Source organism: Anguilla rostrata, chromosome 11, assembly GCF_018555375.3.
Source record: "Anguilla rostrata isolate EN2019 chromosome 11, ASM1855537v3, whole genome shotgun sequence".
NCBI classification, from domain to species: domain Eukaryota; kingdom Metazoa; phylum Chordata; class Actinopteri; order Anguilliformes; family Anguillidae; genus Anguilla; species Anguilla rostrata.
The window spans coordinates 14,037,172-14,109,260 of record NC_057943.1 but is presented as its reverse complement, the minus strand read 5'-3'; the positions used below and the strand labels follow the sequence as shown (position 1 = coordinate 14,109,260).

The 72,089-nt window shown below is 37.9% G+C and overlaps 1 protein-coding gene and 1 long non-coding RNA gene across 2 annotated transcripts; both read right to left on the bottom strand.

The window, feature by feature from the left end:
• Nucleotides 1-22,797: 22,797 nt before the first annotated feature.
• On the bottom strand, nt 22,798-43,909 carry oprl1 (opiate receptor-like 1). The gene is made up of 4 exons (XM_064298074.1): nt 43,721-43,909; nt 43,093-43,319; nt 26,634-26,989; nt 22,798-24,385 (listed from the first exon to the last, which is right to left on the bottom strand). The coding sequence occupies exons 2-4, from the start codon at nt 43,299-43,301 to the stop codon at nt 23,862-23,864; spliced, it is 1,089 nt and encodes a 362-aa protein (XP_064154144.1). The 5' UTR covers nt 43,302-43,319; nt 43,721-43,909; the 3' UTR covers nt 22,798-23,861.
• Nucleotides 43,910-49,362: 5,453 nt separating this feature from the next.
• On the bottom strand, nt 49,363-55,981 carry LOC135235105 (uncharacterized). Its single transcript, XR_010324276.1, has 3 exons — nt 55,729-55,981; nt 55,554-55,655; nt 49,363-50,147 (listed from the first exon to the last, which is right to left on the bottom strand). It is a non-coding gene; the product is annotated as an uncharacterized LOC135235105 (long non-coding RNA).
• Nucleotides 55,982-72,089: the final 16,108 nt, after the last annotated feature.

The window sequence follows — 72,089 nt, the reverse complement described above, 5'->3', positions numbered from 1 at the left end:
TTCCAGAAAAACGACAGCATAAGGGCAGGGCGAGTGTTTCACATGCCAGTTAAGGGCAGAGAATCCACACAAGCCTCAAGTAATCCTTCATAGCTTTCATTCTCTTTCTCACTACAAAAAGTTGGACAGAAATAGAGAATAAAGGCAATAAATAAGTAACTAATTTCCACAAGGGATCTACAGTTGTGTATGGTGTGAGGAGAAAGGATGGGGGTTAAGACTCAGATACACTGAGTTCTGAAAGAAGAGCAGAAAGAGTAATACAGGAAAGGAATTAAGATCATTTTGTCTGCAGACAGGACAACATAGCAAATGGCAGCATGGTCTTCTGCATCAGAGCAGAGCGTACTCTGAAGAAATTGACAGACCTATACACACTAAAATGATGATGCACGCAAATCAGTGTATTTATATCTGAATGCAACTGTTCAATTTTACACAGTTCAAAGGGATACATGCACAGTTTAGAGAAGAGAAGTTAATAAAGCCTAATAGAGAGCTATTAGGGCCTAATAGAGAGCCAAGCCATAATAAAGCCTATTACACACACAAATCAAATGCTTCCTGTTGCAATCAATAATGAAACTTCACGTGCTGCTTTTTCAAACTTCTTTCAAAGCTGTGTTATATATTTCAAGTTAACTCAAAGAGGACAGTTAAAAAAGAAGGTACGGTCTTGGTTGTGCTTTCACAGGCTTCCTCTAGCATTAAATTACCCACCTCAGTCCCAGTGAATGATTTGTGCCATCCATCCACACAGTTTAACAAGCACTCAATGAAATACATTAAATAACCCCACCTCCCAGGCAGAAGCGCATACATACAAATGTGTCCACACACACTCACTCACAAACAGCTATGTTTTTCTATGCCCTTCAGCAGCCGGATATGTGATACAGCAAGTGATGCATCGATGGTGAGTGTGGATTAATTTAACAGGCCGTCTTTTCTTTTGTGGAAAATTACAAAGAAGACTTGTTTCGAGTGTGTATCTTTATGTCTAGTGCCTTATTTTTGTTTACGGGCTGCCCAACATATAGTTTGGGTACATTGTCAAATATGTAACCTCCCATGTTCTATTAGTTCCCTTGGAGAAATATTTATTGTTGTACCTTATCTCTTTGCAAAAACTGTAAGCTTATTTGTAAATCTAGGAGGTATAAAACTTGCTGCATAAACTGCCAATTTTCAGACAACTACACAGAACCGCAGACTCTGTATTTTTCTCTATGATATTATGTATTAAAGCGTCTCAACCTTGATTGAAGTCTCCATAAAGAACTGAGTTATTCTTCAACAGTAAGCATTCTATTTGAGACCTTTTTCTACATATTCTCATCCTACAAAGGTGAAAAATCAGTATATGGTTGCCAATCCAGTATATGATCCACTGTGCCATTTAATTGTACAACCTATGCAATTGTGTAAACATAGAATATGTCCACTAGGTATAACAGTGCATAAGCACCATGTTCACCATCTTTTGGATAAGATGTTAGATCTCGCTGGGGTCAACAGATCCTGTGGCACTTCTCACAAAGAGTAGGAGCTCCCCAGGTTCCTGGAAAATTTCCCTGCCTGGTTTTCTGAAGCCAATATCTGGTAATCTCCCACATACTGTAACTGGTTCAGTAATTCATTCCCTCCCCTCTCAGCTGATGTGTGATAAACATTCTGGCACAAAATGCCTGCTGTGCTTCACCTAAGAGAGGCGATGAGCGTTTTCCCTTAAATGTAAATTAAGCAGTTGTGTTCACTGGAAATGTAATTTTGCTTGCAATACAGAAAACCCATCCACCCATATTTTGAAATGTTACTAATAGTCCTGGACATAATTTCAATGAAGAAAAATTAAAAATAATTTTTGGAGAATTTATGTTAGCATAACATGCATTCTGAAATGACTGCATCAATACATCAGCAAACCTGAAATAAATTTATATCCAACAGCTTAAATCATAACATTTGTTCCAACCTCTTGATGATTGAACTGCCAGGAGCTCATTTCAAAATAAAATTGATTACATACTTTCTGCCATACCCGGAGAACATATTATAGCTCTCTCTCTCTCTCTCTCTCTCTCTCTCTCTCAATTTCTATTTCAATTTAAGTTGCTTCATTGGCATGAAATACAAATGTAATTATTGACAAAACATACATATATATATATATATATATATGTAAAATAATAATAATATTAAAACTATACTGAGAAATGTAACAATATATAACAATAACAGCATAAGTAAATCAATAAATATGTACACATTTACATGGGGTGGGTGGTCACTCACTGTCTCTCAGGTTATGAAAGGCTGAAATGAACTGTGCCGCCCTCTCTCTTTCTCTCTCTATCTCAGACCATGTTGATTGCGGACTGTGTTGTGTTGATTAGTATTACATATACAGATGATAATTACAATTCAGGTTAACTTGTAGAGAAGTATTTTGCCCAGAGGACCACTTTATATATTGCTGCTGAGCTATAGCGAATTCAGGAACTTAGTTTCTCTTTGTTTACTTAACCAGTTTTACCTGTGTGGTTTTGACCTTTTTTCCTCTCAATTTTAAAATCTCCAGTTCTATTTGTGAACTGGACACATTGCAGGAACCTCCTCTGTCCATTTGAGAGAGAGAGAGAGAGAGAGAGAGAGAGAGAGAGAGAGGGAGAGAGAGAGAGCAGATAAGGTAACATTGTGCAGTGAAGCATGTGCTGCTGTCAGTCGCTGAAGTCACTTTTTAAAGGAGTCACTCATGTCACCGGTGGCTATTAGACATGGTCATCCTGTCAAAAGAATGTAATGACAAGGTCTGTGCCTTCTAAAACGTCCGTCAATGTGATAATCAAAACAGGCCATTTGAATGTGACAGTAATTGCAAAGCAATCCTGCTTGAAAGGAACCTAGCTCATGAATGACCATAAGGACAGGCATTTTTTTCTGCCCAGCATTAGTGTTGTAAGCTATGTGAAAATGGGTGGCAGAAAGAGTAGCACTGACATTTCAGGGCAACAACAAAAAACGGACAGATAATCCATATCCATGTGGATCCACTGGGGTAATTAGTGTTCCCCTCACGAGTTTGTTGCTCTGTGTGGACCTGCCGTGCTATCCAGACAGATTGGGATTTGACCAATCTTTCCAGCCTTCCAATCACCAGATAGCGCTGACGGTGATGGAACAGATATTGCGACCTCCATTGTCCTCGAGTCACCAACGCGTCTAATAAGCCCAGCCCGGCTGACCTCGGTGATTCACACATGCTATTATGCAGAAGAAGAGGACAGGAGTCACACATCTGTAAACACTGAGATGGCCCCTTTCATTTCCCGTACAACCCTCTGCTGTCACCACTGACCACACAAAGCCGTTTGTGCGCGTGGAGTGATGTTGATTAAAAGATGAAGGGCTCAACAGCTTCAGCACTTAAGACATGCTGTCAGGCCAGGAAGGTAGGTAAACAGAACGTTTTGCACTGAAGCTGAACAGCAGACACACGTCTGGACAGGGTGGCACTGACTGAAATAGAGACTTTACTCTTTATGGAAAGGAAACTGAAACCAACTCTATTTTGACTGTGACAAGGTGTTTGTGCCCACAGAATGGCCCAATGAAGTGATTTGACAGTTGTGTTTTCACATTTTTGGCCACTACCTGCGTGACTACAAAATTGTAGGCTTGAGATGTATGACTTGTTTGTTATGATATTTGACTTGTTACTATTCAATGACACAAAGAGCAGTTATGTAGCCAAAATGACATACTGTGAATCACAGTAATATGGCATATGGTGATAGCTTTCTACAAACCTGAAATGTGTTTTGTACATTTTTGGGAAATAATCATGTTTCTCACAAATTCTCAAATGTCTAGCAAATGGTTGAAAACAAATCTGTACAATTACAATCTGTAAAATCTAAAAATAATCCATACAATCTCAACAGTATACATTCAGAGCAGTGGTGCTTGGGCAATATAAAAGTAACCTGAGCAATTGTTAGACTGCCTAAAATAAAACCTTGTAAAAACTAAATAATCAACCCAGGCTATAGCTGTTCAAAACAAACGGGAATCACTGGCATACAAATGAGACTTCTGTAAATTCAATTTAAACCATCGATCCTAATGTGGAAAGGTCTTTTTTGGAATTTATGCGCAATCTAGGAAGGAGACTCAAGAGAGCTGTGGACACCCATTTATTTGTCCGTGGGAGAAAAGAGCTGGCAAGAAATTCACCCTGCAGAGAAAAGGGAACTACAGTATGTGGAAAAAATAAGCAGCTGGACTTTTCCATGAATACAATTGCAATTATACTGTTTGTTGATCTGTAATTAGTACCCAACACCTTTATAAATTTCAGTAACACTTTTGTTGGCGGTTACAGTATGTACATTTACAAAGCCTACATTGGCATTAATATGCATGATATAACAGGTCATAGCACTTTCATAGTCTTACATACACATTAATATATGTATATGTACAAGCATTGTGCAAGATATATTGAAAGTATCTGTATTGTACTTATCTGGTATCCGCATGTTTCAAAATGCTTTTGGCTTTATATTGTATTATTTTATTCTAAGGCTTGTAGGAAAATCTATTGTAACTATTTCATACTGTTACATACTTTGTCTACCCAGCTCTTATACTAGTTTTAATTACTTGTCATATTTTGAACACTTTATTATTTGTTTTATTTCAACGTTTTGAATTGTATGTATTTGCATTTTACAGAATCCCTTCATAAATGATGGGATTTTTATCCTAAACTCAATTTCAAAATAACAAAGGATATTATTTTGTCTTACAGCTTATGTAACTGTATGGGTGTGAATTGTGAACTTCAGTCCTTGTGATGCTTGACATTTTGCACATTGACTTTATAACTGTTATCCCAATGAGCCTTACTCACTGTAAGATGAAAAGCAGCTGAACATGTTTGTTTTATTATTTGACACAGATTCAGTGCCAGAAGGCAAAAGGAATACTCTTCAATCACAGTGTAAGAAACAGTGAAAGAGCAGCTTCTGAAAGCACTGGCAAAGTAATGCGTATCCTGTGTTCATTCTCATTGTATGTGATCCTCAATCAACTCACAATGTGACTATGATGAAAATCTAATAATTTTGTATTCCTTGTGGTTAATTTTTTCTAGCCATCTGAGAGAATTCCAGGACCAAGAAAACTATTTTACATGAACCAGCTCTATTTGCCTATTTGCAGTTAAATAGTACAAAACAATCTTATCAACAAAAAAGTCTCTCAAGGCCATGGTTTTATATCCTCCACAACTATTCATTTTTTCTCCTCGTAGGGGACATGAGTCTCAGATCTTAATCTCAAGAACCATATATTCTACTATGCTGGAACCTATACTACGGACATTAAATAAAAATAGAATACACAATACATTTGAAAGTATGTTCACTGCAACATGTTTTTGTCATCCATTATGTAAAAAAAAAATGCTTAAACAGCTGGATATCCAGCACTACACTAGCCAGTGCTAGCATTGGCATTTATATGCATTTATATCATGATCTGTTTCAGATAAGCAAAGGCTTTGGAGTTTTAAACTGCACAGTAATTTTTAAAAATGATTTATTTCATTATACAAAAGTTCCGTGGTCTTTTTGCTTTCCATTCCAATTTTGCAATTCATTTTGACATGTTTAGCACTTATGACATAATTGTCCTTATTTCTGATTTGCATGCCAATCAAAAGAGATTCCTATAATACAATTGTGTCTTGCTAGTAGAAGACAAATTGTTGGTGAAGATACAGAAAATGAGTCGTAGAGCTTCAAAAATAACTATTTGTAAAAAAAAAAATAATAATACCATATACAAATTTGATTATATTGTTAATGTAATAGTGGACATGTCCTCTAAAAATAATGGCTATCACTGTTTCTGAGGATGGATCACTGTTTTTTTTCTGCATTTTTCTTCACTGAGAGATTGTGTAACCTCAATCACTCTCAACTACGGAACTGATTCACTGAGGTATTTTGCTTCTTTTGTGACCATGAAGTTGGTACAAAAACCTTAAAAAGCATCATATAAAGCACTCACTGTAGATTACAATTTCAATCAAGACCCATTCTTCTTTGGTAAAACAGTATATTTACTATTGCTAAATATATAATTGTCTCAAATTTTAATGCAAAAACAAGTAGGTTTCTGAAAATGACATACTCAAAACAAAATGGTTACTCTTCTTAAACCCTTTTGACTGTGGGCATATTCCTGGTCTCTTCTGAAATGTAACCCGTGGGAGTCTGTTTTCCAAGAATCAGAATTACTCTTTTTTTTTTCTTTTTTTCTGAAAGACAATAACAGAAGCTCAAACACAGGAAAATGGGAGTTTTCTTCTCACTAAAAGATATTATTCTAGTGGAATTTTGCTTAAATTAGCTATCTTTCCACCACCCCATCAACATGGCAAACGCATCCCACAATTTCCCATGCCACATTTATCATAAAAAATCATTCCTACTCCTTATTTATAAGTGCACTGAATAAAAATATATATACTGCATGTTGACAATGCATTTAGATGGTCACCAATATAAAATGGGATCAAGTTCTTGCACATACTGAGTGCTGTAGATTCAACATTTTCACTGTCCTTCTCAGAAATATTCACTCAGATGAGTGATTTCTTCACATTTCGAATCTTCTGTTTAGACGAAGGCATTGCAAAATAAACAACCAACAATATTTTTAGGCATAAAGCCTCAGGAACTTTTCTTGCCAGCGTGTATTTCATTGTGCATAATCAAAAACTTATGTTTGTTTAAGCAGGACAAACAATGCCTGCCCTTTCACGCAAGCCTAACAAACTATATACCGTTAGAAACTTAATTTCGTCAGCTAAAATGCATTTCAGTTGTTACTATAATGTCCCCCCACAGGCTGGTTGGGTACTGGGCGGAACTTATACTTTCCTTGCCGACGCACCATTGGCCATTACTCACCAGAGAAGCTTGTAGGTGGATTACAGAGAGTCTATCCAAAATGGAAATAATAACATTCATATGTGCACAATCAGCGTGTTTATTACGATGAAACGGACAATGATATTTCCTCAGGAGAATTGCTAAGCAAACAATGGACATTCTCTCGATGCTTCTCCAAGTTATCATGTTTTTTTGGACTAAAAATTACCGTGGATTTTGTTAGCTGCATCCTTGCTGAAATGGATAGAAGCTGAGGACCCTCAAGCTTGTTTTGCCACCCCACATGTTACATATCAAACCATATCAAAAGTATATTGTGTAACGCGGACCTGTACAGCTTAAGGGGTTAAACAAAGTGTATCTCATAAATGCAGTATATACTTTCATAAACATAACAATGGCTTCATAAATCATACATAACCAAATCTCATGCTTCATAAATGCTGACATGACACCTTCTAATACAATGTGACATAACCAACAATGTCACCTGGGTAATGGCTAAATATTATACAGAGTGACATAAAAATGCTTATGTAGGATGCTAGGCTAACAGTAACATAACTCATGATGTCACTTGATGTCATGAAACAAATAATCAGCCTAAGGGAAGTTAGTCCCCTTGACTCCTGTTACAATGGCAGTGAATATCTCTCATACTAATAGTATGCCATGCAGCTGCGCCACAATATCTAATAGTGCTTAGTGATGAAAATTCACTTTATATAATCTCACCTACTCTTGGCTCACAACATGACATGAACTTTTCATCCTTCTAGGCTTGGTCATCCACTTGGTTATCTTATAACTTTCCACCCTACGAGAGGTTATAGCTTACCGTATATTGTACTATTTATGAAACATTAGCCACTCCTCTCATTTTGAACATATTTACTCTACTGTGCAGTGTCATGTATCCCATGTGCCAGTGTCTAATATGTGAGAAATATACTGCCTGCCATCAAAAGGGAGTAAAGGCGAACTTCTTTTAGATTGATTTAGATTGTTTTATGATATCAAGTGACATTGTGAGTTATGTTACAGTTAGCCTAGCAGCCACTAAAAGCATGTTTTATGTCTCCCTTTAAAAGGTTCAGCCATTAGCCCATTGTCATTGTTGGTTATGTCACATTTGGCATAACATGTTGCATAAGAAGTTTTTATGTCAGCCTTTATGGAGCATGACTTTTGCTTTTTGTATAATTTATGAAGCCATTATGTCATGTTTATGAAGGCATTATATAAGCCACAGCATATGCAGCCTTTATAAGAAACTCTTTGTTTAAAGTATGACCAAAAGATCAATTGCACTTCTGCAACAGATGACAAATCACAAACAGCGACACTATTAGAACCAAGTGCTTTGTGGTCAGAGTGATGTCCTGATGAACCACAGTACACTTACAATAAGTAAGCTATACATTGTTCTCTTAGGAGACTGTAAAAAAACAATGAGCATTTTTCAAAATGACTTCTTAGTACTCTCATTGGACAAATATAACAAAACTTCAGAGCAAACCTGAACTCAACTCAATAAACTCTTGTGGGTAGATTGGAAAAAACACAGCCATGAGAAAGCTTTGGGCCTAAGTATTTTTAGTCCAATAAAATGCTATTTTGATATATCTCTATGAACATAATGTCAGAATTAGTATTAAAATTGGGATTGCATGAGATATCAGTAAGGCAATGGGAACACACCTTATAAGTTTGATTCTGAGAAGACTCTACCTTCCTAAAAGTATTCAGTAATGTTCTGAGTAGATGCAGACAGATCTTATATATCCTTACATTATATGTTGCTTAGAATTGTAGAACAGTCACAGAATAATCAACTGAAGACTTTCAGATACAGTTTCTCTCATCAATACAGAACTGACATTTTTATATAAATCGCTGCTGTATGATTCTACCTTGGCATTAGGCTGATTAAAACTACTGTGCAATATCATTGTCAGGGATGTATACATGCTCATGTGTACAAACACACACACACATGCACGCACACACACACACACACACACACACACATTTTATTGCTTTCTCTAATGACGGGGGAGCACATTGAATGGCAGCTGCTCCCCTTGCCACTCAAGTCGTTTGGTGTTGCCATGCCAACAATGAATTATACTTAAGCTGCCAGAATCTCTTCACTCAGTCACTGCCGGGCAGAGCCACACTTTATGCACTTTGGCAAAGACAATTTCACTCTCTCTTGGTTTCAAATGAGACCTTTTCTGCCTGACGCTTTCCAAGCAGTACGCAGGTTATCAGAAAATATACTCGCAGATGATCTACTTTATGTAGTGATGTAGTAGATGTGGTAAAATCGTTCAGTGGGAAAGTAAAGCCTAATGAGACTGAAATAAGTCTCTTTATTCCTGGAGAGAGTAAAGGTCTTTCTAAAATATATAAATGATATGGAATGAGATACTGTGTCCATTGCAGTACAGTAGTGCGTATTTCATAACTGATCCCTGGAGTGAATTACTACTGGGAAGTACTTTGAAGAGAAAACATTATTCAATCGAAAAACAATAAATAAATAAATAAATAAGTCTGGTGTTGTAGTACACGATAACTTATTACTTTTAACATAACTTCATGCGTTTGAACTTAATCCAGGAGTTAAGCCACTTTAATATAGTATAGTACCATGTTGATCTGGGAAGGCTTCTGCATTTCCATGATGATAATAAGGCAGTTTTGATTGCCCAATGGATCTTCCTTCAGGGGATGCTTTGGGTATGTCTGCTGCAATAAGCCTCTGGATGAAGCAGGGGGCCAAAAGGCTGAAGTCTCTCATTACAGCAGGGACATTTTTCTCCTGAAAATGTTTCTGATTCCTGAATGCCGCTTTGCTCTTGGGTGCATATTCCAGATTTGGGACCAAGTACACAAAAGCTTTAACAATGACAGTTAAAGTGCAAAATGATTATTGCAAGGGAATGCAAAATCTCTATGTACAAAACATGCAAAACTAATTGAATTCATGCAAATATGGGAGGTTTTCTGTATTGTATGTTGTCTACTTCTTGTCTTTCTTGTTAAATCGATCATGTTCATTAACTTCTGATCTATTCAATTAAGCTTGAATTTTAGCAAATGTTTTTATTGTTATATAAGATCAAAATAATTGGAAATGTTCCCTATAAGCTCAGCTTCTACAACACATGTTTATAGCATTTCAAAGACTGCCTTTTATGTAATTCAGCAGTAAAAAATCTGGCATATAACTATTGAAAAAACCTTTAATTTAAGGTTGTTTTGAGTAGAGCTGTAATGTTTACAGGTCTCATTTACTTGACGTGAAGTTCATGTAAGCCACAGAGTGGCCCTCAGCCTGGATGTGTTTTCTGTAGATTTTTTTAAAACCCAGCTCAACCTTTGAGAGGTTCGTTCACATAGCTGTTGTGTTTTGTGATATAGACAGATATCTGAATATTTATTTACCATTGTGTGTGTCTGTATCTGTTGAGAATCCTTATTTTAATTATTTAGGCACATTGCAGGCACAGACATGCTAGGCACATAGACATGGGATAAAACTGATGAGTGTTTTGGAGGTGATGGGTTTTGACTGGGGAGGAAATGTGAACAGAATATACAACAGTGCAGTAGTTAGTCCTCAATTCCCCAGTTTCACCCTACATTTATGACCCGACACAAGCTTGGGATACATGTTTTGCACTTAACCATTTGACAGGAGAGGTGAGAAACATTACAAAATAAAGATAAAATCTACCATTCACGTGAACTTCAAAATTCAAATAACCGCATAAATATGTGAAATTTTGTTAAATGTTGGGACTAGATAGTCCTCCTGAGGCCAACAGATGTAAGAATATATTTAACTCACCATAAACAAGTCCCAAACAAAGCAAGTTCAACATGTTCAAACATGTTCACCTTTGATATGGTTTTAAAAATGGACATTATACTTTATGGTATCCGATGATTAAGTTCCAATATAATGTAATGCTGGTGTTCTAGTAAGATATATAATACCCCTTTCACACACAGAAGAAAAAAGGATCTTTAGAGACGGCTTCGATACCGCACTTATGTCTGTGTGAACACGTTGCGACGGCTTTTAAAAAATGTTTACGGTATTTTTGAGGCGCCTCGACTACCGCATTTCTCCTGTGGGAACTGAAAGCAGTATCGACGACTGCTTTCTGGGCAGTGTTCAAATTACGTTACAGATCTGCGTTCAGGCGTACCTCTCTCAACCGAAAAAATGGCATATAGAGGAAATACCGGGACCCACATTGTAAATGCATCGAGAACGCGAAAACTAATAACATAAAAAATGTGACCACTTGCACTTCAAAATGTCACATGTTTGTTTGTTTGTTTGATTGTTTTGCTGGAAATTACAAGAAGATTGCAACAAAAATAAATAACAAATAAATAAATAAATAGTAAGTAATTGTAGCTTTGGACCTACATCAAGTGTGTTACTATGGTAACGGAACGTAAACAATTCATTCACGAGAGTTGAGTTCTACTGTGTGTGAAAGGTAAAGACGGCTCGAATACTGCATTACAAATTGTGTGGGAAAGGGAACCTGTTACCGCATCAGAGGCGGCTTAGATGTGGTATTAGCTGTGTGAAAGGGGCTTAAGATATATAAAATATAAGATATACTTTTTAATGAATTTGTCCTCTGCATTTGACCCATCCTAGTTACTTAGGAGCAGTGGGCAGCCACAGTGCAGTGCCTGGGGACAAACTCCAGTTCTAAGGCCTGTGCCTTGGTCAAGGGCAACTGCAGGAGCGCACCTAACATGCATGTCTTTGAGTGTGGGAGGAAACCGGAGTACCCGGAGTAAACCCACGCGAACACGGGGAGAACATGCAAATGTTTAATGACAGAAACAGCCATTCTTTTTTCTGTTGGTTGAAATAAGTCTGCTTTCTTCTTGTATGGTAGACACCTTCATTGATCAACGAGATATGACATAGTTGTATTGGTTTTGTGCTGCTTCAACTGATGATTTGGGAATTGTCATCAAAGCACCGGTCATTCAGTTGCAGACTAGCATGCTAGAGTAGACAGGGACATGTTCGCACCTGGGTAAAAGCACCTGTTGTCTATTATTTGGCCAGGGGGTTTTCTGAAGTAAAATACACAATCTGCCTGTATTTCTAGAGTCAATTTTTAAAAAATGCAGTTATTTTAAGCCCAAATATTTAGGAAACTTTTGGAAGGAGGAGGATATAGCATTTACAGTGTTGGTGTAATTTAAATTGTAAAGTCCCCGAAGCCCCATGGCATAGCTCTGGCCTATTCAGTGTTAAGGGAAACCCTCACTTGCTGTCTCTCTGTAGGTGTGTGTGCATGTGTGTGTGTGTGTGTGTGTGTGTGTCTAATTGAGAAACTTGCTGCTGACTTCTGAGTGAATTGCATCAAAGAGGTTAAAAAAAGATGAGAATCCGAATAATATTGGCCAAATTTGGGAGGAAAAACCATTCGGATAGAAGGCATTATTCAAGTGGTATTTGTATTCGACACCATCCCTTCTATGTATCATTGGTGCTTGGCCCCTAATAGTAGGACAATTTAACAGATTCAACCAGGGAACAACAATAGAAACTTTCCAAACTTCTGGTGGCTGCAATAGTTTCTTCCTGAACATTTTCAGTCAGCCATATTGTATAATTTTAACACCAAGGGAGAAGGATAGCACGATAAAAAGAATCCAAAAAGATTTGCATTCCCCCCCTTCTGTTTTCCATGGCCTCTGATACATTATTCATGGTCAGAATGAATGTGTGGCCTCGTGTTTATGAGGTTTAGTGAGCGCTGCAGTCATATTGATCCAGGAGGTTGCAGATGTATTCGTGAGATTTCAGCTTTTGCTCAAACTCACAAACAGTGCAGTTGCTGTATTAGGAAAAGCCATAAGATAATTATTTGTCTCTGACTTTATCGTGAAAGCCACTGCTCCCAATAAAAGTACCACAGGGGGAAAATCACTGTATGCAAAGGCACTTTAAAACAGTTTGTATATTTTACCCAAAATTGTGCAAAAAACAAATTATATACATTGGGGCACAGCCATAAAATGTTTTCCTTACACTCTTACATGAGATGTGTGTGTGCCTAATTTGTAGTTATTATGAGGTGTTATGACAAATTATATGTTTGTAGTGCTGTGCTATACCAATTTATAAATTCTGAAAGAAATTTCCCTACAGGGACAACAAAGTCTACATTAAAATGTACGTATTTTTGCACCCTGTTTGTAATATGTCATTGGCATTGATTTCTTACTTCATTGACACTTTCCATGAACCGCCCCATAAATATTTACTTCTATATTTGCTTCTAATTAGTCCTTGATGGCATAATTGGCCACACCTGTGCTGTTACAGTAATCATCCTATAATTTGTGAGATTAGATTGCCTACATAGAGATAATGGCTAAAAAATCATTCACACGCCTCTCAAGTCATGTTTCCAGGAATTTCTATGGGCCCTATTAAGATCACAATAAAGATGAAGTACAACATAATTGAATATGGGATAATTCTCAATTTAGATGTTTATGTAAATTCAAGGAAAGGGCAGTTTGCAGTCAGAATGAATTTCCTCTTCTGGCCTGTAGGCATTTCAAAGAGGAGCACTGTCAGGTCCTCTCCTGATGTCTGTATTTATATTGCCTTTTGGTGAAGGATGTTTTCATAATTGTTTCATGACAATTGTTTGCTCTCTGAGTGTGGGGTGGTAAACTGTGAAAACAATAGTAAAACACAGTGTTTATCATTACAAATGGTGGGATGCACCTATGCAAAATACTTCACCTCTAAAATCTCATGAACATTGCTAGTGCCAAACAGATAATTTCATGATCTGCTTTAGTCTTTAATTTATATATTTAAAATAAGATAATGTGAAAACTGTAACTCCCCTATCTCAACCGGAAAACCTTACCTTCCAGGTAAACATGATGCACCACAAGTCAAGGTCAGCCTTGTGGCCTATGTTTCCAAACTTGCGCCACACCAAGCACACCACTGCCACATGTGACACCACCATCTTTTTGAATGTCTGCCTTGGGAAGTGACTCCACTGGCTTTTTCACTAAGAGCAGAAAAACAATCATGTTCAGCCCACCTACCCTTGAGCCCCCACAGAAGCAGCTGGGCAGTTGTTTAGAAGCAGCAGAGCACTTAAACTGCAGAACAGCAAGTGAGCTATACAGGAGCAGCCTCCAAGCAGGTAGCCCAGTATCCGCTGAATTCTCAATGTACTAAATAAGGAAAGTACATCACTTGAATTCAAATGCAAATGCACAGTATACACATATAAATGTGTGTGTGTGTGTGTGTGTGTGTGTGTGTGTGTATCCAGCACTTTGGATTAAACAACAAATGGTTTATGTGCAGACTGTCAGCATTAAGTTAAGGAGTATTTTTACAACCATATGAATCCATGTAAATGTAATGTAAAATGTAAAAAATGTAAATAAATAAATAAATAAATAAATAAAACCCTTGGTTGCTTTTGTAGTGTGTTTGGGGTCATTTGTCATTTTCCTGCTGCAAGGTAAAGCACTGTCCTATGGGGTTTGTGGCATTTGGTTGGATCTGAGCTGTTGTTTCTCTACACTGTTTGGTCGCCATTTGTGATTTTTGAGTCATTATTGTATTATTGGTTCTTTGTGTTCAGGTTTTCCTAGTTGGTTCACAGTGTTTTTGTTTTTTCTTTCTAGTAGTTCAAATAAGGACTTTAGTTGTTTAATTTATCTCCTGAGTTTGCCTCAGCATTTGAATCCTTTCTCTGAGCACCCTTGAATTCTATAAAGCCTCCATAAAAATAACAGCCAAAGCATTCAAAGAGAATAGTGACAATGAGAAAAAGACAGCAATTACAGATCACATATTACCTTGGTGATAGCTAGCTTTGCATAGAACGTTTTAATATATTCATACTCGTAATGCCCATTTTACTTAAAGTTTTTAAAACCATGAGAGATGCAGTCCCAGTTAGCATCTCATCTTTATGTTGTATCTCATCAACTTCTCAATTTTGAAATAAATAAATAAACAAACCATCGTGCTGTTATGCCTGAAAAACTAGTCATGAGTAATTTCAAAAGCAATTAAATGTGGCTGTCTGAAAAAGCCTTAGTTTTGACTTTCTATTTTACTTTGCAATGGTAATGACACCCAATTTCCATAAATACAAGTCTGTGCTCCAAAATATGCACCCTAATGGCAAATGTGAAAGAAGTGTAATTGGTAAACATCACTGATGTCTGACACATGATGCATCCCACTCCCATAGTGGGAAGAGAGAGAGAAATGTAATGAGATTATCTATGTAAACTGTATAAAAAGATCAGTGGACTATGCAAGGTTAATAATTACAGTTTCTCATTTGCTTGATCACTTTCAAATTTTCAAAAAAGTTAACACACAGTTCTAAACATGCTTGCTGGCCAAAATAACATGTCTTGTTTTCAAAATGCTTCAACATTCACAAAGCATTAAACACACACCAAAATAAGCAAATACTTCCAAACAACACTTATGATGAAATTAATTTTTTTCAAACAATGACTACACAATGATCAAAAAAACAGCCTACAGCAATCAATATGAACCTATTCAACCTTCATTTGCACTGTATGCCTTTCCCATTTGTAAATACTATACATACTGTAGTTATAGTGTTTGCCGAATGCAAGTAAAATGAAACACAGCATGGACTGTTGTTTTGTTTTTTTTTTTCCTTAGTGACATTTACCAGAGAAGTGCAGCCCTGATGCACTTTTACTTTTTCAATCTTGCACTTTGAAATGCCCTTTTGAAATAGAGATTTTTAAGAAAGCCTTCTTCTATTTTCTCTTGTGTGCAGGTCTTACCCTTCATATTAACAATCTATCACCTGCACACCTAGAGAAATTGCTGTAATTAAGACCTGCATTAGAAGGCATGGCTCTTGTACTGCATTCTTTTCTTACAAAAAAGAAATAAATACTTATTAAAAATGTAATAGTCTTTATTGCACTGCATATTTTTCCATGCTATTCTAACTCAAATGCTGAATGAATAAAAAGCAACAAACGGACAATTATCATGGGGAGAAAGGTAATATAAATACTCAGAACTTGACATTTAGTCAATTTTGTTCAGGAAAATCTGGCCACATGTTCTTATCAATATCTCATTGGATGTTCTCCCTTGCAATGCACCAAGGGATGTCATATTTCTCCCTGGCAGTGCTCTGCACAAATTGCCAGACAGCCAGTATCCATTGCCTCCAGAGATACATCTGGTCATGTGGCCAGTGATTATACTGCCTCCACCTCTAGGCAGAGAAGAATTCCTCAATTGAGTTCAAAAAGGGTGTTGGACCTATAATTCACCATTTGGTCTGCTCTGGGCCCTATGAAACTTCAAAAGGCTCGGCCAGCATGGCCTACAGATATGACACAGAAAGCAGGAACTGTGGGGGGAAGGGGGGGGGGGGGGGGCTAACCATTTGACATGTAAATGTGTGTGTGTATGTATGTGTGTGGGTGTGTGTGTGTGGGTGTGTGTGCATGTGTGTGTGTCACCTAAACAGAAGTGGCCTGGAAAACCTCATACTATTGGGATACCTTAAAATTGGTTAATAGACCTATTAGCGCTATGGTGGAGATTCTGGGTCATGCCATACCAGAATACAGCAGAAGCCAGAGTGTCACTGCTGGCTTTGTAACTTGTTTAATTATCAGGACATGATTAATCTTCTTATTACCTTAAAAAGATGTGTTGTGTTGTAGAGTGACCTGATAATAATATATTAAAGGGAAGAGACCAGTATTCCTTGGATCCACATTGATTATTCACTAAGTATGCATGGGCCAGGAGAAGAAAGGATCCCCCTCCCTAATTCACATAAAATTTTGTTCTGACTTTACTTAGGAGTTGAAGTTGGCATCTGGGAGATCTAAGAGTCCTGCATCCTGTACATTTCATTCCTGATCTTTTTGGAATATTCTGCCCTCAGCTGGTTTTTGAATTTTGGCCTGGCACATCCTGGGGCTAATTTGAGAGAAACAAGCTGTGGTTTAGCATCTTCTTTATTTATTTCATTTTGTGACAGTAACTTGTTTACATACCATTCATTATTTGTTAAGGTAGTTGAACCATCTTTATATTAGATGTTGAGTACTAGTTGTAACTTAATGAATCTATGATTAATTCTAATTTGGTTGTGAGTTGTACATTTTGATGAAGGCAGATCCGGCAGGTTGCTTTGCCTATCAACACATTTTGCGGATTTAATTGATAGTTGATATCTTTGATAATAATGAACAAATTAAATCAAACCATTGGGATTGCTGGCAACATAGCAATAAGTAAACGCACATAACCTATGTAATGTTAACTTCCTGTGATAGCAAGCCAGCACAGCTTCCAGGCTTCCCAAAAGGACAGAGGAACCAACAAGAAAAACCAGGATGGAGATTGTTTTTTTCTACAGACAGCAAAACAGAGATCCAGAGATGGTGACTAAGTAAGAGTTCCCTTGGATAAGCCAGCACCTCATGGAGCCATATGCACTCCTGCTGTAAGACTGACAAACATCCAGGCATTAAATAGCTTAGGAAACTTCTGTTTGTTCTTTGTTTTCAAAGACAATTGATTGTGTGTTATCAATAGTGTGTAATGCTGTGTTTAGATTATATCATGTCGCTTGTTAGCAACAGCTGCCTAGCCTGCATAGCTAACGTATATATATTCTATTTTAAAAAATTAGCTTACAATCCACCTTCCTGTTAACCAAGATGCATGTGATCTCTCCTGCACTAATGTATACTCAGTCAATATACGGTCTTGTATATATTTAGAATGCAAAGGTACACTTGAGCCTACCACCTCAGAGAACGTATGCATATTATTACATTATTGGTCACTTTTATTATATATTCATTTTAATATTTAATATTGAAATTCATTATCAAGATTTAATAATTAATTTTATGAGACTGATTATGAGATTGATTATACTTTTGCACCATTTGATCACCGCATGAAGTAATATATCTCCTACATTCCTTGGTGAGGTTTGTTAATGGACATGTTTTAATTATCTGTCCTCACTATTCCACAATGGAGGTGTTTTCCCCTACAACATCTAACCAATGTCAAAATGTTTGATGGGTTCAGTCTGACAAGTTGGATTTCAGGAATCAATCGATCGTAGATAAAAGACACATTGTCGACATTCTAAATGTTGATATGCATTTACTGCTGCCTGGATTGCATGTAGTATGATTACAGTTTGTGATGACCATATTTACAATAGCAGCCTCCTAGTCAGAATTTTTTTTCTCTTCCATCAGTGTGTGGAAGTCTGTGGGTTCTGTAAAGTAAATACAGTAAGCATGTGAAAACTGATGTTTTGAAAGGCACATAGATTACATTGATGAAACGACTGCTTTACCGTTGGCACATAGGTAATTGTTCTGCCGGTAGTGCCAAAATTGTGACTTACCTATTTTAATTCTGAAACATTTAGAGTTTAGACGATAGATGCAGCATCCTGACTCAGATTGGGCTGGACCCTTTGCCCAACAGGCCATGACTGTAAACATGGTCAATGATTGTCACCTAAATTTCCTTCACAAATATGGGTGACCAGGGTTGGTTGGCACACTTTTCACTCTTTGCTGCATTTCTCTGGCATGTTTATGAATATTCTAACCAGTAGCAAATGAAAGGTTAAGATCTTAGTGATAAATAAATGCATGTCAAAATCCACAAATGTTTACTAAAATTGGGTGACTAATGATTAACATCAAGTTGTGCACTTGTGCCATCCCGCCCCAACACGGGGGTTATGGGCTTGGTTGGCACAATGTTAAAATGCTGTAGTTACAAAGAATCTATCCATCCATCCATTCTATATACCCACTTATTCCTGGTCAGGGTCACGGGAGGTTCTGGAGCCTCTCCCAGCATGCATTGGGCGAGAGGCAGGAATACACCCTTGACAGTTTGCCAGTCCACCGCAGTTCACACCATTCTCTCGCACACTCATACCTAGAGGCAATTTAGACACTCCAATTAACCGAACCGGCATGTCATTGGACTGCGGGAGGAAACCGGAGTATTATTGGATCTTATTGCTGTGAGGCAACAGTGTCAGCCACTGCACCGCCATGCCGCCCATTACAACGAATGCAGCAACCAATAGAAACAATTTTCCACATTTAATTCCACTAAGAGCCAGAAAACATGCTTTGTAAAGCATTTTAACATTATGCCAATTGACCCCAAAATCATTGTGCCAACCAACCTTGCTGGCATTGGGACCCACTCATGTAATAAGCTGATGTTACCCAGCTAGCATCCCTTAGACTTTCAAATTTTATATCAAAATGGTGATTAATCTCGACAAACTGGAAATTTTACTTTCTTTTGTCTTTGTTATTTTAGCTTGTTGTTTTTGTTTATTGTTTTTGCCCGGAACCCGTTTGATTTCATCTTTGTGTGGGTGCGATCTCTCCCTCTCCATGCGGCAACCAACAGTGTTCCCCAGCACTGCTGCATCGCCCTCCCAGGGGTGTCATGCTGGCGTGTGACACAAACATTACATTTTTGTATCAGTGTCCAACAAAGGACCTGAAAATAGCTGCGTGCCAAACAATCCCTGTGCCTGCCAGCTCCGGTCTCCCCTACATGCTTTTGGCATCTTTGATCAATCCATGAAAATGTCAACTAAGAGCTGAAGTCTTTTATAGATGACAACTGATTTCTCATTGAACAATTGTGCAATTGAGTATTTCCTATCAGCTGTTACTAAAAAAATTTCATTTTGTTTGACATAATCTATCCAACAGAGTTTTGTGCCTTTCCATGAGATGTGTTAACTGGTTTGAAAAACATGTGAAAGCAAAGGGAAATGTTAATGTTAAATGTATTTGCAGACAAAGACTTCTGTTGTGCTTAGTAAGTGATGATGAAGTGGATCCCCATTTCATTAAATGTGTTAGCAATAGAGAAAAGCTATGATGTCATGCAGCACATTCTGGCATTGCTGGGAATATTTCAACACACAATTTCTATCATTGCAATTCCATGCATTCAGATATAACTGTACTTGGGCACATATTCAAGCCTTCAAGGTCCAAGGCAGTCACGGAGACTTGGAGTGAGGAGAGGGGGGTGGGGGCGCTGTGTCAGAGCAAAGACCCATCAAGCCTGATGCAGGAGGTGTGGCAGGGACTGCATGCAGAGAACTGTGGGCGTTGGAAGAGAGCTGCATGAGCCCTTTGATGGCTTCAAAGTGTACCAGAATAGCATGAAACAGAAAACACTTTGGAGAGGTGGACATGAACATAGCATAAAAAGCCAATGCCTGCATTAGGGATGGTGCCGAATACAAATACCATATTCAGCAACACTCAAATACTCATGGACATGTTGTGTTGTCCCTGTAGGGGACATGCCGCTACTTCTCATAGTTGGGCACCAAATTGTAGAAGATGTACAATATCCTCACAGGTGGAGCCATAATTTAATAATCAGTCTCATAATTTTGAATATACAAACTATAAATTGGTAACTTAAATTAATAACTAAATTAATTATTATCAAAATTACACAATAATAGTCTATCTTAACCACATTATAATATACATTCAGCTAATACTAAATGAATATACAGTAAATGATTTAGCTAAGGGGTGAAGGTATTCTATTAAATTCTTTGGATTAGCAGCGGCTGACTCAATTCAACACAAGGGTAATATAAATATAGACAACCGTGTAAATATAATAAAGTTTATTAAACACAAAGTACCGAAAAGGCAAAACACAATACTCTACAATGATGTATAACAAACCATGTGAGTGCACGTGTATGTAGGTGTTGTGTGTGTGTGCGTGTGTGAGTGAGGAGTGTTGGATGTTCCCCTACGTGGGGGGTTGGGTACCGTGGACACGTGTTCACGGAGAACAAAGGAACAAGATGGAGTGTGAATGGAGGGATTTTTGAATCTAGACAAAGCTAGTGAGAAACATAGAGATCAACATGCTGTGTTATGACCGGTTAGTAATTAAAATAGATCAAATGCACGATATGTTCTGTGCGTGACATATATTAAATATGTAGCGCGGTGGATGGCTTCGAGCCAACCGAACATACGGAATGTTTACATTTATCATTAAAACACAATAACGGTCAGTTACATACATCCAATCATAAATGTGGCTACATTCCATCACTAATTATGCTACGCCCCGAGTTACCGCCTTACTTGTGTGTCCTTTGCTCTGGGTTGGTTGTTAGAAAATGTTTCCTGGGTTCCATTGCGAAGTCTGTGGAGGTTGTGGTGGAAAGGGGAAATTGGTCGCCCTTTCTGTTCCAAAACACGCAACCGGATCCTCCGCTAGTCGCTTGCTTCTTGGAACTCGCTCTGCAGGATGCGTCGGTCGTGCGTGGCTCTCCTGGTTCTTTGACCACCTCTAATCATAGGAGTGCTTCAGGCGCCTCGTTTCTCCAGCAGCCGGTAGCCAAGGATATTCGGGCCGTGCTCCGTTGCAGGCCTTGCGAACTCTTCCTGGCGTGTGGACTCACACGAGAGGGAAACGGGAGAAGGGTGGCGAGTCCAGGGAGATGAAAATGGAAGAGAGAGAAATGGAAAAGTAAAGAGAGCGAAACAAGGGCAATTGAAGGCTACGCTTTTCGAATTTACAGTAGGCCAATACTTTAACAGGAGAGCTGCAGAAGGGGGCGTGGTTAAGTGAGTTACTCTGAGGGAAACATGGGATTTGGAGTTCAGTGTCTTTTGTAGGCCATGGTACCTACATCCCCAAATGTTTTCTCCTCCCAATTTTGCCCAATATTATTTGAATTTGGATCTTTTTTCAAACCTCTTTGGTGCAATTCACTCAGAAGTCAGCACAAAGCTTCTCAATTAGACACACACACACACACACACACACAACAGCAGAGAGACAGCAAGTGAGAGTTTTCCATAGGAGTAGATAGGCCAGCGTGACGCCATCACGCTTTGGGGACTTAAAATTACTCCAGTGCCGTAAATCCTCCTCCATACATGACTTTCCTAAATATTTCAGCTTGAACTAAGAGGGTTTTTAAAATTAGAAAAATCCATTTGCTTTACTACCCCCCGACAATCGACAGTAGGTGCTCTTACCCAGATGGGAACGTGTCGCAGTCTACTCTAGCACACTGTTTTGACACAAGTTTCCCAATCAACCATTATCGAAACTTACTTTGCTCTCAGAGATAGCTTGAAGAGTGTGACCATTTCCTTCTGTAACAACAGTTATCTTTCACCTTCCAAATCTCTATGTTCATGAGGGATAACGGACAAAATCGGTGACTCTGTTCAGAGCAATGATTGACAGTCACAGTTAGCACTGGCATGGTCAAAATTTTATTTCAGCCATGGGGCCTATCTCTGTAACTCAGAATGAATGCCATGGCTGGATACAGCACCTAAAGGCCTGACAAAGTGTAGCTTGTGAATTTACTTTATCTTTATTTTAAAAAGTAAGGTACTTTCTGTTTTTAAAAAGCATTCAACCACCTCTCTATCTAGATGCTCATCTTTGCCTCATACAGTTTGAAGAGAAAAATATTTCAGTTAATTTATGCATCTTTGTATCTGTATAAAGAAAGAAAAACACATATTGTCCAGTATACATAAGGATGGTCAGGAAGAAACTTGAATCAGTGAAACACAAGAATAAATTTTCTTTCTTTTTTTTTCTTTTTTTTTGGGGGGGGGGTGTATTTTAATTCATGTTCTGAAAAAAATGCTTTTAACTTTAAGCTTTAGAAAATCATGGAGCATAACCAGAAAACTGATCATTTATTCAGTCAATTTTTAAATAAATGAATAAATATATACTGTACATAACAAAACAAATCTCACAAAGAAGACCAACCATTATTTCTAAATTTTCCATGACATATTTATAAGATTTGGTTTATAATGAGTCTATCAACATTCGACTGTTCAGAAATGTAAACTGATATACTGTTGTCCCTGTGTTACACAAATAGAGAAACAAAGTGGCACATGTACAATACTAGATCAGAGACTGAGTACATGTTAAAATAGAGAGGTAATATATGAAAATGACCATAGCAATATTCATACTTAAATTCATGTATATGTTCATGTCAATATAATATCACATGAATTTTGTTCTGCAATACTTTTTAAAAAACATTATATGTTATATACTGTGTGTATGTATATATATATATATATATATGTGTGTGTGTGTGTGTGTGTGTGTTGCTAAAACAATGCTACAGAATACACACACACACACACACTATATATATATATATATATATATATATATATATATACTTTTTAAAAATGTCTTTACAGGACAACAAATAATTACAGAACAATAGATAAAGCATTTGTTATTTTCCAAATTACAATAAGCTTTCAGTCTAATTAAAGTCTTTCTCCTTCCTTAAAGTCTTCTCTTCACGGTGTCCCATGTTTTTCAAAAGCGAAACAATGAAAGAAAAGCACCAGGATCAGAGCATTTAATCCTCAAGGATAACTTTAACATACTGCAGAACATTTAAGGCCATTTAATTCTTTTCTTCAAACCAGAGTGCTAACTATACCAAATAATAAAGTAAAAAATGATAATAAGCTTATATCCACTGCACAAAATAAAGAGGAAAGAAACTAAAGAAAACTGACAATGTCCAAAGAGATAAGACACTGATTAAAGCCCCTTTGTCCCAATAGGTGTGTCAAAGAGCGTCCCCATCGTAGATAGCTGTGGGGACCCTCGTGTCGCTAGAGGGCAGTAATTTGGGTGAGTTCAGTGTTGGAATTGCCTGCTTTGGGTGGTGCTGTGCCAACCAGGGGCAGCTCCACGCCTAGTCAGGCGGGGTTACTGTTACCGTCCGCGGTCTTGCAGTTGTAAGCCACCCCCCGGGCGATGCTCCGCATGCGGCTGGACTGCTGCATGTCCAGGCGGAAGGCCGAGGGGTAGCAGAACTCCCGGAAGCAGCGCTTGAAGTTCTCGTCCAGGAAGGCGTACAGGACGGGGTTGAGGCTGCTGTTGACGTAGCCCAGGGCGATGCAGAAGTGCATGAGGGTGACCGTCAGCAGGCTGCCCAGGTTGACCGCCAAGGACTGGGCCAGGACCATGATCTGGATGGGCGTCCAGCACACCACGAACACGGCCACCACCACCAGCACCATGCGGGTGATGCGCCGCAGGTTGCGGTCCTTCTCCTTGGAGCCCGACAGGATGCGCACGCTGCGCAGCCGCTTGACCATCAGGCTGTAGCACACGCTGATGATGGCCACCGGGATGAGGAAGGAGAAGAGGAACACGCAGGTGCCAAACACGGGGAAGCTGCGAGGGTCAGGCAGGACCACAATGCACTCGATGCCTTCATCTATTAGAGAGAGAGAGAGAGAGAGAAAAAAAACACATCTGTCAGTATTTCCAGGGTAGGCTGTGGGTTCAGATTCTAGAGCTGAAATTTAATAAAGGGTTCTTTTATTTATTTATTTTTATTTTTTTGTCAACAAAATGTGTACGCTTTGATACAACAAGCTTCTCTAATGCATTCTTAGAGTCTTTTATCGTTGAATGGTGTCCATGGAAAAGCAAGCCAAACCCAGACAGAAGAAAAAGACAAAAAATCTTTAATGACCAGGTCGTTACCTCCTCCCAGGTCTAATATGCAGTACCTACTGAAGGCTTCAAAATGGGCACTGGTAAATGGGAATTCTGATGTTATGAAAACATAGAATAAACTAGTAGTTATCCTGCTATGATTGGCTGCCAAAATGTAATAATATATGTAATTCATAAAGAACTGAGAGTTATGAACATACATGTTCAGACAGGGAATAAAACTCCTGTGGTGAATAATTGTTGCTAACAATGGCTGTTCAAAATGAATTAAAGAATTGAAAAAAAATTAAAGAACAGAAAAAACAGGCTATAATTATTAACACCGCATATTCTTAAAGCATTCAAAATAAACTGGTATAATAAAATATCTGCAATGGTAATCCACAAGATTATGCCACTTCAATTTATAGAACCCTTTTACATTTAAAAAGGACATCAATTTATTTCCCATGTACTGCAAGTCTTAAGCAAATATGAATAATTCATAATTATCTGTTATGACAATGAATAACTCATTAAATAAAAGCGGTAAATTGAAGGTTTTGTTTCAGAATTGTTCTCTGTTGTGATGGACAATGCGTTGCCAGGGTGAAAATGTGTCAACATTGTGTGGTTGAGTGATCTGGGGATTATCAGCATAAGATTAGCATAATATTTAAAACCAACATGGTAAGTATAGCATACTGTCAATGCTGCACACTGGTCATGCTGCACTAATTGAATCACCTGAACAAATGCAATTAAAAATTATAAAGAAAATAGTACTAGAAGTTCTTATAGAAGATCTTAGAAAGCTCTTGGTTACTCTGAAACTTCACAGAGCAAGGTTATCTGTTCCTTTTTTTAATCAGACACATGGGAAGAGCCTTCAGCGAAATTAATCAAATAATTAGTAAATTATTCAGTGGAGAGATTTCCCCTGCACAACTCCCTCCACAAACAAACATTTACACACTACAAACAAACACACCACCATAGCTTCAGTGTGTCTACTTAGGCTTCTCAGTCTTATATCATGCACCATTATAAAAACATTTTTCTTTAAGTCAGAGTTAAGAATTGAAGCAAACCACTTTTCTGCCAGTTTACCAATCTCCTTTTGTCTCCTGTATAAATAATATATATTGAATAAATATGCACCCTCTGCTCCAATTTTTGCTTTGGATCTTCCTAACTTGCATCCGGTGGAGTTCTGACACGGTTGAATTCCCCCATCATTATCCATCAAAAAACCAACAAAAGTTATCTCTGTGGCTAGGGCCACAGCACAATCAACCATAACCAAGGAGCACAGCACATAAATTGAGCCAGCATTATAAATCGAAGAAGAAAGAAAAGGAGAAATAAAAGACAAAAAATAAAAAATAAAAAGAGCAGTAATCAAGAGGAATACAAAGAACATAATAGTGATTGCTGACATAAAGGCACAGGATATGACTGAGTTTTCATCCTACACCCATTTGCTTAATGTGCTTAAAGTAGACACTATTTGTATCATCCCATTTTCTGTCATCAATCACAAACAGCTGCAAGCCGGAGACAGCAGAAGGATAAGAAAACAAAGGAAACTACCAGCAAGAATGCAAAAGTAAGATAAGCAGAAACTAAATAAATAAAGATTTTAGCATGATGTTGACTTTGCTTCCCATTGCCAACCCTTACAGCTACCGAACAAATTTTCCCAAGAATTGCATATTCTGATGTTTTTTTTCTTCCTCATTGATCTATTCTGTAAACACTTTGAAAATCTGTATTCACATTTTTAAAATAAATAAATAAAAACAAAAACAATTGCACTGTTCTTGGCCTAATTTTGCCTTAGAAATGAGACCATATGCATACAAGATATGCTAGACCTCAGAAAAACACCCTGATGATAACTGAAGGGTATGATGAGCTATCTATTGTCTGTAGATCACCATCATTAAATCACCCATGCTGTCTCTATTTAAAAATACCCATTTGAATATGAAATGAACTTGTTTATGGAAAGGAACACTTACCATTTGCCTCTACCTCCACATCCCCCAGAATCATAGCAGGCACCCCAATGGCAGAAGCCAGTACCCAGATGCAGATGTTGATGACCTTGGCCTTGTGTGGCGTGCGCATGTCCAGAGCTTTGACGGGGTGGCAGACAGCGATATAGCGGTCCACACTCATCATGGTGAGAGTGAAGGTGCTGGTGAACATGTTGTAGTAGTCAATGGAGATGACCACCTTGCACAGGACATTCCCAAAGGGCCAGAAGCCCAGAAAGACATCTGTTCCCTGGAATGGCAGTGTGGCAAGGACAAGAGAATCAGCCAGAGCCAGGTTGAAGATGTATATGTTGGTAGCCGTCTTCATTTTTGTGTACCTGAAACGAAAAAGCAACAACATAATTAATGTTGAAGCAATATGACTGCACTGAAAAGTCCTCAGCAATATTATGTCACTGGAAATCAGATAAACATATTTAAGGTTCAGGAACCTGGATTCAAATTGTGGTTATATTCCCCAGAAGTGACAATTGATTACTACTCAATATGTCTTTCAAGTTTTTAACCAAATTATAACCATTTAATTGCTATATACACAATTAGATTATTGTGACCTCTTCAGCAGACAAGGACAGGGTGTAGCCTGTACTCAACATTCATATCCATAAGACACGTCTTATGGAAACCATTCCTCATCACTATAGCAGTCTCAAACTCTGGACATTACAACCAAATAAAGTCTTTGATTCCACTTGTCGAAGCTTGAAAGGTATTTAATTGTCGCTAGCGAATGGTAGGCCTACGTACTTACCGATCCACCACATTCTGCGACAAGTTCTGGGCGAAAATGGGCACTACAAATACTACCTGTATGCGCTATTTTAATATTGCAGTGCCTGTTTGCACCAGAAATAAAATACATTTATTTTAGGCCCCTTCATTTTTTGAGAAAAAAAAAAAAAGGATTGCATTATCTGGATCCAGAGAAGGAGGAATGCTAAGGCATTTTCAACTTAGCTTGCCTTACCCACACAAAAGTGGAAAGAGTTTAATTTGCATATTACATGTAGAAAGGCTTTCACTGGACTTAGGGTTTTTGTCACATAACTGACACCCAGTCAACCCCGCCCACTGAGAACCTGGCGTTTTTGCAAGAACCATTTTAAAGCATGTCTTAGCCATTTGCAAATGCAAAAAGTATTAAAGCAATTCATCAGCAAAAATTCACATATTTCAGTTTCCAAGACCTTTTAAGTGTCAGACAAGACTGCAACTGTGTGACCAGCCAAATTGACAATCAGATGTCAGATTCTGGCTGTCAATCAGAGGGTGGACTTTTCAGATACATTTTTCTGCTGAGAGGTTATATTGGAAGGGAGGGGGGGGGGGGGGTGGCACGGTGGTGCAGTGGGCAGGAAGAAGGTTGTGTGTTTGAATCTCAGCTTGGGACCTTTCTGTGTGGAGTCTGCATGTTCTCCCCATGTCCGCGTTGGCTTCCTCCAGGCAATCCGGCCTCCTCCCACAGACATGCATGTAGGCTAATTGGAGACTCCAAATTGACCATAGATATGAGTGTGTGAGTGAAAGGTGCATGTGCCCTGCGATAGATTGGCTGCCTGTCCAGGGTGTACTCCTGCCTCTTATCCAATGCATGCTGGGATAGGCTCTAGCACCCCCCGCGATCACTGCTCAGGAGAAGCGGGTTTAGATAATGGATTGTTTGCTTTGTTTGCACAGTATTTACAGTGATTTTTGCTCTTTTTTTTTTACGAGACTAGAAAAACAAATATGTACATGCTGCACTGTTATAGCAGACATATTCTGCCATTATAATTATACTATATCCACTGAAATAGTGAAAATCCAATATTTCTGGCCCAATAAGGATTTCTAGTACATATATTGTCAAGAGAATTCAGTAAAATATTAAAGTAGTAATGCAGCCTGTAACTTTTCAATTTAAATTGGACTTATTTTCATAATGTATGCATGCTTAAAACAAATATAATTTTTGTATAAGAAGAAATGCATTGCAACTAAAGTGAATTTTGAATTTTTCCAAAGGATATTCTCTTTTAGTTTTTAAAATGTATAACTATAGAGAGAATATTGTACGGCTCATTTATATTTTATCTCCTGGGAGTTGACTAAGCTTTATCTCTTCTGGAAGTATAATTATAAGGCAATTATGCAGTGGAATTCTATTTTTTACAGCAGCAGAATTATATAATGAGAACATTAGGCTTGTCACCAAGGGCTCATTGGAAAGGAAGAAAAAGGATTAACTACTTTGCTGCTGCCCTCAACCAAATATACCAATTAGAATATTTAATTATATCTTTGAAAGTGCCTCTGCATTTATAATTTCCATGTGGTAAATGTCCAACCTCTCACCCAAGCCAACACCACGGCTATTGGATAAGCACAGCCAGCATCATATAAAGCTTCTGTAATTTCACTCAGTGGGGGAGACCAGCTCCATACACAGAAATCCATGCAGAATGCCTGATGACCTGGTCATTTATTACTATGTTTTTTTTTTTTTTTTTTTTTTTTTTTAATAAATCTTTCTGGCATGAGAACATATCTGTGCTTTTTAATGATCATTTAAGGCAGGGACACCCATGATAAACCAATTTGCTGACCTTTGAATACTTACCACTGCTGCTTGCTAGCACATGCACAGACAGACACCAACAACATATGCCTCTTGAAACCTAAATGTGCTTTCCCCCTACGCTGGGTTCTCCAGCAACCCTCCCCAATCTGCCCTACCCTGCAGTGCCCCCCCCCCCCCCCCCCCAAAAGAAAATCACAAACACTGCTGAGAAGGGCATGCTTCTCATTTAGCCATCATTTTTCATGGTTTATTCTTTTCTCCTTCCACGGGTACAGAGGTTACGGGGGAGAATAATCACTTGATCAGCAGCATACATTTTTCATAGCATGTGCAATGATTTATTAAAAATCATGCAGCATTTTTCTGCCCTGCAGTAGAACATCATAGAAGCGACACGCTGGAAAAATGTGCTTTCGTTGTATATACCATGCGGTTTCAAATATTCATCATTTGCTTAAATTATTCAGCATGTGCTTGGATTAATAAGACACCGAAGAGGAGGCCTTTTAATTCAGCTGGGATGTATTTTTATTATTATTCTATACTGCAATGCTGAGAGATCTGTACAGTACTTATTCAATTTAAAGGGAGCTGATGTGTGATGTGAACTGTTTCATTCAGGCGGTTAACAGATCAGCTGATACATGTTCAATTGTGTCCATTCCCTCTCTCTGATGGATATTAGTCACCAAAAGATACAGTCATCCCTTGATTAAGAACATGAAAAATAAGAGAGCCTATTCATTGCTACACCAGGAAAAAGCATCCTTAAGGTTAGTTGTTCCATCATTGAAGAATTATTTATAGCAGCATAGAATTGATTGGCTGTCTTTCTCATCCACCCCCCCCCCCCCCCTCCCCCCACGCACACACACACACACACCTCTTGATAAGGAATAGGTAACCTTCTGAAACTTTTAAACTAAACTTTGTCTTCTATTCTTGTAACAACCTCTTGCATCTATTGTCACCCTGTCCATGATGCTTTCCCTCCAATGTCCTGGCAACGTGGCTACTGTGAGGTGATGCAAAGTCCTGTGTGGGATCGTTTTTCACGATTGAATCTGTGCCACCTGCGACACTAACACCAGCATTGTGAGCGGCCCACTGTTCTGTCCTCAATGTCCACCCACATCTCAATATAGTTATGTGCATTGTCCTACAATTGAGTCAGATTTTGATGATGACACATTTTAAGCAAATGGAAGCTGAATATGTAATGTGATATAAACGGAAGGGAAATTAAAGGGCACTAAGTCAATCTTATGGGATCTACTGAAAAGCTTTCTACTAAACCCTGCTTTTTGAAATGGCTTTGTGCCATGCACGACTAAGCTTCAGGCTGTTCTTTTCACTTAGCAGGTTTATGGGGTTGTTATTGAGGATCTGGGCATTCACTTAACAGCCTAAATGATTATCTGAGGAGATCATAAAGACTTTTGTTAGAATTAGTAGTACTGCAATGTGCAAACAGCTTATGTTAACAATTACACACCTTCATAACACAAATAGAAATACATACCCCAACAAGTTTTCCTGAACTTCCAAACATTTTACACTGTGGGCTTCATATAAATTATCAGCCCTGTCCCAAACCAGTCTGTCCAGCATACAGACATTGTATCACCCCCTCTATAACTGACATTTGTAAGATGAAATTGCATTCTCTTCACAAGTGTGAATCTTTTTAAATGAGCTTTGCTGGGATTGTGTGGAAATGATTGGGCAAGGACCTGAAGAGAACACTCCGCGAACAGTCTTTCTCTTCTCTTTTCTCTAGAAAATAAAGCGTTCAGGTAAAGAGAAGTACAAACCATGCAGTCGGTATAAAATCATTTGCACTTGAGTACACTGCTGAGTGAGAAGAAAATGCAGCCCAGACAAAACAAAAACAGGGAAGATTAATGTGGCATTACAGATACATAGCAGCATAATGTAACACTGCTGGTGTGCAAAAATATGTCCCTTTTAATTTCATGCATTGTTCAAGTAAAAATTTGTATTCAGTGGAAATTGTAATGGCATTAAGGTTTTTCACATTTGTTCTGTCAAACGTAAGAAACCAGCTTGCCCCAAAAAATAGGTACTTGCCAGGATAAGGCAAAGATTACTTGTGACATGAAGCATAATGAAATGAATGAATAAATAAATATGTTTTGGGGTAATATTAAGTAGCTAGCCTAGGACAAAAAAAAAAAACAGACACCATCTTGCCTTTATGCAATGGCACATTCAAATGAACAATTCCAAAAAGTCCAATGCATTCTGCAAAGTTTTGGCTTTTGCTTTGTCCTTCTCATCTGGTTATTTATTTATTTATGTATTTATTTATTTATTTATTTATTTATTTATTTATTTATTTATTTATTTGTTCATTCATTCATTCACTGTAGTCATATTTCTTAAGTGGAAAAATAAGACTGATGACTACTACCAAAAATGCTACCCATCTTGCATTCTGAAAAACTGAAACATTGTAAACTGTAAAATGTATATGCGTCAATTGCAAATAAACCAAAAGCTACTGAACAAGAAACGTGTTTGTAAGATATGGATTTTGACTAGTTATAAAAGTACACTGAATATAACTTTAAAAAGGAGCAGCTGCTCAACTTTAATGGCTTCTAGCACTGTTAATAAATAAAATAATCAGTCAATGTATCCAGAACACACTGATAATATGTCTGTTATTCTATATGAAAAGGTACTGTAGCATTTTGTCTATTGTTTCCTTCTGCCAATATCAAACCTCCATCGTATCAGACCTAACATACCAAGTTCACCAAGGAGAGGTAAATTTTCAGTTTATTGTTTTTTCAGTCTTTTTTAATAAATGGAATGCATGGTCTCAGTAACCAATATGACTGTACTAACCTAGGGGCACCAAATGGAGATTTGACTAAACTAAAATTATAAAATAGCCCAAAATCACTTCAGGCAGGTGGCCTAGTCTTGTTTATTTTTCCTATGCCTAATTTCACTTCAGCAGGTGCTACTGCTGAATCCTGAATATAGTTTTAAACAGAACATTTTATGCAGTGAATGCAGCCAGGCCAATGTGCCAGGCCAATGTGAATGCTCCATGGAGAATAATGGCCTCCTGCTTCATTTGTAATAAATTACTGGGATTTTACTACAGAATTTATTGCAGAGAAGGATAATTGCTAACTGCACTTGCGTCAGCACACTCCATAATTTCGAGGGAATGCATTCCCTTTGCAATGCTGTAAACCTTTCAAACAAACCCCATTTCACCAGTGACCAAGCATGTGCAATGATATTAAAATAACATTTGTTTTTAGCTGTGACAGGTAGTCTTGCTAAATATAGCACCTTGCCAAAATGTGCTATATTATAGACCTCTCCTTGACAAAACAGAATATAGAGATGTGTAATATTTTAATGTATAATTTTTTCCAATAAAATTGAATATAAGAAACAAAAATGCAAGTTAATTAATTAGTACAACTATAGTATTCTGTTTTAATTGGGACCCATTTAAAGATTTGAAATTAGGTTGTATTTTGTCAGTCGTTTTTAGTAATTTTTAGTTATTAGTTATTGAGGCTGCAGGTGTGCCATTTGACAAGTTGGTGGAGCCCTGTACAACACTGAGACATTGGCATTCCACAAGAATACCTACAGTACAATGACCACAGACTCTCAGTGCTTGCAAACATGGACATATGTTTATAATGATCTCATCTAGCATTCTGATACAACTTCATATGCACAGCAAAATGTTCAATCCGTTCTAATTCCTTTTCCTTTAAGTATGTGGGGCAAAGAGTCTGTATAGGCCAAAATACAGGAGATGTTTTTTGCGGACCTGAGGTGCTTAAAAAAGTAATAGCTTCAATTATTATTTAAGTCTCGTTTTGTGTCCATTGTCGAGGGCGATATGACCGTCGCAGTTTGGTTGTTTACTTTCGTATTGGTAACCAAACCCTCATGTACCCATGTGGGTTGTTTCCCATGTAAACCATGTGAGTGCAGGTATCGAAAAAGGGTCACTTTAAAAAAGTGGATGTAAACATGCGGTCAAGAAAAAAAATTTGAACTGGGCATCAAGGCCTGTGCTGTAAACTTAGCCTAATTGAGTACATTTGGTCCCTATTGGATAAACACTGTTGTTTGACCACGCAATCAGCCCTGAATATGGGTTATTTTGCTTGCATTCCTGATATTCTTCCTAAACACCCCTGAAATGGTTTCATCACAAATTCTGCACACCCTCAATTATGGATTCCCCATATTGGTCTTTTCTGTCTAGATAGCCAGCATTTACTTACTTCAGCTAATAAGAATGACTTGTTCTTGTAGTCATGCGCAGTGCATGCAGGCAAATGTGGCAGCATGGCAGAATATGGAATGATGCATTTTTATTATTAAAAGTCACAGAAGGGCTGTAAAAGCCAATGCTAACAGCAGGCTAACTACTGCAGTCTTTTGTGGCTGACACACATACGTCAGCCTGGAAGCCTGGGAATGTGCTGATTGGATTCTGTGTTTTATTGAAAGAAGCATACGACATTTACAATTCATAAGTCATGGGCTATCAAATATGGTGATGTTAAAATATTGGTTTAACATGTATGCCATTTTAACTTAATACATTAATTTGAACTTAAAAGTCTGAATTTCCATGAAGTTACTTTGGGTGATCAGTATTGCATACACACCATTATTGTCTACTTAGAAAAAAAAATCCATTGAGCTGAAATTCCATCTGCTGGTAGATTGGTTTAGCCTATTTATTTCACTTTTCCATGAGAGCAAAGGCTGCAAAAAAGTATGCTCGAGCAAGGAAGAAAGTGAGGAAAAAATATATTGACTTGCATTGAAATTCTAGTTTAACTTGCATATTATCGAGCCAGGATTGGGCCCTATATAATATAACCTAATATGCTCCCTTGGTAGGATTCAATTATTTATTCATGAGCCATTCTTATCAGGTACACAACCTATCAGACATGTTTTTTTTTGTTTGTTGCCATTTTTCTCCCATTTTCTACCCAATTTAGTGGTTATATCTATTCACCTTGTGTATCATGGTCCTGGTCGATGCGCTATCCTCTGTCGGTCTTGGGAGGGTGTAGACTACCACATGCCTCCTCCGATACATGTGGAGTCGCCAGCCGCTTCTTTTCACCTGACAGCAATGAGTTTTCACTGGGAGAGCGTAACGCGTGCGGAGGTTCACGCTATCTCCCCCAGATCCCCTCCCTGCTGAACAGGCGCCCCGACCAACCAGTAGGAGTCGCTAATGCAACAATCAGGACTCATACCCTCACCGGCTTCCCAGACTGCCCTATCAGACATGTTTTGAACTTAAAATGAAAGCATTAATAAATTATCAGGGTCTCCTGGACTGATGATATATTTTCATATGTCAACCGATTTTAATAAACCTGACTTTGAAAAGTCTATAAAGAAATAAAATAAATCCTCCCTTTGAATTTTTAATACTGCCGTGTCACAAGTCATTTCATAAATACAAATACAAAAGGACAAAGATAGGTCAAGGAGATACTGAGTGCTTAGTTGATTTTAATCACTCAAAACTGAAAGGGGGTAGCTAAATTGTTCAATGAATTAATCTAATCTGTCAAGTAAGTGTCTAATCAGAAGAGTCAGTCAGACCCTTCTGTTTAATGTCTTAAAATAAATAGCCACACACAAAATGAGTTCCCAGGGTCCAAAAAGGAAAATGCTTAGTTTTATCAGAAAATCTTTCTAATTGAGATTTTACTGTGCTGAATAATACATTTCCCATTATGACTTGTTATATTATAACAATTATATATCATTGTGAAGTCAATTTGATTTGAAAATAAAGCCCAAAACAAAATTTGGCCACAAATATAAAATTCAGCAAAAAAAAAAAAAAAGTCTGTGAACAATAAATGCTATACAGAGACAGGCACTGTGTGATTTTACACTTGGAGATGGAAATAGCCAAAGAAATAAAACATCGACATTTGCAGAGATGATGCAACCTATTTTCTGATTACTGACTTGCCCCAGGCAAGTGTCTTGTCATGTAAAAAAATCAATTTTTCTCAATCAACTCTTCTAATCATCCCCCAGTCTATCGTATGATAAATCCTTTCCTCTCCACTGCAACTAATATACGGTAAGCACTCTGGCACAAAATCACTGCCAGACATTACTCAGGTGCCAAATCAGAGTTTCATTTATCATATTTCCTCAAAGCATTACCGTTAAGGCAAAATCCTCGCTCTGATTTTACTTCACTCCTTTTGTTCAATTGCTATAAAAACCACAGTACCCTTAATGCCTAGCGACACCACAACACCACAGCTTTAACATGGACACTGCCACCTCCCATTGGCTTTTGTATGCTCACAGTACAGATTACCCCTCACCTAGCAAATAAACACTTTCATGCTTCCCCGAGTAGTATAAACAGTAATATTGTCGGTGCAGAAATAGCTCCGCAATTTTTTCTGCTTCAATCTCCGGAGTATGAGAGCACAGCTGTGCAATGGAGTCTGTTTGAGTGGGGGCTTGAATTGAATTCTTAGGAATTCTTTCATTAATTGCTTCCTTCTTCCGCCAGCAAGTCTGGGGTTTTCACTTTAATATGATTTCCAGATTTGTGGAATGATCTCATTGCCATTTACCTAATGGTTTTATAAATCGCCACCCGCATCCCCTGGACCCATTGTCTCTGACATTGCCTGGGCAGTTAATTGCCCTGCAGTAACCTAATTACTGTACATGTTGTTTGTAATATTAATTTAAATTATGGGAGACTGTCTCACTTCAAGGCAAGGCCAAGCACTGGAAGGTATATGCAACCTAAAAAAGTAAATATTTGTGGGTATATATACCATGGTGTACACATCCGCCAATTACCAAAATATAGATGGTACTACTGTTCAGGTACCTCAGAGCTGTCTCTCATTATCAGTTATCAAAAACAGGAAAACAGAGAAGATAATTAAAAATTAAAAAGTACACATCAACTAGTGGCACAATCCATTTCCGTGTAGTGATGTGGCACTATAATGAGGCAAAATACCCTGATTACCATGCCTGTAGACAGATATAATGCATATATATTTATATGATGCTGTAAAAGTAATAATAAAAGCACTAGTTCAAGATTACTATCTCAAGATCACACTATCACAGGTGACACTGTGGTGTGGTGAATAGCACTGTTGCCACACAGCCAGAATCCTAGGATAGGCCTCAAACTGCTCCCCACAACTGCTCCCCAGTGCTCACACACTGAATAGGAGTAAGACCAAAAGAAAATGGATGGATAGATGGATGGATGGAATGTAGCCATCCCTTGTTAATGTTTTAACCCACAAACACCTTTGTTTTTTTTACATTGGCCCAGTGTAAAATTATTAATCTCTGGAATGAAAAACGGAGTTAACAAAGCTATAAATATTTTACAGGACTGGTTCGCTGAACAGCAGAATGTGAGTTAATACAATTTATTTATGGTTGCTGTGCCAACATAAAAGGCTTGTCACCAGAGTTTGGAATGTATTATCTACAGAAACTCTTGAACTGTTTGAGCAAATTAAAAAGTGCTATTGTAAGCAGTTGCTTAATTTTTAATTGGGAGATTTTTTTTTTTTTTTTGTGGTGATTGAACAGAATTATATCATTCAATGTTATGGTTTGTTTTATTTTTATTCTGGAAAATAAATTACCAGTTCAAAAAAGCAGCAATGGCTTAGATTTGTCAATCAAAATCCAAACTTTGTCAATCAAATTCCAAGCAAACTATTGCATTCCTGTCATTTACTGTGTATCTTGCTTGCACACTGCTGATGGGAGATTCCCGCCAGTTCAGCTTGTTTTCGTTTTTGCCCAAGAAAAAATCAGCCTACAATCTCTAATGAAGGGGTAAACATATTGATCAAGTGAAATAGAATGTGATTGTCAAGAACTAAACAACCCTTTGACATTTTCTATCAAATCTATCACTCTCATCTCTAAACTTACATAAAATGCAAACGATATATTAATACAATGCAAAAGAAAAAAAAAAAAACATAACATACTTGTTTCATGAATAGGAGAGATGATTTTTTTTTCATCTAAGACCAAAATAAATAAATAAATGAATAATATATTTCTTGTTTAAAAAAATAGTTCCTCATTTGTGTAGTGTGCTATTTCTGAGTATTCACTTTTATTATTGTGGACACTCATTCTCCAAAGGGTTGTTTAATTCAGGTCAAACAACTATGAAACAATAAAGCAATTACTCAATGCTCATTCACACTATGAACGCATTATATATATGACCTGAATAAATGATGCTTCCATACAGGTGTACTGCATGATACAATTAAGCTATTAACATCATGCTGAGCAGGCCCAGTTGACCTCGATTTTGGATCAAGATGGCAAGAGGAAAAGATCTAAGTGACTTTGAAAGTGGGCTCATTTTTGGGGAACAGATGGCAGTGATTCCACTAAGTAGAACAACCAAGTGGCTCCACTTTAAAGGCTGGCAGCTGCCCCAACCCTCTTCCAGTAACCACGGCGGTGCAACATGCAAAGCAAGCAGCTCCACTGTCCTGCAAACAGTGGTAGAAGAGCTATTGCAGCACAGTAATGAGGAGCTCAGTCAGGGGGAGCAGCCAGCTACGCACTCTCCTAGCTGAACTTCAGAAACCGCTTCTGGACAAAGACAGTGAATGCACATGGACTAATGTCACTAAACATGACATTGATACAGGTGCAGCCCTGCCTATTCGTCAGTGGCTGTGGCTTATTCCCCTGGTGCAGAAAGCAAAAGTCGAGGCACAAAAGAAATAAATGGCAGCACCCGGCATTATCCACTGCTCTGAAAGCCCGTGGGCCTCTCCACCAGTGCTGGTAAGAAAAGAAAAGAAAAACTCTGTTTCTGTGTAGACTACAGGCAGGTTACTTCACTTAACTACTGAAGACTCTTAGCCTCTCCCCAGTATTTCTGATGCATTAGATGGCATACGGGGCTCTATATGGTTCTGTTCACTTGACCTATACAGACGGGTGAGACATTAAAGGAAAAACCAACATAAAGTGCCTTAGTAAGGTGTTGGGCCACCAGAATGGCTTAAATGTGCCTTGGCATAGATTCAACAAGTCTCTGGAACTCTACTGGAGGGACATAACACCATTCTTCCAAAAGATATTCCCTCATTTGGTGTTTTGACGATGGTGGAGGAGAGCGCTGCCTAACACGTCGGCCCAAAAACTCCCATAAGTGTTCAATCCGCTTGAGATGTGGTGACTGCAAAGGCCATAGCATATGACTTACATCATTTTCACACAAATCAAACCATTCAGTGACCTCTTGTGCTCTGTGGATGGGAGTATTGCCATCCTGGAAGAGACCACTCCCATCAGGATACAGAGGTTTCATCATAGGATAAAGGTGATCATTCAGAATAACTTTGTATTGATTTGCAGTGACCCTTCCCTCTAAGGGGACAAGTGGACCCAAATCATGCCAGGAAAATGCCCCACACAGCATAGCAGATGCACCAGACCCTTTCACTGTAGGGGTCAAGCATTCAGGCCTCTACTGTTCTCTTGGTGTAGTCCACACATACATTGGTCCACTTGTTGAGAGTATGGTGAACAAGTGGATGAGTGCATATGTGGTCTACACCAAGAGAACTGTACAGGCCTGTATGCTTGACTCATCTGACCATATCACTTTTTTCCACATCTCTGTAGATCAGTGCCTGTGGTTTTTGCACCACTGAGGGATTTATGTACTGCAACCCTACTTTAATATCTCTGTGTAGTTGCTAACACAGTCTGATCATGTCCTGCATTGACATTCTCAGTCACCTGAGGAAGATTTGCTTTTCTGTTTTTCCTTACATATCACACTAATGCATGAGCATCATAGAGTACTAGACAAAATATTGGACAAACGGAACCTGAGTAAACACAAAACAACAAGTTTTAAATTTGTTATTAAAATTTGTTTAATGAAAAAGTTATCAAACACCAATATCTCTCATGTGAAGAAGTTACTGCCCCCTAAACTTAAAGACCACCTCTACTCAAAAATGTTTAACTCCTCTTGGAAGCATGAATTCAGATTCAAATACAGATCGATTTTTGTGCAGACCTTTTCACCTGAGCACCTTTTTGACATTATTTCACCATAGACAGAGAGCTTCCCTGTACTTTCATGAAATCTGAGTTGGAAATGTAGTACGAGCAAAATTTGTGAGGTCACAAATATATTGTTCCTATCATGGTTCGCAATGCAAAGAAATGCAAATTACAGGAAAGCGATGTGGTAAAAAAAAAAAAAACCTTCACACACAGAAAGCTGACTGACTAGTGAAATTGTTATGACAGTTGTGTTGAACAAGGCAGACTGGACAGTTTTAGGATGCAATCCTGAGGTAGTAACTTTCCTCCATTTGTTACTCCTACTTTCTAGTGGTGGATTACTTTCTATTTCTTTCCAGCATGAACAAATTCCAAAATAAAACAAAACAAAAATCATAAACGTGCTCTAGGTGTGAGCTCCCGGTCTTGGCCCCAAACTGTGGAGAGCAGCACACCTTTAAGCACCTGGGCTGATCAGCTTACGCAACCCAGGTGTGTGTGCTCTCTCCACCAGCCGGCGCAGCCAAGACCAATCCGGTTCACCACCACAAGGTGTAATTTGTTTACAAAAATCACATGGATGGACTTGACAACATTGTGGGAATCCGTGTTTGTCACTCACATTTTACAGATAACTACTTTCAGAACCTCATGCAGAAGTCAATGGGTATTGCAAAGAAATTTATTCTTAATCCGGATGACATGCCTGCGATATATTTGGGGACTACAGCAGCAAGCATTTCCAATTTGCATATTCATACATTCTGGCATTGTCAATGAGGCTATAGGTGTAGAGATTCTACTAAGCCATTACTAAGCCATTCAATAATATAATATTTTTTAAGGTTTTAAAATACATCTGGAGGGGTACTTTCATAACTGGTTGCACCACTTTTAGCATCACTAACAGCAACCAAATGCTTCCTATAATTTTATATCAGTCTTTCACATCACTGTGGAGGAATTTTAGCCCACTCTTCTTTGCAGAACTGATTTAATTCAGACAAATTAGAAAGGTTTTCCAGCATGAACTTTCTAGTCGTGTTACAGCCTCTCTATCGGGTTCAAGTCAGGCCATTCCTAAATTGTTATTGTTTCTTTTCAGCAACTCAGTTATGGACATGCTCTTGTGTTTTGGATCATTGTATTCCTGCATAACCCAATTATGCTGCAGCTCACAGAAAAATGACTGGACATTCTCCTAAAGAATTTTCTATTACAGAGAAGAATTCATGGTTCCTTCAATAATGGCAAGTCGTCTAGGTCCCAAGGCAGCAAAGCATCCCCACACCATCCCACTACCACCACCATGTTTGCCTGTTGGTATGATGTTCTACTTTTGACCCATCTGTCCATAGAACATAAGGCTTGGGGATCATGCAGGTGCTTTTTTGCAAATGTAAGACAAGCATCGATGCTTCTCTTGGTTAATAGTGAACAATGTTCTTTTTGGTGATTTAGGCCTGGCTCGTAGATGGCCTTCCAATTGATCCCAAAGGTGTTGGATGCGGTTGAGATCAGGGTTATCTGCAGGCCAGTCAAGTTCTTCCACACCAATCTTGACAAAAACATTTCTATATGACCTTGCTGTGTGCTCGGGGGCATTGTCATGCTGAAATAGGATAGGGCCTTTCCCAAATAGTTGGAAGCACAGAATCGTCTAGAATGTCATTAGATTAAGATTTGCCTTCAATGAAACAAAGGGGCCTAGCCAAAACCACAAAAAACAGTCGCACACCAAGGGGTGTCCAGATACATTTGGTCATGTAGTGTATATGTATGTGGGTTCAAAGCCAATAAATGTAGCATCACAGTCTTATGATACTTTAGCCCATTTGAGCTCTGGATAATGGTCCATGGCACAGTGCATTATGGGGCATGCAGATTTTCCTTGTATTTATTTATATTTCTCTTTATTTAATAATACCTTTGCGAATACTACCACACTATGCTAAGCACTGATCATTCAACTTTTCAGGACCATCCAATAATTCCATGTGGAAAACATCCAACTGAGCTCTCTCTCTCTGAATTTATTTTCAGACACATTTCACCTTTTTTAATTTATTTGAGATAACAGAATTTTTAATAAAGCTTTGACCAGGCGTGTATGTTAAGTAACTACACTAAGGCAATCCATAATATATTTTGTGTCTAATTGCCATGGTCACATATGGACAGTAGCTAGTGACTGTACTCAGAGTGACTGACATTAAGGAGCAGTGTCTTCAGAATAGACCTGACATAAATATACTTTTACTCCTGGTAAAAAAATGTATATAAATTAAGGATAACTGGAATCTTCTTAAACTCTCTCCTTAAACATCTTCTTCAAATGTTATTTAAGATATGAGCACATATTTATTATTTAAGATATGAACCCCCCCCCCCAACACACACACACACACACGCATGTATCTCCATGGTAAGTGTCTAACAGTGAAAGGAAGTGAGCACTGGGTTGCCTCTTGCTGTGCCTCTTTCTAGCTCTCTGTGCCCATCAGAGCTCTCAGCTCCATTAACGAAAGTGCAGCATGGACGTGAACAAACACATTATATGTGCCAACAGTATAATTATATGTGGCAACAGTCAACTAGCACAGCACAATCTCGCTTCACACAAAAAAACTTCAGTGATGAAAATTATCTTTGAAGAAAAGTGCCCAAACGTAATCTCTAAACGTAACAAACTGTGAGCATGTAAATTGCATCACAGAGAATTCCACAGAAAAGAGGTGAGGAGGAGAATACCAAAACCAGTGTAAATACACCTTCAAAAAAATTGAATTACTGTATCGACTCCAAAATGAATGGATGAATGAATGAATGAATGAATGAATGAATGAATGTTGTATGTTTGGTGAGCATTTCAGGGCAAAATGACTGCTATATTTCCACAAGATATGTGCCATACATTGCTGGTGGTTCAGATCCATGTAACCCATAATAATTATGCATCATCATCATTATTATTATTATTATTATTATTATTATTATTATTATTATACAATTGTTCCATAAGTCTAGAAGTGAGGCTGCATGGACCAGTGGCTGCCCAAGGACACATTAAATAAAAAAGGTTGTGGCCTGCGTCTTAGGGATACATACTTCAGCATGGAGAACAATGAGAAAAGGGAAAGGAACCTCGACAGTAATGAGGAAGGTAAAATGATGCTAAGGTATGAAATAAAATTTTTGATGTATAAAACCAGGATCACAACGAATTGCATTATTGTACTCGTGATCACCATGATACATGGTGATACACATGATAATGAAAAGTGTAATGTATGATATCATAACAATAATTCATATTTTTGTTCATTTATTGCATCTGTTTAAGCATAATTATGTGAAAATTGTGTTTTACATAATTAATTCTTCCATCGTCCATGTTTTAAATAAACTTGTATTAGGTCATATTTGAAATGAACAGTATGATAAAAGTATATTGTTATTGTATATTACTAATCACAAGAAACCGTGCAGAGGAGCCATCAAGGCCTTAATTAAGGGTCCTCTCCAGCAAAGTCTCTCCTGGGACTATAACCAGTGACCATGGTTACCCATCTTGAGTCACTGCCACTGTGGCAATGGTAACTCCTACACTGTCTTGCTGAGGTGTCCCATTAACAAAAACATGACAATTCGGCATGTCAAATTAGACTCGGAATAGAACGCGTATATTGCATACAGTACGTGTAAATCCAAGAACCTGTTTAATATAGGAAAAGCATGAAGTCTTACCTGATGATGACATACATGACCAGGCAGTTTCCCACAAGCCCCACAACGCAGACGATCATGTACACCACAACAATGGTGATCTTCACACTCGTGGACAGGAAGCCGTCTGTCTCGTTATATGCACTGAAGTTGTTTTGGAAAATAGACTCGTTGTAAAATCGGATATGTCTGGGGTCTCTAAACCCAATGGGATCATCTGGAAACTCCATGGTGAAGCGCGCAAAAACCTAAGTTTGGTATGAAAACACAAATATAATGTAGTACCATAGCATAAGTAGAGGTTTTATTTGTAATGGCACACATTTACTCTTATGAAATGTAACTTAAAAAAAAAAAAGATGTTGATATCTTAATTAAAATGATACCATACACTTCATATATAATACAAGAAGCATTGCGGGCATTACATTCAGCTGTTCGCCTCGGTATTTACAAGCCACACTGCTAAAATGCCTTATTAATCCAAGCAATTAAATGGAAAGTGCCCCGCACGGAAAACCCTATTCTATTCTCACATAAAGACAAACTACTAATATGTAAACGTCGCCCTGAAATAATTGACTGCAGAAAGATTTCAGGCACAGTTGCACATACCGTATTGCGAGCTATGCGATATGCGATAATTCACCTGCTTCGTCTGCTTGTTTTCAATAAGCGTATCCTCCAAAATTTCAACGTTTCGGGCTCAGATGCTGTTTCGTGCTGTGAATGTTTTTCGTCTTTAAATTGTATTTTCTTCTCTGAGATCTTTTTTCCATACACGCGGGAAATACAGGTTACTGAAGATCCCTAAGATGAACGAAACATTTTTCATTTATTTATTTATTTATTTTTTTACAAACGAAGGAGGGCGGAGGGAGGGGGAGGTGTGGTTGGACGGTTGCTGGTAGTTTTCGATTATTCTGCACCCGTATGCTTTTTGTTCCTCTCCCTCTTTCTGTCTTTTCTGCTTCTCAGTCTGATTGCCCTCAACCTTGCACAGCTAGGAGAACTGCTGAAAGGGCTGATTATATATATTCTTCTCCTTCTTGCTTCACTTCTTACCTTTCAGTATGTCTGTAGGCATCAGCTATAGAAATGATGTGTTTCTTTCTAATTCTCATTTTCCTTCTCCCCTTTTTCTGTTCCCTAGTGCCTTTTCCCTCCTATTCCTATGTTCCTATGTCCAGATATGCACATATGGAGCGTAAAAAAAGTTCGATTATTTCATTACAGAGCACAGCATGGTGGAGTTGAATAAATTGCTGCCCGTTAATTACAGTTCAAAAACTAATATATATCTTACGTATACATTTAACTCCAATTTGTTATTCTTATACATTAAATTGCCCATACGACAAGCAAACAAACATATACACACACGCGCGCACACACAGAGGAAACTGCCCAGCGTTAATTCAACTGCAACAGTGTTTATTGAACTCTCAACAGATAACATTTGGTCCCGCATTCCAGTGTGGGAATGTGGGACCAAATGTGAGGTGTCTGTTAAGAGTTGAATCAGCACTCTTAGAGTTGAATTAACTCTGGACATTTTACTGTGCACACTCATGTGCGCGCGCACGCACGCACACACCCACCCACACACACACACACAACCTAATATATAGTCAGGCTATATCAAAGAGGCTAAGCTTTCCAAGGCCGTCTAATTACGTGTGAAACACACATCTGCAGGGGGAGCTAGTGTTCAGATTTGTATCGAATATTTACAAATAAATAAATAAATAAAAAATAGGGGAAAAGGACATGGGTTTACCCATGACTGTTGCTCTTTCTGGCTCATAACAGTTTCCGTCAGATCTGACTGAATGTTTTGGCCAAAAGCAACTTATTTGATACGAATCTGTGAAGTTCTTAATATCCTATTCGCTGAAGTGTCCTTAGATATGTGTCAACCTAACAAAAAGCATTGCAAATTTATTCAATTGAAACCTTGTCAAAATTGAGCTGACAACACATCAAACGAACAATCTATTTATCGTTCAACATTTTCCAGTAATACGTAATCGGCAGTAATCTTAGTGTTGTGAGAAATTCTGTTCAAATCGAGTCCGGAAAGGAGAATCATTTTGACCGCTGTCCGTGGTACTGACTCTGTGAATCTCTGAAGGCTTGGCATGAAAAACGTATGTTATAAAAGCCTCGGAAAAACTAGGTGGAAAATAATTTAGTATTTGATTCTATTTTGTTTTGTTTACACACTCATGCACTCACGCACGCACGCACACACGCTCTCTCTCTCTCTCTCTCTCTCACACACACACACACACACACACATACACAGCAAAATAACAGGCGTTAGCTACACGAAAACATAAATCTGCAAAAACCAGCATGTTCACTGATCCCCGCTATCACCGCAGGAAATACGAGTTTTCCTCTGGAAATTGTATTACTGTTTGCTGTTTGTGCATCATGTTCTGCGGATTTTTATTTTTATTTTTTTTTTCAAATGTGCTGGGACTGTAAAAAGCGAAATAACGATACAACGCCGTGGCAACCCCCACAGTAAAAAAAATTCAGGTAAAATCAACTGTTACAGAATCCCTATTGAACTCATATCTTATCCCATATCATAGCTGCATTTTGACACTGGACATTTTCCTGTGCACTACAGTACAGAACGACATCATACGTCTGTGAGCAAAGAAATCAAAACCTGGATGGTGCAGCAAGTGTGATATGACAAAACAGTAAATTATTTTAGTGACTTGCTATAATTCCTCCCTGGAATAGCTCAATGTTGAAACATCCTTTGTTAATTTAATAATTGTTTTCAAGTATTCAGAGGAACATTCTAATGTGTGTGTGAGAGAAAATTCCGGTCTATTGCTCATCCGTTGACATCTTTCCCAACAATTCATCTCCAAATAACGTAATGGTTGGTCGATAGTACTGAAGTGTGAACGAGAGTGACGCAACTAATGTTGGCTACTGGCTACTCACGCGTCTGACAACTGACGACTGTTAGTATAGAAAACAAAAATTTTGCACATTGTAGGTAGAAATGTGAAAAGAAAACATATACTTGGGTCCATTTCAGATACACTGCATGCTATTAAGATAAGAGCTGCAAGAAGTGATACACTGAACGTGAGAAATGGAGGGATGGTTTTTGTGGTACCATAAAAGATACAGGATCACTAAAGGAACGCCGAATATGGAATGAACAGCAGCCAGCCTAGGACCATGTGGCTACCCAGATCAACTAAAACTGCTTCATAGTTAATAAAGAAACATCTATGATAATCAATCAAGCAATGCATTCCATGATTCATCTGTGGATAATAATAATAATAATAATAATAATAATAATAATAATAATAATAATAATAATAATAATACAGAATAACATTGTAGGGCACAGGACAACAAATCAAACAGAGGTATTCTGGTACCCCGCAGGGAATAATAGCATTGGACTTATTTATTAGCATCTTTTTATGACTAGCCAGAGCCTTAGATCTGATTTGTGATCCAAAACTGTTTTATATGCAATGTAATGGGAATACTGTAAATTGTACAGTAACTTTCTGCCAGCTTGTAAGTTGCTGTAATACATTCCACAGTATGTATTATGGTTTTCATTTATTTACTTTTTTAACTATTGTGATTCAATTAATGTTTTGTATTATTATTGCAAGAATTCAATGTAGACTACTATGCAAAACAGGGTATGAATGTAGGTTATGATCAATCAAAATTATGTCAAAAACTATAGAAAACAAGATCAATGTTCAAAATGACCCAGATTTTGAGGACAGCGACGTTAGCATAGCCTTTTGTTGCTGGAAAACTTTTTCAGTAAAATAGGTCTAAAACTGTTTTGAGATTTACAGATAAAATTGATTTACTGTAAATTACACCCTCTTGTAAATTTGGCCAGAATGCTTTGCAGATCTGCAGTGCACAGCACAAATGTATTAAATTTACATTACCAATTTAAGTTATTTATGAATTAGAATAAGTGATATTTAAGAAGACGTGATAGATTTGTTGTATATTCCTGGAACTCATCAAGGTGATACAACAGGCTCAGTTTTTAATAGAACATATTCAATGGTCTGAAATGACATGGTGTGTGGGTGTGTGTGTGTGTGTGAGAGAGTGTGTGCTATGTGAGGTTGCAAGGGAGTACACAGTAACACAAATTTGCAGTGGAAATGAAACAACATGGAACCTGATCCTCCCTTCACATAATCAATTAGGCTGTCCTGTGATTTTCAGTAGATCACTCTTCTAGCACCCACAATGAAGGGAAAGCCCTGGGATGCATTTAGTATTCTTCTGAAATAATGGCTTTCTGTGGGCAAACATCATTTGACAAGAGCACAATATAGTACACTGCCTGGAATATTTATAGAGAACTGAGGGTTGAATCAAAATAGATGGCAGCAGTAACTGGATCAGCATGGCACAGGACGGCACACTGCTGAAATTTGAGGAGGCTAAAATGATCACAGCTGCATTGCATTCCAAGTCCACACCAAAGAGCAGTGGCAACTCCATATTCTACGTAGATGTGTACAGCCAAAAGATATTGTTCGAATCTCTCAGAAAGGATAGATGTGGCCCTTAAATTACTCATCGTTGTGCACTGCATAGTGCCACTTGTTTTTAGTCTTTCAAAACTAAAGTTTAGACTCTCATATGTATAGGGAAACACTTGAGTGATTCCAAAACATAAAAATAAAATGCTGAAGCATGACAATAATATTGGTGGAGTAGGATACATACTTTACCATGCAAAAAATAGACCATTATTACTGATGAGGACAAAAGTTCATTGTCATATTCTGCTTTGGAACCAAAAAACACTCCCGCAGGAACTAATGCCAGCAATGAATAATAGCACTTGCTAATGCAATCCTTTTACATCAATTTATTTAGGAATTAATAAATGAAACATTGTATTTATATAGCAATTGTCCAGATGCTCAAAGTGCTTTATAGTGATGTGGGGAAACACACCTCAACCACCACCAATGTTTAGCACCCACCTGGATGATGCGTGGCAACCATTTTATGCCAGAACACACACATCAGTTGAGGTGGAGAGGAAGTGAACATTTTTTAGCCAACTAAAATCAGGGGATGAATAGGCGGTAGGTCGACTAAGCCAGGTTTGTAAATTAGCGAGAACACCAGAGAACACTCCATGTGAAGAATGTCTTGAAGGCCACCATAGGACCCCTGATCTGATTCTGCAAAACAATTGTGTCAATGTATTAATGGGAAGGGGAACTGTATGACTCCACAAAGGAAATTGGTGTTTTCTATGGACATTTTGTCAATTTGACTCAAGCCTTTTATCAAGTGCATCATTAATCATGCATTACACAGTTACACATTTTTATGGACGCTATTTACAGCAATTCCTCCTAGTAAATATACTGCAAATAAATTATTTAAGCTAGACATCCTGATTAAAATGTTCACCAGTAAATAACATCTTTATTGAAATGGACTGTGTGCATCAAAAATGCTGCACAAACAAAAATCCCTCCCTGTACATACTGTTGTGAAGCCCCTTCATGCTGTCAAAAAGTATTTCTTTGATTTTAATTCATAAACACTAATAACAGATACATTTTATTGACATCAGATTGGGTTTCTTTATATGACATCAGCTGGTAAGTTTACATACAGAGCTAAAGGAGCATGCCAGAGTATTTTTTCCCCTTTGCCTATTTGGAGTTCTGCTGCAGATGCAAATGTTTTTCATGATGCAATGCTGAAGACATCACTGTAAGTGCACATTGGAATATGTATGGTATGAACACATTGATTCTTGTGATTAATCCCCCCTATACACACACATGCATGCACACACGCAAACACGCACATTCACATACACACACTAAATCCTAATGGCTGTGTCTCTCACATCCTCAGTTTTAAAGTCGATGGAGGTTTCTGTGTAGAAGCTTTCTTCCAGGAGGAAGAAAGGGACAGTAAGGAGCACAGGAAGTGAATTAATAGCGTGTGAAGAGGTAGGAGTAAGCACAACTTTAAAAGGCATGTAAAGGACGATAAAAGTGTGGCTTCTGGCATCTCTCTTCAATTTAGAATAGAGCAAAGTAAAACCTTCTGAGTGCACTTTCAAATATACAGCTCGCTGTCACTGATAAATGAGAGTGCATGCATTTAGAACTCTGTTTAGATCTTTGTTTGTAAATGCAGTCTGCCTGTAATTAGTGCCTGTGCCAAAGCTATTGTTTTTACTACAGTCAATTAAAATGAAACAATTGTTCAAGTTGGGTTTATTCTCATCATTCCTCTCAGTACAGATGAATGTGGGGAAAAGAATGAAATACAGTACCTCAGGGACCACAATGCAGTCTAAGAACAGCTATAAACAATGAAAAACAGAAATACATACAGGAAATAAATGCAAAGTATTCATGTTTCTTGCTTGTTGGGTTTATATCAAAGTCACATTGGACATCCTAGATTGACAAAAACCGTTGATTAGCTTTTGAATAGGCTATGATCATGCATGCATTGGATGGGAAATCTCCAAAATTAGCAATCCGCTGCACAATGGGCTGTGACTTAAGCCATTGACAAGGTCTTAGCAGGCGGGCACTGAAGGACGCAAATAGCAGACCAGACTGACCAAAATTTTTTAATCACCAGCACCAAAATTGCACATCCCCAGCAGCGGCAGCACTTCAGTGCACAGCAAGTCACAAAATGACCAAGCAGCAAAGGCGCTGCAAAATCCATGAAGAAAATACCACTTTGCCTGTGAGACAGCTCGCAACACGCTGTGCTCCAGGGTGGAAAATAGAGCCCAGAGGCACAAAGCAGACACATATTTATTGCTGTTAACAAGTTCCAAGGCACTCATTTTGAATAATCACCACATTTATTCACTTCCCAGTCCTCCAAGGTCAGTAGCCAGCAAATCCAGGCATGCTGTTATATAGCATATCTGTAGACCAGCTGTTTTCCTCAGGTGGGTGGTCCCAGTGGTGTGACTCATCTTGTGGCCAACGCTCAAACCACATCAGCTGAGTGGGCACTAGGTCCATGTCCAGCTGGAGCTCCTTGAGTAGTGGCACACAAGGGTAAGTGCTTAAAAGGCTGAATTTGAGTGATTTGTGAGGGTCAGTGCTACTTCCCCTCAGGAACGGGAGTGCAGGATTCAGCTGTCATTGTGTGCTGTCTCAATTTGTGTGTCAATAGATTTATTTTCTCTTTCTCTGTAGAGGAGCAGGTTGCAGATAAGATAGAAGAACTGAGTTCTGAGAAAAAAATTGAGAGACATTTTGGAGGCAGCCTCTTGCCAAATGTGTTTTATTCAGGGAATCTTCGCAATGTACTGTTTTGTAATGTACTATGAATTTCTGGAAAGAATAATGAGTTTCTAGAATTGTTCTTTGTTCCAAAAACATTTGATGTCAGTGAATGAGTGTTTTTTGGTACAGAGCCATACAGTACACCACAATATATAGAATTAGAATTCAAAGTGAAACCGGTGCCTTCAGCTCAACAAGAGGTCCTGTGTTTCTTCGGTGCCTCAAGGTTAAATGTCACTGATCTTTTCATTTCAGGGCATTACAGTATTGCCTCTTCTTACAAACATTCGCACATACGTACATGTGAAACATATAGTACTTACACTAACAAATTTTTTGAATCCTGCTATTACACTACCATAAGGTAGGTAATTAACTAAAAAATGTACATTTAAAACTCAATAGGGAAGAAAAGAAAATTAAGACACTCACATGGGAAGATACATTTAAAAAAGGCTTTCGATCGGTGAAGCCTTTTTGAAAACGGATGTATTACAGCTCATTTGTCTACCTGCACATTCCCTCCCATTTTCAATGATCTTGGGGCATGACAATTTCAATGAAACTGGCTGCTCATGCCCCAGGCTGAAGAATTACAGTAATTTGTGGCTGCTTGCCTGTTTTGCCTTAAACATATAATTGGTTCATGGACATTGGGAATCTGGAGCATGTAGATTTCCATATTGACATCACCTTAGACACTTCTGTTTAAGAAACATGAGCAAGCTGAGCTGACTTCAGCAAGTCACAGTGTTCTTACAAGCATGCAATGATGGAGCAGCAGCGTGCTGAGCAAGGCACTTTGGCCCAAGGTGTGCTGTGAGTTACTTTAATTACCATCTAACAATATAAATAAATAAACAAAATAAATTTCCCATGAGAAAGAAATCCACAAGTAACCTAGGTCTGCAGTCTATTTGATACTCATTAAGTTTTTATTTCTCTTTAAGTCCTCAATCTCTAAACAGTGCCTTCAATGATCAATCAAAATAAGTTAATGTGAATCATATCATAGGGGGTTTCATTTGTATTATCTCCAGTATTTAGCAAAACATATTTTGTCTTCTCTTCTAATTAGCACTAAATGCCATAAAGGCACCATATTAGTAGCGCTGTGAATTACTAGAATAAAATGAATTCATTTGAAAGTAGTATCAATAAGACGTGGGCCTTGGCACAGGCAAAATAGGCAATTGCCTAGGGCGGGAACTTGCTGAAAGAGTCACAGCTCACAGGGCTGGCGCTTCATTCTCCATTCTAGTCTGTTGCCTTTATTTTTGCTTTCAAATGTTTTTCCTTTTTTGTTTGTTTTAATAAGCATAATTTCTGAACTTTCCGCATATTTCCTTTTTACATGTGCTATCATATTTTGCAGTAAGTTTCTGCTCTTGCAGCACATTTCCGATGTTGCCTCTACTTCAGCTTATTGCATGTCTTTTGAAATGTGTGCATGAATACGTACTTTAGAAATTTTGCCCAGAGTACCAAAAGGAATGCCACTGATGTCAATGTTTTATGTTTTAGCTTGCATAACCCATAAGAGTATACCTTCCTTTAAAAAAAAAGATTAATGCTTTCTGCATATTCATCATGGACTGTACAAATTAAGTTTACACATACTTTTGGACTAATTCTGGAATTTTCATAAAAATAAATCTTCAGAAGTACATTCTATTATGTTTTACTTGTACATCTTATATACAATAATCTTAGACATGGCTTTCCTTAAAATAGCATCATTTGGCCTTAGCATGTCATTTATTTTATGTTAGGAGAATACATATACAAGTATTTCAGCTCAAGTAAGCTCTAATCCTACAAACCATTCATATGTAAAAAAGTAGTCTGACTTTCATGTATCATGCATTATGTACTTCGTGAATTTTATGTACTATGAGTATTTCAAATACATACATGAAATAGACCTAGTAGTCCAAAGCCCACACATTTGTGTGTGTGCTTTAGCCATACAATCCTTCCACACATAGACCAAAATGTAAAATCTTTCCTTGTACCCACCAATATCATTGGTACCAGCCAGGAAATGTGAACTAAATATCTTCAATAATCTTCATGAATACAAAGCAAAATGTCCATACAGGAAAGTGGAAAAATAAATGAAACCCCAGCAGGAACATAGTGAGGAATATTAAAGTAATTAAATAGATAGTATTCTGTTCTGTGAGATATTGTCTTCCTTTCTGACTGACAGAGAGATATACAAACTTTCAAAGTCTTCAAACACCCACAGAGAGAGAGAGAGAGAGAGAGAAAGAGAGAGAGCGAGAAAGAGAAATGGATTCATTAACATTAAATACTCCATTGCATAAACATGTGATCCAACTGCAAGACATACCCGTCAGTTTCCTATGGGTAGAGGGATAAGTGTCCTACCGGGATTTGACAGCTTTCATCCAGCTACCTCATTGTGTAGCTGTTGTAGAGAAAGTATAGCAATGCTTGGACTTGTTCTGATACATTCATAAATTAATGTTAATCACAGATGCACAATGACAGAGGATTGTCCTTCATAAAGCTGATGTGAAAAAAAAAATTAAAAACTCATGAAAAATTTGAATTTGAGAGTATTTGATACAAAAGAACATCACAACATTTTTTTAACACAGTATTATGTAGGCCTATACATAAAAGTTAGAAATGCTAAACCTGAGATAATGCCAAGTAACACGGTTTTGCTGTACATAAAAGTGCACTAATCCCTACTTCTTGGCAGATTCATTGACCAATTGTTTTGCTATTGGCTTCTGTGGCATACCAGAAAATATAACTATAATTTGTAATGTTTAAAAAAGCATAGCATTTTTTGTACACCAGGCATCAGGTCTCTGGTCATTTTTAAATTGCCATAAAATAACAGTGTTTCTTGTAAAATTACTGTAATTACAATGCAAGGAACATCTTTTAGATTGAAGAGGTCTGGATTCAGTGATGACAACATGGGTAAAAGCTGAGCAGAGCTGATCAAAGTGTTATCAGAAAAAAAATAAATAAATAAGAATGGTTATGACTGCATGCATGCGTGTTGTTCCACTTCTCTTCCTATATGCTGTTGTCTCAACAAAAACATGTTTTCCACATACAGTCCAGAAATGGCAAGTTACTCAAGCATACAAAGCACTGTCTGTAAGACATTAATTAAAACTGTAGACCTACTGTTAAAAGCACTGGTCAAAGTGAGGCCAAGTTACAACAAACAATATTGGCTATCTTAGCTCACACAAATTAAACAAGCTCTATTCTAAAGCCACCCAATTTTTCCTAAATTATTTAATGTAACCTGGCCCCATGTTTTTTCATCTCCATCTGAAGTGAAATGAAACGTTATTCAAATTGTGGCCAACATCTATGTGATGATGTAATTTCCTTCATACAGTTTCCTTGATACTAATATCTAAGCAAAACCTGTCAGAAACCTAGCTTTAGAGAACATTATACCTGAATGAACGTTAATGTGCTATAAATATAAGTATATGTTGAATTGGATATATTATATCATGACGAAACACAGCTGAGAATGTTGCAACTGCCAATAATGAAGCATCAACTAATTTCTGCAGCTAGCCTGTGCCTAAACATATCAGACAAAGGGGATTTCCTATTTAAATGTCTCCGAGCTGTATTAGCAAATATGTGGAGATGACAGACTATAGCATGCAGAGGAACACAAAGCAATTAAAACAAAGTGCAGAGGTCAACTGGCATGCCCAATTAATGGCCAGGGAGCAATTTCTCCTAGGAACACAGACATAATTCATGCTAATTATATCCAGGGGTATGACGAGTCCACATAATGATCATTTGTTGTCTCTAAGAACCCCAACAACCCTGCAGCTAATGACGAAGGCAAAACAAAAAATTTGACATATGACACTGCAGCCATTTCCATGAATTAGATTGATAAAGTGCTCTTCCTCTAATAGAAGATCAATATTTTATCATTGTGTTAAGGTTGTCAAAGGAAGGACTTGTTGAGGTTGTTGACTTTGTTTACTGTGTTTGCTGAATCTTCGTCTGCACATATTCCCATTATATAACTGCAATTTGAAATTGTTCACATTTGGTTGTAATGAATTTTTTCATATCAAATGTCATCACTTTCTGTGGTGTTCCTTATTGCTGCTGTTCATACACATAGTTAGATTACAAGAATCCACAATGAAAACTTAAAGGAGACTTTATGTGTTTCAGTCTTCAATCACTTATACCAAAAATTAAAAAGGCACATATTTGAATTGGTTGGTTTATGGCAATCACAGCTGAACCAGTTTAACCCTGTTGCTCTATTGAAGCTGGTCATTAAACCAGCATTGATTGGCTGCAGAAACCTATGGTATGAAAAGTGACACCATCATCAGAGCCAAGGTCATCTTATGCAAATGCATGTTATCAGTGTTCCACTTCCCAGTTACTTGCACGCATTACAACCATTGCAACCTTAATGTTACTTTGGTGTCAAGTATACACTTGTAGTGTCTACCTTAGCTATTCACCAACCAGCTGACTGGCATAATGAGCTACTTATAAATTGCCTCAGAGGTTGCAATAAATGTACAAAAAATATAGACCTGTGCTTACATTAATTATTAATTTGCATTAGAGGAAGGTTCCCCTGAAATGTATGTTGCTTATGCTCCTCAATCACTGAGCTCAGGACTGAGACCTAATCAGTATGTAAAAACTTTTTCCATGATGTCAACTCCATTCAGTTTCAAAATAGTTCGCTTTTGTTTTTGAAAATTATGACTTCATGTGAAACGGCTTTTTGTGTTGTCAGACACAGGGCTAGATATTTGGACCTCTCCACTACTCTTTATACCAAATATATTCCACACACACACACACACACACACAGGGTGACACATGGTGGAATGGAAAACATCTTTCCAATATTGTGGTTTCTCACCTCCAGCAGATGGAAGAACATAAAGCACCCCATGCAGTGTGGCCAACTCTGGGACACACAAGGCAGTGCATATTGACCGAATGAAATGGGATTTAAATCTGGTGACTGATTGGGCCACATCAACCATGTCTACCTTTTCTGCCTGATAAGCCCCTTCGTTATGTCCATGTGATTTGTTTCCAAAACTCATCTGGCTCATTTAAAAAAAGTTTTGTGAATTCCAATCTCACCTTTCTGCCTGGGTACTGATGAGCAGTTTACATCTGGAAGTGTAGCCTCTGCAATTTCCCTCTCGCAGTATTCTGCAGACAGTATCCTGCGATACTTTCACCCTAAATGTATGACGATCATTAGCAATTACTATAGCTGACAATTAAGATTTTATTTCACAGCTTGTATAATCACCCTGTTATCACTTTCTGGTGTCTTCTGCAGACAGCCTGATTGTGGTGATTCCTAAGTCCTCCAGCAGTCCGTTTCTTCTTCGGGACAGTCCATGCTGTTGACTTCGGGATACTCAAACATTCCGCAATAGCTCTAATAGATTTTTTTTTGTTTGTTTCTTCATCCTCATTATAGCTTTCTTGGCTGTCGTTCTTATCTGTCCCCCATCTGCAGTTTTCTTGTCTTGCCTTTGAAACAGACTCTACGAAATGGTTCCAAAGCATTTGTCCCATGGCCTGACACATAGCTTTCCATTTATAAATAATTGGCACACCTGTTGAATTTTAAACAGCTGACAGTGATAGTCATTTGTCACAATACTTGTGTTGACTTGGGGGGGACTTGACTCATTGAATGGTATTTTTGCAATATGGTTCAATGTCTCTTTAAAAAATTGTGAAATAAATGCATACATTGTGAATTTTGACATTTACAAATTTGATTAGTATAGAGGAAAAAGAAAACAATTTGACAGAACTGCTCCAATACATTTGTATTTAGCTGTTTTGTATTTTTCTGTAAAACACAGTAAGACATATGTAAATGCCATTGTCTGTACTTTTGTCTCATATTAATCTTTTGATCTTGAATCCAAAATAACAAAAGATAATAAATTACACTCTATTGCTCAGCTCTGTTTTGTGATGTTCCTTTTTTGTTAAAGGTATTCAATCCCTAAGCTGAATTACCTTTCAACATACTTGTGTTTAGTCACCTTCAAATAAGTCTTAAACAACAAATCTTGTTGTCACCTGTACTTGCTGTAAATGAGCCCAACCTCTTCAATGACATAACACCCTAGTTGAGTGATTCTCTTGCTTTAGGAAGGTCAGGTTTTATTGCAAGCACTGGCACTACTGACATACCATTACATAGCGAGTTGCATTACACAGCATCGCATTTTGACACCACCATCTATTCAGTACTGTGCACAGCATTTCTCTGCAACACTTTATTACTTCTAATGAGAATGATGCAGTTAGAAGCCAGTAATTACCTTTCTAAAATCTCACTGACTTTCACTTGATTTAAAGAAATCATTGTGCAACAAAAATGTAAATCCTTAATGACTTCAGTCAAGCAGTATTGCTCAAAAAAGCAATGAGGGAATTGTGTTTCTTCCAGAAAGAATCCTCTTTCACAGATGGTAAAAAAAAGTGTCACACTATATAGTTTGCACAGTAAACAAACAGTCTTGCTTAATTTCCAGCAGCCTTATAAAAACTGATCCCCCCCTCCACTGCCTTCCATAAACATGTGGGCTGTTCTGAGGGTGTTTATGAATCGGGCCTTGAAGAACACACTTCAGTACAGTGTTCACCCTGCTCTAGCTCTGCTCAGTGTGTGAGCAATGGCTGCAAATAAACAGGATCCAGGTGAACATGGTGTTCATTTTTTAGTCTATTTAAGCATTTAGAGGAGAATTGACCCACTAAATGAGCACATAGCATCCGCACAGCAAGCTTTCCCTTGACCCTGGTCAAACCCTCTCCAGTCAGCTGTCTGAGCTATCCTGGACGGATTATCCAAATTCTCTTAAAGAAAGCAGCAAGTAACCTTTTGCAGTCTCTCACCTCTTAGAACACCAGCAATCTTGCACAGCAATCACGCACAGTTTCATCAAACGTGTCTGGCAGACACACTGCTGCAGAACGGCTGCTCAAGAGGTTGAAAAAAAGGCTACGTATTACATGAATGAGGCTCTGAAAATGACGTCTGTCAGCTGTTCTGCTATCCTGAAGTCTCCAAGTTTAGTCTGGTACATGACAGACTATAGCTTATTCAAGATAATGTACAAAATATACCCAATTAAACATGAAGAATTGAATAGCAACATGCAGAATTTAAAATCAGCCTTCCTGCAGTTTGAGTATTGAGGATCTCATGGCCATAAAATGACACACTGCTTCATCATCCACCTCGCAAAACCTGCATTGCAGCCAAAAATGTTTTATTGAGGCAACAGTTTCTTAATCAGACCTGTCTACTATTCTCTGTTAGTTGAGGGGTGATGGAGAAATTTCTAAATGCATGATAAAGTGATATTGCATAGTACCCACACTCTCCCTTTCACTACCTAGCTAGTTATTTTATTTAGAGGCACAACTCTGAGGAAGAGAGGACACTGCAACAATGGCTATTCAAGTACATTCGGGTGTAGGATGAGAACATACAGGAGAGGTTAGTTAACATGTAGGGCATGTCTGGCAGTCAGTGGTAATGGCTTCATACAGGCCTAGCCATAAGCAGGCTCAGCACTCGCAGTTTTTGTTCCCACTGGGGCACGTCACATCAAGCTCGGCTTGAGTTCGCTCTGAGGCAGTTTTTTTTCCGGAGGAGTAGAAAACAGAGAGACAGCGAGCAATACAGCCGTGCGAGGAGGAGGAGCAGCAGCTTCTCCCCGGATCCACTAGATTCCCTTTATCCAGGCGAAGGCGACGAGGAACTGGGAGACAGAAGTGTGACAGAATAATGTTTTTCAGCTGCTGTCTCCCTACCTCAGCCCCAGATAGCCTCCATGCTGCAGGCCTCAGGGCGGGAGTGCTGTCCCCCACTGCGCTGCAGCACAGTGCTACTGTACACTTTCAAACAGCAGCCAAAGGCAGCAAAATGCTATTCAGTGAAGCGTTCTCACCCAGTGTATTTTTGGTACCAGGATCAGACCATCTATGTTTAAATTAAAGCAATGTGTTAATCATGATCATGAATGTTTATTGTTATTGTAGAAAACTATGTTGGTATTCTGGTTTTCATTTTCATCAACATGCTTCACCAAGTATATAATGTAATTGTTTTTTTTTTTATTGTTGTTTTTTTTTCTTCTGCCAGCTGATATTTTTATCTTTAGTTTTGGTGGTTACTGTTCTCACTCCCTCAGCATCATTTTGGAATAAAAAGGGCAGTATCTCAAGCACATTCACTCTCTCCATGAATCCAGATTTGTGTGTGTGTGTGTGTGTGTGTGTTCGTGTGCGTGTGCATGTGCGTGTGTTTGTGTGTGTATTTGTGCGTGCGTGCGTGCGTGTGTGTGTGTGTGTGTGTTTGTGTTTGGGATTTCCACAATGGAATATCATTTTACTTCAGCTACAATGCATTACCTGGCCATTCCAAAATAGGGTATTTCAGTTCAGATACATATACCCCTAGTATTCATAATGTAAATATTTGTGCAGAGGAAGACAATAATGATCAAATAGCACTCATTTTCAATTCTCAACATATTTTTTCTGATACCACATACAGTATATCTAATCTCTTTTAAAAAATCCTAAAATATGTTTTAATGAATGCACTGCACTATTGTAGATCCAGGGCAACATCAACTGTTTCAAGAAAACTATTATCTCCAAATAAACTAAAAAGTAGATATAACAAGATCTTTGATTTTCAAATCACGTATATGTCTGCCAAAGCACGTCCTGCCACAGTTCATCATTGAGAAGGTCACAGAAGTTGATCAATCTACTTGTCATGCATCATTCATAAGAAAATGTTTCAATTCAATTAAAATTGACTTTCATGTAGATGAGCCATCAGTAGAAGAACCTTGACCATGATGGTGGTTAATGAAACTATTAAAATAACTATTTGTACAGAGATTAGAGATACTAGTTTAGAATTTGTGCTAACTTATGAATAGTAGATGGTTAAAAAAAAAGTAACATGAATCAGTTCTGATGAGTGATTCTCCTCCACCATGCTGCCTGCTTTGTCCCTCTGAATCAACTGGCATGCAAATGATCCATTATCTAGAGCTAAGCCCCTCTGGAAACATGTTCCCTGTGACACCCAAGTTATCACATGGAACCAGGATAATGCGTCACATTTGCCAAGGATTACTGTAAATTATATTTGATCCCATAATGTTTCTTTAGGATGCCAGAGGCTCCCAAGCAATACATTTGATGTGCAGGTTTACAGGAAGGGAGGAAGGTGGTGGGGTGGTGGGGGCGGCAGTTACAAATGCGCATGGACTTATCTGTGAAATGGAGATGGATCTCTCAGGTCTTTTAACTAATTAAAAATTCCCCATAAGATTTGCTTAGCCATCCGTGCTTTCCCTCTCCAGCCTTTGCCCTGTCGGTAAATAATTGCTAGAGCCAAGCAGAGCAACTGAATCAATTATTCGGGCGACATTCGTCCTTTGCCTGTGACAGACATAAACTTTCCAGGACTACTGCGCAGTCATCATCCTCTGTCCTGGGGGGTTAATAATGAATGAGATCCTGAACTATTGCTGTGAAGAAGGCAAAATTCAATGTATAAAAATGTATACAAATGTATACAAATTCTACTTTTCTAAATAACAAATCTTGGTAAAAACAACTGTGTATCGCATGCAACAAATACAATATATAAATATACAATAAAGACACACTCCTCTCTTCTGTATTTTGGACAAACGGCTGAAATTTTAGCTCTTTCTCTCTCATGTGTCTAATACAAGACATAAAGACCACCAAATTAAGTCATACATATCTTGCAGACTTCTATCTAGAACACAACATGATGCTGCCTGGAGATAGACAGATAGGAGATTAATTTGTCATTGAATAGTTTACCCCAAGAGGATCACTAGTTTTAAAAGATAAACACTTATATAGTTTAACACTTGTTTGTTAAGATTCTGATTTTTTAAAAGAAACTGGTACGCTGGATTGTTTTGACTCCTCAGGTCATGGCTGTAGGTCATTACTGCAAATGAGAATTGATTTCTCAGCTGTCCTGTCTGGTTAATTATAGATAAATTAAATATAAATAAATAAAACTCCAGACCGTTAACATCTTAAATTAAGTAAAATTTCTGAGATCACCTTCACAGCCTGTGTCAAAAACATTTTTTTTCACAACTCTTGTACAACCAAAATGATATCAACATCTTCAAAGGCATCCTTATTTTCAAGTGAATGAAACACCTGCTAATATAATAAACCACCTTTAGAATCTGAATCTCAAGCAATGAGCCAGTCTCTTTATTGTCGCAATGCAGCACAATTAATGTGCAGAAAATTGGCAGATTACAGATGTTACTATTGTGGCACCAGAGACAATTTGATACATGCATATGCCAATGATAACCACGGTAACCAGTAACTATGGTCTGCACTATTCAAAATATAATTGGATCCCAATGCAGTGAATGTAGCATACTGCTCTTTTTTGCACTATATAAATACAAAGAAAGCCTTAGTCAGTATTGTGAGAATATTTTTACATTTTAAAGTAGCTATGTCACTCGAGACATTATACTAAAGTTGGTTGTGATTCATTTTCAATATAAACTAGATTTTTTATATTTAAAACCTACGGCCAAATCTTTGTAGTCAAGGCACAATTGTCGAATGTTGGCGTTAATGCAAGGTGCTGGGGAATCAAGGCGTGTCAAACTCAATTTCAGTGATGTTGTGGCTCCAGGCTAGTGCAACTGCGGTGCAGTTGTAAAAGAGGCTGGTTTGAGAAGAATAGATTAACTGTGGGTGTTGTGGGTATTTGGTTTTGTTATTGCTAATCAAATCACCACCTTTCTTTCACTTTAGAACCAGTGCCTTAGCGCCACAGCTAACTGCTAATTTTGTCATGGTCAAATAGCAAGAACACTATGAAAGTTATGATCACCTCTATGAACCATTGCTTCTGATATCAAAAGAAAGGTGAGCCTGAATAGGTTTAATTTGACAATTTATTTTTCCTCTCAAAAAATATACTTTCAATTTCTATGGCAGTGCTAATAACTATAATAGATGGTTCCTGTGAGCAATTCCACAGATGCAGAGAGGATATACCCAGAGTGGCCAGGAACAGGAGGCAGCTGGCAGAGACAGCCTCCAGTTGGCCTCACCATTATGCTGCTGCCACTACTATTTCAACATGACAGCCATTGTGCTTGCAAACCAGAGGATGGGAAAGAAGGTGTGTTTAGTTTGAATTTACTATAGCTTTTTAGTTTATTTGCTATCAATTTTTATTTAATACTAATATTTGAAATAAACAAAAAAAAGTTCACCACTTCAACTACATTTCATTCATTTCAGACATACATGTGATAAGATGTATTGAACCATTCGCTGTAGCCAACTTGTCCTTGCTCTCTCCTTCAGTCTGTGCCTCTGGAATCACCATCACAATCATCACATGGAACTGCCTCTCTCTGTAAGGCTCAGTAATGTTTTCTCTACAAGGACTGTGACACAACCACAAAATTTGGCTGTGTAATGCAGAACACAGAATGCCACAAAGAATGCACTCTCTGAGGACTGGATTGCAATGTACCACCTGAACAATCCAAAAATTGAAAAGCATTCCATTTCAACATTCCAAAGGTTTGCTTCATTATTAACCAAGCGCCGCCAAAAGCATGATTAAAATCAAGTTGTCGGTAAGTTCCTGGCTCACTATGTGGAGTAAGTATCCACGATTCTAGCCAATGCGTATCTTATACTATTTGATGGGTGTAGAGCCGGTCTCCCACCTTCTTTGTGTTTCTTATTCAAGTAGCTTACATTGATTAACTCCAAGCAGATGCATTACCTAAATTGCCTGCATTAGACTGCATATCTGAACATAGTTTGCATTTCAAATTGACAAATTGAAATCAACATATTTCTTGCATCTGTGTCATGTTCATATGTGCAGCACGTACATAACACCACCAAAATTGCACAAGGCACCAGCGTTTGCGTTAAAACGTGGTTTGAGTTGGTCTAAATGCAAACACATTATTCAGTGCAAATTTCCACAGCACCAGATGTTTCTATTGGCACACCTCCTATTGTGTCACCCAACCCAAGTTAACACAAATGGGTTTACTGCAGACAATGAAACTACAAACCCTGGAGCAGGTAAAAAAAAAAAACATATTCCACAATATTGCACAAAACAAAACAAGTAATTCCAACTGTGCCCAGGTGCATTTGTGCTTGTGTTCACACCAAAACAAGGCCCAGAGCCTTTGAAAACAGAAACCTTTTTCAATAAAGTCAGAGAAAGCATAGGATCAATATTAAAAATCTAATTTAAAAATCAGACCAAACACAACGGAATGCAAGGGGTGGGGGGGGGGGGGGGTTTAAATGAAAATAATATAATGAAGATAACCCTGAAAATACAATTTAAATGTATTTTAATTGAACCTGACGGCAGGATCACACAGCGCAAAGCAACAACACAATTTATTGTGGAGGGACCCAGAGTGCATGCTAATGGCAACCCTGCAGGTACGGAGAGCTTCATTCACATGGGCGCCACCACCTCCTCTCCCCTCTCCTCTACCCACTTCGCTCACCTCATCCAAGTGTTCTCTCTCTGAATGTCACTGCTGACATCCCACAAGGAGTCATTACGGCAGCCATCACTTCCTCTACAGCCTGACTAAAAAGGCTCCCGCCTCATGCTCTCTACTGCTGACGAATCCTTAATTAGGCAATAACAAGGACTGCTTAAGTGTAGACTCACAAAGGGGTGGAACATCAAGTGAGACATGCACTAAGATTTAATAAGACTTATAACTGGAATTTTGGTCTTGCATGTCATTTCCCTAAACCTCCCCTTGCTCATGCACCATGATGTTTTATGAAGACCCAGTTGTAGTTCCAGCTGTTATTTATCCCTTTATAGTTCTGTAAATATGTGATGCTCCTGTTCTCTGTCATTCTCTCATTCCATTTCAGTGATTTTGCTTTTCAAAATCAACGTCAGCATGACTTGTTTGCATGCTCTGCTCCCTCTCTGTCACCATCCAAACCATTAAAATAGATGCCCCCTCCAGTGTCATTATACACCCACATGCCTTTCATCTCTGCATCTTTGCTAGACCAGTGTTTCTGGTGGAATTACAGCGCCCTCCACAAGACACAAGCCACAGTTTCTGAAGGTAAATTTCTTCTCTCTGCGCATTGGATCACCTCCCTCAGTGAAGCAGCAGGCACTCAAAGCAGCTTCAGGATTTACAGCTGCTTACACAACCTTCTCCTACAACACCAGCAGCCCCAGCCCCCATTCTCCCCCCACACACACACACACACATCTCTTTGTCTTATCAGGTTTAACACAATCTTAAAATGGAGTTGTCTGAGAAATTTTTCACTGAAGGCAGCGGCGGTGTGGTGTGACTCTGTCCCCGTTGGTTACAGGCACATCAAATTATCCGGTGAGTCATGGGGACACTGACAATGAGGGAGCATGTTTGTATCGTCCATCACCAGAAACGTCTGCTCTCGGACGTTTTGCCCTCGTAAAACACGTGCAGCTGTCACTGCAGGAGCAGGATGTTGCTGTAATGCAATTTCAAAGGCAAACTCTCAGTCCGGATCGCTGGTCTGAGACGAATAGAAATATAGACTTTAATCTTGCCGAGACCATTCCTAGATCAATTCACCGTTGAAATAGTGATCATTATTGACAGCAGAAACAGGAGTGGTAATTGCATAAACGCAGCAATGCATTTATTTATATGTCATAGTGTGTAACACAAAGTGAATGCGCTACAAGGCAATTTATGATTGCACAGCCTAAGAAGTCTAGCAACCATTTTCTCCAGTGCAGTGTTCCAAGTGCCACCAATGCTCACAAGATCACGAGGATGCGCAAGATGCACACACCTTTAAAAAGCACAGTAATTTTCATGACTTAACAGATGTTTTTCCATTTTTACAAAAATGTTGTTTCCTACAGACAACATATTCCCTTAACTGGACGGGGGGGGGGAAGGGGAGGTGTTGGGATTTGTTTGGTCCAGTGGGGAAATTGCCTCCACTGACTAACCAATGTCACTTCTGAGCCAACAGAAAATTGAACTGTATGAGGTAACTGCAACCATCCTGTCTCGCATTTGCAAATCGAGCATTGAATCCAATTACAGTGAACATGAGACATGTTGTCACAGGAAATGACCTGCTGTCATTCAAAAGACACTATGATATCAGTTCTAATTATGTCCTATTATTCTGAATAAATTAAGGTGGAAAGAAACTATATTGTTCATATTTTTTCAAAGGCAGTTATGCATGCATTACCACATAATGATACTGCATGCATGCATTATCAAATCACTCGTACTTGTAATGCACATTGATCATGCAAAAAGCAGATAAGTCAGTTGCGCTTCTAAAAATTGAGGCCTTGTTACACGATTTGTGCTCTTTAATTATTGCTATTGTAATTAAACCTTTATCTGTGCATGGGATTATCTCCTTGACTGAAAATTATTTCTTTGATACAGCATTATGTACTTACAGAAATCTTGTAATTAGTGAATTAAAATGTTCTTTGCTCTTACATATTGCACAGAGGACACTCAATTTTTCTTAAGCCCCTTTGAAAGGCTTTTGTATGGTTGAATTGTCAACCATAGAAATTACTTCTGTATGAATGAACTTACTATGTACTTGTTTGTTTTCATAACTGTTTAGCATTCTAAAGACTACACTTTGTAAGTTGCATATGTATATGTAGCACTAATGGAGTCAAACAAAAACCTCATTTAATCTGATTTACCTTGAACCACTATATTCACTTTCTGTCTTCAGAAAGTCTAAAGATGCAAATCCAAGCCATGTCCAAGCTAAATACAGCTTGGTAAGCATATCTGTCAAATGGGTCTGCTAATTTTATGTGTGGTATATCTTAGTGATCCAATTTCTCCAATATCATCCTGTCTTTGCCCTCTGTATGCAATTGAAGGACGCTTCCTTGTGTGTGTGTGTGTGTGTGTGTGCGTGCATCCGGGTGTGTGTGTCAGGGGACACACTTTATGATAGGCCTTTAAAATGCAATTAAAAATGTCTGTTGAGGACATTGAATTGACAATTAATATGCAAATTCTTTTTTTAATTGAGCTAAGGGATTTGTTGGGAGGACATTTGGTGACTTTCATTTTAGCAGCAAATTTCATATTTAATGAAGGAAAAACAGAACACCAAGAAGAATCCCCTAAGAGAGTCTGGAATGCAAGAAGCATAAATAAAGGGATAGGAATAGGAGATGCAGGCAATCTCAGGGCATGGCTTGTGGTTTAGTTATAATTCAAGACATTGAGCTACACTTTCGCTGACAAATGGTGCCATTTTCATGTCACTTAAACTAAATGATAATGTTAACAGTTTGTGTACCAATGGAATGTAAATTAAGGAAGGTCTTTGGTTTTTCTAGAGTGTTGGACTGAGTGAGACATGTAATGTTCAAGGCAAATGCTAGATTCTGCTTCAGGAGGATGTCCATCGCACATGTCACTCTACAGAGAGGATCAATAAGAAAACATCAAAATGAGGCCCTGTGGATTAGTTACAGATTACATATTCAGTTACTGAAGAAGAGATCTTAGCAAAAGAATATGAACTAACAAGGAGAGAGACTCAACAACACATGCATGAATATTGATATGCTTCAGCGGATAGTCTCACCACAACTGACATCACTTCTAAATAATTCATAGGGCAGTTAAATCCATAATAAAATACACCTCTGTGATAGATGTCAGTGTGTCTACCTTCTGATGCCCACAGTTCATTGACAGTGCCCATGCAATTCATTTTTAATGCTAAGTTTATACTTATCATAAAGCCTACAAAGCATCTTATTCATGGTTGCAGGTGCTTTATTATGAACAGAAAATGTTTAGAATGCATACAAAGCACAAGGTTTCACAAATCATTGTCGCCTGTCCAACACATTTCATAATTAAAACAAAGTAAATCTGCAGGTTGCTTTTGTTCCATAGATGACATAGAGGAGGACGTTCAGTCCCCCCAAGCATGGGCAACTACCTTCTGTAACATTCCTGCAGAAATATCACAGACAGTACCAAACACAGCTTAATTAAGTGAGGATTCAGAGAGACTGATGAGAGAAACTGAACAGTCAGCAAACAAATCAAACCTGATGACTCATTGTTCAGATGAATTGCTTATTTTCTGCGCTTTCTGAACAGAATGTCACTGCCACACACACACACACACACACACACACACGCATATTTCCTTGTTTTTGTTTCATCTCATAAATGAGCAGAGTAGCATAATTGCTCTCTTCTGCCCTCAATCAAAGTGAAAGTGAGAACAATAACCTGGGGACCATTTTATGTCACTACACTGGCAGAGACAGAGAAGCTTGAAGCACATTTCTGCCATAGAAGCTGCACCATAATAAGGATATACCATAATATAGTTATTCTATTTCAAAAAGTTAATATCCATGATTTAATAATGCTAAATGTTTAATGTTATTTTAAATATCCAGCTGAAATGTAATTTGTTTTTTGATGTATGACTAATTGTTTTTCTTTCCTCTTTTTGTTGTGGGCTTATGACATACAGTATATGCAGTATACTGTGGAATGAGCGTGGTATGGTTTTGACTTGCTCGGAGTCCCTTTCTTTATTTATTTATGATGCCCTTAGCAAAGATTTGTTTGTTGATCCACATGAACAAACTCAAGTGCAATACACAAAGAACACATGAATAATATAGTACAATGAACTGGTCCGATAATTAAAAATATATATATATATCTAAATTACACGCAAAAATCAGCACAGGAGTGCAGTTTTAAGAGGTTAGATTTATGGTGAATAAATAAATTAGGTTGTAATCTCTAATTAATGTAAAATTAATATTTAATACTGCGCTCCATTCATCTTGAGCAGTCTGTTCCTTTTGATACAAGGGATATTTAGTTACATTTTGGTCCCACTGGCTCACATGTCAGACTGTGATCTGTGTAGGCACATAAGCACCCTCACCTTCAACATGAGAACATGTAGGTTATAATACACACAGGCAGGGTATTGTGTGCTGTCAAGGGAACTGTAGACTCTCTACTGGCCTGCATGCATTTATGTTAAAGCCTTACTTTTAACCACTCTGCATTCTTCTCATGCAGATGTATGCATTCCAGGGTAGTAGCCTAGTGCTAAAAGACGCTAAGGGGAATAACTGAACTGAAGTAGGGTCATGTTCAGAAAGGTTTGTACTTATAAATCAAGCTGGCTCACACTGGAGAATGTGGAATAAAATATGAGCCATTCAGGATTAACCATTTTGTCCTTCGCTCCAGTTATCCACACAATATTGGACTTACTTACCATACCCAAAGCATACCTCAAGGCCTTTAGGAAAATGTATACTTCATTTAAATAACTGGTCAGAGGTTTAAAAAAGTAAAAATCGTCTTTGTCTTACAAAGTAGTACTTGTGGATTGTATTGTCATTTGACAATTTGAATTAAATTTGAAAATGCACATTTCTTTGTGAGGCCCATTTAGATGTTGTATGGATGCAGTATGCTTTATATGTAAGTGTTAAATAATAAATGGCATGAAATAAAGCTTTGATTGAGGCACAGGCATCGCACAGCCACTGTTTAACTGCATTTGTAGCCTGGGGGCAATATGCAATCCAGTCTTCCTAACATACTCTGAGGTTTGTTACTGCTATAACTTTCACATTGGCCCATAAAGACCATGTTCAGGAGAAAATTACAGCCCACTGTCTTTACATGTTGAATTATTGAAAAATAAAATAATATATAACAACAAGCAATAGGGTCTTAAGAATATTCTTAAGAGAGATATAACTCTGTACATCCCTATTGGAGCTCAGTAAGTATATGTCATAATTCAGTTACATTACATTACAGGCATTTGGCAGAAGCTCTTATCCAGAGCGACGTACAACAAAGCGTATAACCATAACCAGGAATAAGTGTGTCGAAACAGTGCAGTTCATGCACTGTTGCTATGTGTAGACTGTCCTTGCACTGTGTTTTAAAGGGAAGTTGCTTGACATTTAAAAATTCAACATGACAGATATTTTCAGGGATCGATTATGTAAAACAAAGACTAAAGGATTGGCATTTATGTTACAGTAACATTTATAAAAGGGACAAATTATCCTTCTCTTCTGCATCAGAAAACAATGACCAGAACTCGCAAGAACAGGGAGCTAGGCATTCCATGCCTGAATTTCATATTTCAATTTGTTTAATTATTTAGAAAGATAAATGCAGCACCCATGTCAGATAAAAATGAATAAATTTGCAGACTTATGTTTTTTTTTATGATCAAGACTTGATCCAGATTAGCGTAAGAAGAAGACCCTATCAGAAAATGTCACTGTTGGCAGAACATTAAGTATCCACCAAGGACAATTCAGGAGCCTAAAACAAGAATTGCTTTACTGCAGGCTTTTCTTGAAGATCAAGTACACTCAGTTCCCACTATCAACAATATAATGGGTAATATTAGAAACACTGTGACATTCCATTCCCTGGGGAAAATGGAAATAGCATCAGTAGAGCAGCTCTTCTTTTCTTTCACTTATAGATTTTAATGGCACTGGCCAAAGTAAAGTGCAGACAAATCTATTTCCACGATTGAAGAAGCAGACAGCAATCAGTTGGTTAGTTCAATTGTACAATGTTGGATGGAAAAATATATTCTCTGAAGATGGAACCACTGCAAGAATTTGGTAACACTTTAGGGCACGTTAATTAGCATTAGTTATTCAGTTCAATTCAGTAATCAGCATTAATGAACTAATGTGGGCAACATAGCTCAGGAGGTAAGAGCGGTTGTCTGGCAGTCGGAGGGTTGCTGGTTCGATCCCCGGGTGTGTCGAAGTGTCCCTGAGCAAGACACCTAACCCCTAACTGCTCTGGTGAATGAGAGGCATCAATTGTAAAGCGCTTTGGATAAAAGCGCTATATAAATGCAGTCCATTTACCATTAATGTATCTAGTAATAATTTACTAATGGTGTGCATGTTAACTAAGTGTGCGTGTATAAGTATATAATATAAATTAATTTATAAAGATATTAGATTATATTACTTAAGGGATGTATGTTTCCCACTTTACAATAAGGGTCACAAAAAGCACTAAATAGTAATTAATTAAAGAGTTGATGAATTTCTTTTCCTGTCTTTTGAGGATTTTCATTTCCTGTTTTTTGAGGCTTTTGGCAAATGCAAGCACTTCACTTAAAACAGTTAATTTTTTAAACATTAATTCTCTTCATTTTTGCACGGGGAGGTTTAATTAATACTTGGTATTATTATGCATGCTAACTTCACTGGAAATTATTACCATGTGCATAAGTATTTGATTGTATGGTACTGTAACAAATGTTTAAATCATATTTTCAAAAGTATTTTATTTTAATATATAAAATGTATTAGAATTTCTGTAATACCTGTAGATAACTCAGATAGTTTTAAGTACATGGCAAGGCTAATGCTATCATTAAGTGACTGGGTTTGATAAGAGTGACTGATTGCACATGAGGCGCTTCAAAGATGGATGGTAACTATTACTGCAACAAGCCCAAAATGTGATTTATTAGGAGTACACAAAACTTCACAAAAGATTTGTTGACTACAAAGACATGAGCAATGTCATTTTTAAATGTATTATATATATATATATATATATATATATATATATATTAATTATGTTCTAGTCATGCATAACATGATTAATCACTTCCAGGAGGTGTCTGGTGAACTACTAGGCCTCAAGGACAGGCCATTAGTGCTGAAGTTTACTGAGAGAGGATATTTACTGAACATTTAGAGAATTGGCAGACAGAATAATATGTGGAGATAAATGAATATTTCAGTATTAAAAGCCAAATACGATGCAAATTCAAGCAATAATAAATTTTCACTGATCACAACAGACAAACACTGTAATGACAGTCATCTCTTTTCCAAATTATGTCATGCCAAAGCGGATTTCATTCTTCTAGCAGGAGAGACCTTTATGGCAGTCTCGGTTGACACTGAAACCATATTAGTACCAAAAATTATATGTGAAAAAGTCGATGTGAAAAAGCTGATTGATTAAAAAAACATCCCAGATGTGTTTTTTTTTTAATACAAAGGAAAACCACAAGTTTATCACAGAAGAAATCTCTTCTTACTAAATGGCCATCCTTCTGCTGCTCACACATTCTGCTATTAAGACATGTTAATTAAAATCACCAGCAGGTGTGCAACTGGCCTTAATCAGTTACAGATTGAGGCTATCTGTGTAAATTATAACGAAGAGGCCTTGATCTTCACAGTTTCACAACTCAATTTATATCTCCAAACAGTGTGCCAAAGGAATATATTATCACTGCTGGATCCTCAGGATAAAAAAAATAAAAAATTCACTGCCATTGTACTTAAAAAACTGTTGTAGAGCATTCAAGTGAAGAAGTCTTTTGACTAGTTTATAGTACATAAAAAGTAACCCATTCTAATTTTTTACTTTTGTATATACAAAATATACACTTATTTATATAAAATATACACTTTTTCCTCTGCCCAACCAAACTTTGACCATTGTCTCCATTATTTTCGATCGATCAATTTTTTTTTTTTTTTCAAATTAATATTTCTCACCTTATTTCCCAGTCTTTATTCAGGAGGCTTAGACATTCATGAAAAATGCTTTGTTCAAAATAACAAAATAACCAAGACTTGATTGGTGCTACTGCAGTAGCACTGAGGTTTGCATATATGGAATGAGAGTCATCATCCAAAGTTCTACTTTTTACTCATCTGTCCATAGAACATTATCCTAAAAGGCATGCTGGATGATCCCCAATGCTCGTCTGACATTTTGCAAATGTCAGATGAGCATTGATGTTTCTCTTGGTTAGCAGTGGTTTCCGCCTTGCTACTCTCCCATGAATCCTGTTTCACTGGTCTCTTTCTTATTGTGCAGTCATGAATACAGACCTTAGCTGAGGCCTGCAGTTCTTTGGATCTTCTTCTGGGATCTTTTGCGACTTCCAGGATGAGTTGTCACTGCACCCTTTGATAAATTTTGGTAGGCTGGCCACTCCTGGGAAGATTCACCACCATTCTAAGCATTCTCCATTTCAGATAACAGCACACACTGTGAATTTGAGCTTTAGAAATGGCTCTGTATCCATTTCCAGAATGATATATATCAATGACATTTTTTCTCATCTCTTCTGGAATTGTGGCATAAACTTGCAGAAACTGTGGTGACTAATTCACTCTGATGGTTATTAGAGTTAATTGGTTAACTTAATTGGTTCATTAAATAAATGAAAAAATAATTTTTAAAAATGTATTTTGTGTTTACTCAGTTTCCCTTAGTCTAATATTACCTTTTGTCTAATGATGTGAAACCATTCAGTATGACACATATACAATAATAGAGGAAATCAGGAAAGGGGCAAATACTTTTTCATGTCACTGTACATCATCGCCCCCCAGCCAAAGTGGGCTAGAGCTGGGGCTCGTGCACATGTTTTATATTAAAGTTAAATTATGTTTAAACATCGTCAGTGTTGCTTTTCCTCCTCTAGTTACCC

What these genes read in the sequence shown, in the direction of transcription:
- oprl1 (XM_064298074.1), bottom strand. Translation starts at nt 43,301, where the DNA reads ATGGAGTTTCCAGATGATCCCATTGGGTTTAGAGACCCCAGACATATC. An exon ending in GTCATGTATGTCATCATCAG is followed by an intron (nt 26,990 to 43,092) that starts GTAAGACTTCAT and finishes TTTTCGTTTCAG; the next exon opens with GTACACAAAAATGAAGACGG. An exon ending in TGTGGAGGTAGAGGCAAATG is followed by an intron (nt 24,386 to 26,633) that starts GTAAGTGTTCCT and finishes TCTCTCTAATAG; the next exon opens with ATGAAGGCATCGAGTGCATT.